Source organism: Xiphophorus hellerii, chromosome 2 (genome assembly GCF_003331165.1).
Source record: "Xiphophorus hellerii strain 12219 chromosome 2, Xiphophorus_hellerii-4.1, whole genome shotgun sequence".
Classification (NCBI taxonomy): domain Eukaryota; kingdom Metazoa; phylum Chordata; class Actinopteri; order Cyprinodontiformes; family Poeciliidae; genus Xiphophorus; species Xiphophorus hellerii.
Window position 1 is genome coordinate 8,260,922 of NC_045673.1, and position 71,806 is coordinate 8,332,727.

Consider the following 71,806-nt stretch of genomic DNA (forward strand, 5'->3'; position numbering starts at 1 on the left):
GTCAACACCAAGAGCAGTCACAGCTGATGGTGTGAAGTAGATACCCGGTCAGCACATGACACATTGATGTCCAATAAGTGAACACCATTTTGACACATCAGCAGCTTTCCTGGGGGTGTAGGAGGCACCTATGTCGACTCAAGTGTCCACATTTTTGCTCAGAGAGCCAGAAACATGCACCCATACACACTCACACATGTCTGATGCCCAGGGTGGAGCACTCCTTCCTGTGAGAAGTGGAAATGAAAGGTCACATAATGGTGCGAGATTAGAACGTGGCTTTGGGTTTTGGCCTTCTCTCTGAAATCGGTCAGACACATTAGAGGGACATGTTTTCCCGTCGCCTCATTTGAGGTGTTCTTGTGATCCTTGTGAAATCCTCTCCCGTCCTTACACTTCCACCGCCTCAGGCATTTAGAGAGAGAGAGGCAATAGTGAGAAGAAAGACTGTGTGTGTGAAAGAGAGGATTTCACAAATGCCTTCATCATTTAAACGGTTGGTGCTGTCGCTGGAGCAGCGGCATGAATAATTCAGCGAGACTGCTCCTTCTTCAAACAGACAAATAGAACAGGATTACGCCCCCGCAAAACAAACGGTAAACACCACAATCAAAACAACAGAATTAATTAGGTAATTAGGGAGACAAAATAAATGTGAAATAATGATAAACTCTTTGGAGACCTGCAGCTGCATCTCCTGTTACAGTATGCAAATATGCAGATTCGAGAGTTCAGAATACATTTACAGACTCAGAGGATTGTTTGGGAGTGAATGGCACCCGCAACCATTTTTATAATGATGAGATTCACTCGCATAATCTGTATCCAAGCACGCTGCAGAGGAGGAATCTCAGAAGTGCATTTGCAAGACTTGCACAAATCTTCGTGAAGCCAGTCAATCATCGGTGATGAATATTCAAAGCGGTTCTCAGGAGATCATCCACAAAGAGTCCGCTGCTTACTCAATGTTTCAGGCTTTTATCTGTCCAGAATTTTATTTGTGTATACACAGCCTCCTCACCAAGGAGGGAAGAAAAAGACACAGATGTGCTGCTTACATAATTGAAGAATGAACAACATAAAGCTCAAGGATTTGTAGTTCATTTGCTGTCAAGAGTTAAGAAGGTTTTTATCTGCTTCTCATTCCAGCTGGAGTATTTTGGTGCTCTATAGCCGATTAAAAGCGTAAGCAAAGAGAATCCTTCTCATCTCTGAGAAATCCTGCTGTAAAAAGAAGCGACAAAAGCGTGCAGAGATGCAAGCCCCCACAGAGGATTTTTGCATGCCTCCTGATCCAGAAAGGTCAGGGCTAAACTTTCTGCCTCAGGCAATTATTGTCATTGACAAAAGCAGAGGAAGTGCAGCTGACAACCTTGGCTTTTGTCAGACTGACAGCATGTCATAGGTGGGTGCACGAGTTTGGGGCAAGGAGGGGAGGGACTTTAGGTAAATACCAGCTATCGGTTCCGAGAGATATTTAAATCACATTTCCAAATTGCAGCTCTTCAGAGACGGTTTAGAGAGGGACTACAAGGTTGAGACGTAATGACAGCTTCTCTGGGGTTTATTGAAAGTGATGAAAGCTCAGAAGAGGGGATTGCTCACTGTGAATTCATGAATTTGAAAGAGATTATTTAAGCACAGATCAATTTGAAAGTCCTAACACTCAACGCTGATGCAAAAGCGTCAAGGGCGGACAAAAATATGAGCACAAATGAAAAAAAAGGACTCCTTTCAACATCCTGAAAAGCCATTTTGCTGCTGGAACAAATTAGTTCTCTAAATCTGATAATCCTGCTGTTCAAATCATTTAGCCGTCCGCAGCCATGGTTGTTATGTATCCATATGTGCTGGTTTATATGACAACTGTATATAGAGTCTTGTGAAAGTATTCTCAGTCCTTGAGCCCTATAGTTAATCTATTTTACTCGGATTTAAGACCAAGAATGTATTGTTTTACTTTTTGCTTTCTTTCTCTTTCAAAATACATTTAGGAATTTTGTAGAACAACCATTTGCTTTATGTTTCTACCAGCTGTGCACAACTTGAGACATTTTTCTCTGTGTTTATCTTTTTTTTTTTTTCAAAATAGCTCAATCTCTGTTAAATTAGATGGAGAAAATATTTGAACAATAATTGTCAGATATTTTCACCAATTTCCTTATCAAATCTGACTCTGGCCTTTGACCTGTGTCAGTCTAGCATCAATGTTCTTTGATCTAACCCCTTAGATTTGTTCTTCTACTAGTAGAGGCCCACCCTAAAATATTCTAGATTTGTCCTGTATTTAGCTCTATGCGTTTCACTATCAACACCTATTTTGCTTCTTTGAACAAATTAGGATTGATCCATTAGCTATACAAAACATGTTTGTTATGTTTTTTGTTAATGTTTAACAAAATCATTCTTAGATCTTTGAAAAGCAGAAGAGCCCCCTGCAAAACCATCAAAAATGCAGCATGTGGTTTCGGGTTGGCAAGTCAACAACAAAGCATTTGTCTCTTCCAGGAGCCATTGTACAGCACACACAGGAAAACCCAGCTAACCAAATGTGCTTTAGTTCTGTTTGGGTTACTAGGTAATGGCACAGTGCTGGTTGAATATGACTTAAAACCAGGAGGTTTTAGAAATGGCTCATTTTCCAACACCACAAAACATTAACTTATAACTACAAAAATGCTGGGTGTTTTTTATGCCCTTGGACTGTTTTTAGAAGCAGTAGAGACCCAAATGGAAGTATAAAAACATGCACAATGTGAATTTAATTACAGGCCCCCACAACATTTTCCCTGACCTCCCTGTTGTTTTATGATGTTGTCTGTTTACTAATGTTTCAACAAGCCTCAGACGCCTTTATAAGTTTCATTAAGCTTAAGCTAGACACTGGTGTACTCTATTTACTGATTGTGTGGCTTCTGAGGGCAACTGGATTTTAGTTATGACTCAGTTATTTAACTCAAAAACCTTTTAGAAACCTTTTGGTTTTGAAAACTAATGTGTTCATTCTTTTTGCAGAACTATAAATTGACCAGCAGCTTGCAAAAATAGATCAGTGAGAGGATGAAAAACGAGCATTGATGTGAACAAGCAGCAGGGGTCAGACAATCAGGGAATGATCATCTGCTGTATGCCTCTTTAAGTGAGTACAGATTTTGTGGTGAAGTGTTTCTAAACGACTGGGACTAACTGCATTAACCGCAGCTGAATACTAACCCCTGAAGACAAGCATTAATGCGTTACAAGACAGACTGAGATTCTGTGGTGCCATCAAAGCGCTGCAGTTCTACAGATCCCCTATGTCAGGGAAAAGAAAAAATATATATCACTAATAAATGAACCCGAGATACGGAGAAAGAGTAAAATCTGGGACAAAAAGAACGTGGCAAACATATTTCGTTATGAGTCAAATAGAATAGGGAATGAGGAGCTGCTGCTGTCCTACAGGGCCAGGGCGGCTGCTTTTCTGCACCGACACATCCTCATATGCGCCAGCACTCATTTACTGATCTCATTAATATCCCCACTCTGAGGAGGAGAGAGACAGCAGCCGTGAAAACAGCCTCCCCCATCTCCTCCTCCTCCCTGCATCCTCTATGAGCCTGTTCCACAGGGCCCTCCCTCCCTCTCCTCTCATCTCCACCTCTCTGTAGTTCAGTAATTGGGCTCAGCTCATTGTTATTCAAAACCCTGTAGAACCAATTAGCTGCAGACCTCCTGACCCTGGCTTGCTATGTAATGGTGCAAGCTAAAGACTCTAAGTGAGGAAGCCAAGAGCAAAGGTTTTAAATTCCTTTAGTTCCTGATTAATAATCCTGTCAGGGCGATCAGAGACATTAAAGAGAAACTCTGGTTCGGCTCCTGCTTTTATGGCGTCTCCCTCATTTCTAGGCTGTCCATTAAAGCTTAATGACTGCCGGGGGTCGCTCTCGCTCTCCCTGTCTTGTCAGATAAATGTACAGTTAACAGGATAATGAGGAATCCTGATCCTACGGCAATCTGGGACAGGGCAGGCCGGGTGACCCTTTGGGGAGAAAGCAGAGCAACAGGGGGAGGATGAAGAGGGAGACGCAAGGATAGTTGAGGCGTGTGGGGCAGCGTGGATGGTGGACGAGAAGTCCGACTGCCCTGTAGGATAGAGATGAAAGCGCCAGGGTAGACAGGACCTGAGGTGAAAGGCAGAGATGAGAGGGATGCAGATAACACCCTCATGAAACATTGATGAGGAGAGTGAAGGTAAGGAAGAGTAGTGGTGAAGACTGCCAAGGCAGCCTGCAGTTCCTAGTGATTTGTTTAGCAGGGTCACAGAGAGCAACCTTTGTGGTTCCATACTGGTCTTAAAATGTGTTGGATTTATTTAAATCAGCATGGCAGGAAAATTATTTAATATGTCAATTTAAAGGAGGGACATTATGTATTTCCCAGGCACATAGTGCACAATCAAGTAACTATTCAGTTGTTTTGAAAATGCTGTAAATAAATAAAAAAAAGTTAAAAGAAAATTGACCTTGTATCAGCTGTATTTGACACCTTGAAGTTGGCCGCTGTCGCTTTAAGAACCTCCTACCCTTTCTGACACTCCCTATTCAATACGTCATCATAACAATAGACTCCATGTCATTTATAAGCAGCAGTAAATGAGAAACCATGGGATTGTCACCATGTGAGCTTGTTAACAAGTAACATTTTTGGTCCTAGTGGCCTTCATATGACAATGAATTGACAGGAAAGTGGTTTATGAGAGACGGGGAAGACATGAGGCAAAGGTCAAAGGGCCGGGACTCAAAACTGTGACGGCATCTGTACACGGGTCTCTCGCTTTACTCCCTCACCACCACCATGCCCTTGAACTATTTACACACATAATATTATAAAACGTTTTTGCAAATAACAATAGTCAAAAGCCTAACAACTAGTGATGTGTTCTTCGAGGTTTCTATGTGTGTGTCATAGGAGGAATGCAGTTTTAAGTAAAACTCCACCGAATTGGACCGACAGACATTCCATCTGTAATCAGAGAGCTGCATAGTCTGGATGAGTGTAGTTAGGAGTTTAATCTTGAGAAGCAGTAGGAGCACATGTCAACGTTTGCAACGGAATGACCACAATTTTGTAGCTCAGTAAGTTGCAACTATCTTACGGGAAGGAGGATGCAATGAAGAAACTGTGTAGCTCTGTTCAGAGTTCTAGTTTTGTCCCAACGAGTGTGAAAGGCTGGAATTAGATAATGGTAGTTTGTGAAATGTATTCTTTGTTTGGGATTTTTGCTTTCAATAAAGTTTGCGTGTGGATATTACTTTACATCTTTTTGGCTGCATTACCTAAATCCAAAAGGTTGCACATTTAAAAACATAAACTAAAGTAGATTTGTACATATAGCAAAATAATAAGCTAAGTTGAATTGCTTTCATTTTGTTTGGACCAGCAATGAATTTCTATGAGACCAAATTAAATATCTGGGTTCAGCTGAATCCATCAAAACCACAGTCTTGATGTTTTCTGTTGCAGAATGTTGCTGCAAACATTATTGACCTGCCCATGTTCCTGCCTGTATTTATGCCCAGAGTAGTGAGGAAGAGACTGTAATGGAGACACTGCAAGCTGGAGTAGAACTGACCAGGAATTAACCAGTTAGATTTGGACTTGTCAGTGGAAAAGCAACTTTTATTGCTTTTCCTTTTGCATACCTCTGATGTTGTTCATGTTCTTCATTTCTGCTGTTCTAAATGTTCAAGTATGTATGTATGTTGTAGTTTTAATTATCTCCCCACTATTGGTTCATTTTATCATCGTAGGACTGCCAGAATAAAGATACAACAGATCAAAACTGCTCAAAGGTTAATAGAAAGTTCACAGTACTTTCCTGTGAAGTTATTGAGGGAACAAAATGCAGCGTTGGAACAGTTTGTTGGGGTGATAACTTCAAAACGTGTTGCCAAAGCACTAACTCCAAAAAAAGCAAAACATGAGAGAAAACTGTACATGGAAAGACAGAATAAATACTATTAAAAACTTGACAGTGCTAAGATTATTGATAACTAGCAATAAAGTAAAAAAATAAAATAAAATAAAAAATATAAACATACTTAAAGACCAGAAAACAAGCCTAGCAAAAAGTAAATTGTAAAAAATTAGCCAAATGCTCTTCAAAAATCCATCACAAAGTTAATTGTTATACTATTCTGTCTTAACAGAAACATGGAGAAAAGTACAACAAATACAGAATTCACAGAGACAAAAGATCAGTCAGTTTTATGAAGACAAATTAATTGTAACTGTTGTCTTAACCTCTCTTTTAAAACATAAATTAGATCCAGATTACCTCTAAATCCCATCAGAGTGTGAATACATTCTGGCAGTCATTCTGTGTTTTATAGAGTGTGTATTTGGACCAGATCCTCATAATCCTAATCATCAGTCCATATAAGGCCTTGACTCAACTTGTTTGTGAGTCGTCTCTGCTAGTCATTATGATTTTTGAACCAAGATTTCCTGGCACCTGTTTTCTGGAACCTGTTTGGAGAGGCTGAGGTATTTGCATTCCTTATTCTGAAGTGCTTATTTGGTTCAGTTCACATGCGATGCTGTAAACACCGGCTGCTTCAGGTCCTGGGACACTGATACATCGCCTCCCAGGCTGCTATAAATCCTTTTACAACAAACTCCATAAAGCACTCTGATGCCTAAATATTTATGGTTGCCTAAGTTTCCCTTGAGGGTTGTTTTCTGTCAAAGTACCAACAACGGTAAGTCATGTGGAGCGACTCCAGAAATCTTATCAGGGAGTTGTGGTCTGGCCATCTCCAGCGGAGGAGGAACACACAGGGAGGAGAGGAAGCCTGTGTGATTCTCCCTCCATTCGCTTCTCCTCCCCAGGCCTCCACTGTTAGTGGACTCAATTGACCCGCCAAACAAACACAACGCCGCATGACCTCTGCAGAGCAGACAGACAAACAAACAAACTTTCCCATGTCAAAAACCACCAGGTCCACCGCCGCGAGGGACCACACAACAGTCAATGCAAGGCAAACAGGCTGGAAATATCAATGGACAGAAGACAACAACCGATATGTCAAAGCGTAAGCCGAGCGCTCTTCAGAGGGATCAGGTGGTGCTTCTGCAGTACGTTCCATCGATGTGTAGGTCGGACACAGCTGAGGTATAAACACAGGTGTGCTGACTAGGAATCTCATAAGGTGAACTGTGTAATCCTGGCATTGCCGGCAGCTTCTGAATGCCGTGGCTCCTTGAAACAAGTGTCTCTAAAAAAGGCATGCCTGATGAGTCCTCAAGCACCCTCCCAATGCTGTGATTACTGACGTTTACCCTCTTTAATATGTGTAATTCCCATTTTCTCTGATTCACGAGTAAGGGCCCTCAGGGGGACCAAGCTAAGTGGCAGTCTGCCAAAGCTCTCTGGCTGAAAAGGCTGTAAGTCATTTTTCCCTCAGCAGTTAGATACAACGTGACAGTTTCAGGTTGTCTCATCTGTCTTTATTGCTGTTATTTGGATCTCCAAGCACTGATGATAGCTTTACTATGCTATGTTTTTTGTTATGTGCTTCCCATGCAGGTGTGAAGCATATTTGGTTTATGACTCAGTACCTATAAAAATGACTGAATAGATAGCAACATGATATTTTACCTCAACAAGCAGCACATTGCAGTCACAAATTACCGGTACTCCTTTTTCAAAATGCTCAGTAGAGCCGTTGTAATGACTGTAGTCCAGTATGGCCAGGAATAACTAATCACATAACTCACTGTAACTTGTATTTTCAAAATGCACTCCCAATAGGAACAACTACAAGACTTGCACAAAGTGACAGTCTAAAGCTGTTGCAAAAACTTTACTGTAAAAGCCACTAAAAAGTGCTACATGCTGCAAATGTAATATCTGATAACATTTGTTGCGAAGAAAATAGAAACCTGTGAATGTGACGTGACTATATAAGTTATAAAACCTCTTCTAAGTATCACACAATAATTTAAGATGTACTTTTTACTGCAAGAAGTTCATGTAAGGATGTAGCATTTGTGTAGCCAATAGTAGTATCAAATTTAATTAAAATCCCATTATACTTAAGAGTTAGAACATCTCAAACTTTTGAACTAAAATAAATCCAACTCAAACTTTCTATTGTTTCTAAAGCAGATAAGAAATTATTTGAACAAGATTTAGGGCTTTGCCTGTTTCAAAATGTACAGTCAGATGCCTCCAACTGCTGTAGATGGGAAGCAGTATTTTAATGGGAATTATGTTGAATAAATGTTTGCTTGTGTATTGAGAAAAATAACAGAAAATAATGTGTTGAACACTTTGACTTTCCCCAACGTTTTAAAAAAAGATGAGCTATACAAAAAAAAAGGTAAAGCATAAAAATAGGTTATTTCTCTCCCACCAAAAACTGTTTAACTAAAACATTTCCCCAGGATTTTGATTCAAATATGTTAGCCAGTCAGAAAAGGGTCAACCCAATACTGATTTAAAAGGAAAAAGCACCGTTTATGCACCAGCTAGCAACCAACAGCTTCAAGATAATTGTCAACCAGACCTTCATGGCAACCATGGATATTGTTTGTAAGCATAAGGTCTTTCAGGTGGTAAAGTGCATAATTTTACCTTTACTTCCTAATTCTGCACATATTGTCTGCTGATCACCTACTCTCCAAATGTTACCCCTACATGTTTACACATTCAGCAATGACTTGCTTTCCTCAGCCAATTAGCACCAAGGTCAATAAATGCCACTCCTTGACTGGCTGCTTTGCAAACACCAACCAATAGCATGTCAATTATTGTATTTGAACTTCCAAAGCAGTATGTCATCTTATTAAAAATAACTGTAGATGGATTATTGGAGTTTGAGTTGTGCAGCAGACAGTGTCTTTGAAAAGCTGTTTGACAATAATGTCAATGCGGTTCAGTTTAAGCGGACAGATTGCCTTTTAGATATCCTGCCTTTCTCTTTTTAGCTTGACAAATTGTCTATAAATCCTTACTGTGTGAACTCACATACATTGTAATTTTATCATACATACAGTATATATATATATATATATATATATATATATATATATATACACACACATGCTATTTCATTACACGACGGAGGTCAGTTAAAAATCACACTTCTTTTTCCTGGAAATATATTTAGGTAAATAGTTTGCTTTCAAGATGTTTTCAGATTCAGTTAAACAATTTACACTGATCAGTCAACACAATTTTGAATTTCTCCTTCCTGCTGGCAGGAGGCACTCCACATTGCCATCAAAAGTGAGAATTTGAGAGGCTGCGGTTCCATTTAATGTCTAGTTAGAGTATTCTTTTCATCTCTTGGTTAGAGAATGTGCTACGGGCCAAACACAGAAGCCTCACTGTTGGAGAACAGCTACATGATGACAGACCCACCAAGAATGTTCGTCCGACCACCATATGTAATATAGCACCAGAGTTTCCTTATTAAGGAGTGAAATAATTTCCACCAAAGTGGTTGGTGGTGCTGACAGCTCAGATTAATGCTCTCTGTAAAACAGCCAGAATAACAACTGCTTCTGCACGCATCGTGAAAAGCAGTAAGTTTGGCTGAGGGAAGCCTGCCAGCTCTACAAATTCATGCATATTTGGGTCTGTGAACATCTGCCAGTGCAAATAATTTATGCTGTTCTCTCTGCTAAGGGGCAATGAATCCCCTCTGAAAAGTTTTCTCCAACTTCTACAGTAAGCCTCCCTCCTCCTCCTCCTCGTCCTCCTACTCTCCCTGGTGTGAAGTGGTGCAGACACACGCTCCAACCACAGACTGGGCTGGAAGAGGAGCGTCCCGAGGCGTGTGGGAAAGTCCCATGCATCACTTCAGTCGAGCGTGAGCCAACTGTTTCCTGTCTCTCTTTGGCCCTCCAGGTCAGAATACGCCGTCAAGGCCGCATCTGCGACATCCTCGGCGCTGAAGTGCGAACGGAGTGTTGCTTTGGGTGCAGGCCTCGCTGCTGGAAGGGCTCCGTAGACCTGTTCCACTGCAACAATAAATATCTCATGATATCATGGAGAAGGTGGTTCAAAACATTTGAGCACACTCGCTCAACGGCGCCTCCAACAGCTTTGTTGTTGTGTTCCGACACAACTGTATCAGGTGATCAAACATCCGATGGGAGTCCTTTTCATATTCGAAATGCCACCGCCACCAACAGATGGCATATTAATCATTAATTGAGTCTCTGCCAGTTGTGTTTGATGTGCAGCACAAAATTCTGGGCTAATTTTTTGCTCAGCCGTGTGCCACTCGATGATGATAGACTATTTATGAGCCGAGAGGAAACCTAACATTTTCCTCTAAAATTATAATCATACAGCGCTGTGTTCCCACAGTCGGCTCAACATGAGGCCAGCTCATGCTGCATTATATCGACTTGCAAATTAGACACCAACTGCTTAAACATTTGTGTCATTCTACCTCCTAACAACTATTTATAAGTTAGGAAAAGTACCTGCAGGCAAAGAGAAAGCTGTAATTTTTTTAATTAACAGTTTGCACTTTGATTTGCACAGTGGAAATGTGTTGAGAGTTTTCCCTCAACTCCTGTATGTGTTCTTGTGTATGTTCAAGCATTCTCTGACACTCCTTGTTACTCGTCTCTACTTCGCCCTCTCCTCCTGGTCTGAGCCTGCCTCTGCCGGGCCTTCAGTGGACTGGCAGGAGGTCAGTATCAGGCCAGTCCCAAGCAGCTCCTAAAGGGAGCAGCTGTCAACAAGCAGCACGGATAGTTGGAGCACCGAGGGCAACGCTGTGGCACGTCGAGGTCAGAAGGAATCCGCCAGCCCGGAACTGACCACCAGCGCAGCTGGAGGAGAATCTGTCAAGTTTTCAGGCCTCCTAATGAGATATCAGCTCCACAGTCCTGCAAATCTGAACTACATATGCCACAGTCTGGCTGTTTTAGGAAAAGCATCATTTATACAAATACAAATTCTTACTTAAATGAAGGCATATATCATCTGTAAAGAAGTTATTTTGCTGTATATTGTGCAGCAATATACAGCATGTTACAAACATTTGAGTATCATGAAAAAGTTAAATATTCATGGTCACTCATTTCAGAAACTGAAGCATTACACATAGTAATATTCCAAGGCCTTATTATGTGTAATTTTGATTAATATGGCTTGCTGTTGATGAAAACACAAAATTGAAATTCAAAAATACTTTATTGATCCCAGAGGGAAATTAAATTAAGAAAATAGTCAGTCTCAGAAATGTGCATATTGTGAAAAAGTTATATAGCCAACTTGTAACTATTGCCTTCACAGTCTAATCATTGAATTAACTCAAAAATGTTGTAAAGATTTTCTAAATGGTGTCTCAGTCTGGGTTAGTAGGCTAACCCAGACTCATGGAGAAGACTGCTGACTTCAAAGATGTCCAGAGGACAATTACTGGAAGCCATAAAAAGGTCACCGTTAAAAGAAGCTAACTCTTTTCATTGCTGTATCCAAACATATTCATAGAAAGTTGAGTGGAAGGAAAAATTGTGGTTGGAAAATTTGCACCAAGATAAGGTATTACCGCAGCCTTGAGAGGATTGTCAAAATTCATTCAGACTGAGACTGGAGTCACCTCATCAAGATTCATTGCGAATTGATGATCCCACATGTTAGCTATAGATGTCGCATTTCTGTGTCAAACCACTCCTGAACCAGAGACGGCAACAGAAGCGTCTTATCTGGACTATTGCTAGGTGGTTCAAATTTCTCTTTTCAGATGGACGTAAAGTGTTGTACTTCATTTGGAAATCAAAGTCCCAGAGTCTGAAGGAAGAGAGAGGGACAGAATCCAAGTTGCTTCAAGTCCAGTGGGATATTTCCACTCAGTGATAATGTGGGGTGGCATGTCTTCTGCTGATGTTGGTCAATTGTGTTTCCTTAAGTCCAAAGTCAACATGGATATATTATTTTTATTAGATTTACCTTTACTTTGCCAGCATATGATTTGTGCTGAAGATGTCAGCACAAATCAGAGGAGACAAAATAGCTAATGATTTTCAAAAATGAGGATAGAAATACCTTCTGTTAATAATTTAGTCAATAAAATAACATTTGCAAAAACTACTTAAATTTAACCTCAAACATGTGGTCTAACAGCAAGCTTGTTTAAGTTTGACAAAATACTGTTAGTAGGTCTCACAGTGTTTTAAGTAGTGAAGTAGATAAGCAAGCTCAAACCATAGCATTTTTATTACTATCTTATCTCCATCTTATCTTTTGACTCTGTTCAGAGACTCCTTTAAACATTTTTTGAGATTTATGGGTAAAACAGAAGAGTTTTCTTAGGTTTCTCAAAAATATATATTGGGTTACTGAATGAGAGGCTTGCCAGGGCAAATGCAAAAGCTATTACTGTGGACAACAACCGCAACACTACGGAATTTATTGCAAGTAAAAAACATAAGACAAAAATATACCCAGTTGCAGGAACATATGGAATTTAACTTAAGCCTTTAGAAATATATGTTTTCCTTCCTTTAATGCCAAGATTTTATTTGAAGGCCTCAGCCAAGCCAGCTATATCTCCTACAACTGTGCTGACGGAGTGAGGGATTTGTCTTGACCTCGGTACTCAAACTGTCCATGTCACTTTGTGTAATGTATGTATTGTATAATATGATTAAGAAGCTAAAACAAGAGTATTCCAGTGCAACCGTTCAGTCAATCCGTCTATATATTTACTAATGAAATGGATAGAAGGGTGGGACAAACCCCCGGCCCATCTTTACTATACTGAATCAGAAACAGCCAATGAGAAGAGTTGCGACTAAAACTCAGAGTGACGTTGTCTAAAAGGGACATTAACAACGGCTGTTTGTGCAAACAACGCATATTTATTTTATGCATAGTTTACATGTTAATTACGTAAGATTTTGACACATATTAGACAGGTAAGCATCACATATTTTACGCAGTGTCTTTGCATTGTACACAGTCATGCGATATATTCACGCATTTTTGGCCTGAGAAGCATTCCATATAAGTGGGCGGGTCTAACATTGATTTAGACAAGACGATTGGTCTGAAATGGACCTGAGGTGAAATTAGTGAATTCTATTTTTTAGTGTAATTGACATTTACATGAATTTTGCCTTTGAAATATTTACCTTTCATATTTTGTTTCAATTTTTATTTTTATTTTCAGTTGAACGAATAATTATGTAATGATTTGTCTATTTATTTGACTGTGGCACTTTTGGCGTTCCCATCCAGTAGATGTACACAAAGGTGTTCACAAAGATGTTCACTTTTAGAAACTGTAAGTGTTCTCTGCTGCCTTCTTTTAATTACTAATTTATCAGCCAATTCTGCCCTCTGCAGGGTAAAGAAATGTTGTGCATCAGTTTCCAGTCAATTACAGAACCCTGATTTATTTGTATAATTAATTTACATTAATTGTTGACTAATAAATAAAAAGAAAAATAGCTATTTGCACAGTTAATGTATAACTAACATCTTCATATACATTGATGTTCCTCTTAAACACTGGTCTGCTGGAGCATATTTATTGAAAACAAATCTTGCTTATGAAAATGTAATATATTTTAACGCCTGGTAAATTCAACAAAGAAAAAGAAAATTAGACTTCTTTTGAGAGCAGACTGAAACAAAGCTTCCAGAGCTCTTTGTAGAGACGTCCTCAAAAGTGTCAAAAATTAATAGATGCGTTCACCCTGCATTTATCGTCCGAGTGGAGGTGTTGAGAAACGAGTTTATGAGAAAATCCAAATTAAAATGGAAACATTTTTATTTTTTTTGTGAAGAGGTCTGATCGTGCTCAGACACTCAGGCGTGGATCAAAGCAGCGGTGAGACTCTGGGGTAGCAGCAGATGAAAGAGGTACACATTAAGCTGTTTACTGTGGTGACATGAAAAGGTGTTTTAGCTCTACATTCTGCCTAATGAGGGACAGAGACGGAGGGTTATTTTTTTAGATATTCAGTTGCAAGTTCACAGCATGTTACATCTCTGCTCAATATCAAAAGTAAGCTCTATTTTCTTCCACCAAGGTGATATGAGAAAAAAGTGAAGTCCCCGTAGATTAAATTAGCATTTAACTGTTTCGCTGGAGGGCTAATTTGCACTTGGACACTAACTAGATGAGGTGAAGCTCAGGACCTTTGCAATTCTGCTGCATTATTTTGGCCAACATAGAGTTGGAACCGAAGATCCTATTAGCTTGCAAAGAAATAGCACGGTTTGACAGAAAGGGTATTTTTGTATGTGTGTCATCTAGAACTTCTAGGAATATGTTTCAGAGAAAGGCTTCTTTTGTTCGCTGTCCATCTTTTTCAGAAGAGGTGAATTTCAATATTTGGTTGGCAGGAAAAAAAAATAAATAACTACACAGTATTTATACCTCATTGTCAATCCAGGATTCGAACCTAAGATCTTGCTGCAAGGCAACAGTGCCAACAACTGTTCCACTGTGCAGCCCATCAAAAAAGTCATGATTTAAAAAAAGTTTGATAAAAAATTCTACTTCTTTTCCATGCAAACTTGATAACTTGTAACTTGTTCATGACTAAAATTTGATAACTTGTTTTTGTTTGTTTGTTTTAATGATTGTGAGGTAATTAGCAAAAGGATTCAGGGCAGAAAAGGTATTTTAAGACCTGGACTGTACATTTCATTGTACTTCTGAAGTATTTTAATAGATATTTACCCCCAAAAACAAACTGTTGTTATATTTACTCTTTCTTCCTTTTAATAGTTTTTGTGCAGACAGGATTTGCACAACAAGCAAGAAAGTTTGTGTTTGGACTAGTTAATTATTTCTATAATATAATGATAATTCTTGCTAATAAATCTTTTACTTTTGGAGAGCCTGTATATTTTCCTTTAAATTGTACCATGTTTGTAAGAAAAATGTATTTGTGTATTAAGAAACAGAGCTGAATGAAGTCTGTATTTTTTGTGTGACATATAAAAAATATATATATTCTAGTAAAAAACTCACTAAAGAACAAACTAACATAAAGCTGCAGTGTTGTAATTCCCCTAGTGGGGTTTCTTTGTAAACACATGGTGACGGAGTGAATATACTACATGCTCTACAGCTGGCTTTATTGTAGAAAAGAAATATTGTCACAACACAGGTGATAAACCCAATGTACAAATTAAATAAATAAGGCCTCAACATGTTCTCAAGTCTCTACAGTTTCTTTCCGCCCAGCCAAGTTGAGATCTTAAGCATAAAACCACTACTACGCCACAGTGAAAACAGATGGATCAAATAGTCCTTGTCCTTTATTTGGACTGCTCACTGTTATTGGAAAGAATCTGAGTAAGAATTACCAATTCTGGCCTCCTTTCAGGAAAACAAACAGGCTCAGATGTGATTTTCCATTTTACAGGCTGTTTATGTCTTGCAAATTCCTTCTACAGAGGAGCGGCATGGCAGCTTTCATGTTTTAAAGGCCCAGGGTGACCGCAGCCCTTTGTGGCCGAGGCACTTTTCCAGTACTAATGACATACAGTCACACAAGACTCTGGCAGCGGCGTACAACCGAGGCTGCCTGCCCGTTGTGTAATTAGTCTACCACTAAGTCCCAGTCTGGGGAAACATTCACAACCACATTAAACACAGACTGAGCTCGGAGCAGATGGATATGCTCTGGAGGAGTCATATGTAACACAAATGGCTTTCATCAGCAAGATAAACTGATAACACTCTATGTCTAATAAGACCAAGCTGTTTGGGGTCTCTGTAAGATTTTCTTTTAAGTTTGCAGCCTGGTTGAGTTAGAAGGCTTTTTTAAAATTATTATTAGCATGACAACCTCCAAACAATATCCTCTTTCTCCAGAGACACTGGATCAGCGAGCTTCTGTTACAGTACAACCGATCAAAAAAAAAAAAAAAAAGCCAGAAAAGAAAGCAACACCAAAATCAAGAACAAATACCAACAACAAATGAGTGCTAGGAGGATGACAATCCTGCCATCTGGTGGTTAAAGGAGAAACTGACACAAACTTTATAGGTGGAAGACTTTTCAAAGCAACAGCAGCTGTGGAACAGAGGATAAGTTGACAACGTGAAAACAAGTGACTGAGGAAATGACTTTGAGTGGCAAATTAAATTACTCCTCACCAGAGTCTGCAGAGAGTAGCACTCACTGTTCCACAGTCCATCCTCACCAGGATGTGCTTCACTCACTTTGATCTCTTTGGGTTATTTCAGTGAATAAGCTGAAAATCTAGTCATCCCAAAAAGTCACGTGTTGACAAAAAGAAATCAGTAAGCATTGGCTGATGAAATAAAGATGTTAGCAGGATTAAATCAGGTGACATGAAGTGCAAACATGGCCTTAGATTGAATTTTATGAAGAAAACTCCAAAATTCTGCATGTATAATTTTAGAAGAACAGAAATTTCTCATGTATTCACTCCAAAATGTGGAAATAAGAAAATAAGCATTGGCTTCAACTCCAAACGGCACTGCAACTCTTTGCTGGTGAACATTTGTCTGATTTTGAGTATTTAAAAATGTGCACATCAGTCATAATGCTAATATTATGTTAAAACTTGCACTGACAGACATCAATACCCTTATCCCATGTGAATTGTTTATATACGCAATATATTTCTTTATTATATACAATATACAGCTACTAGACCATAATTTGCAATATTTTTAAGCTCAGGGCATTTACAGGTATATCTGAAAAATAGAACATTGGGAAAAGTTAAATATTTTTTGTCACTTCTTTAATACACAACCTCATGGTTATTCCACCAAATATTGATTTCTGAACTCTTCCTGAGTTAAAACATTAGTATTATTGTTTATACATTAATATGGACTTGTTATTTTCTTTGCATTATTTGAGATTTGAAAGCAAAGCATATTTTTCATTATTTTGAAAGGTTCTCATTTTCTGCAAATAAATATAAAATTTTTGCTTGAAATTTCAAAGACATGTTGTCAGTAGTTCATAAAATAAAAGAACAATGTTCATTTTACTCAAACATACTACGTATATAGCTCTAAAAAGAAAAATCAGAGAAACTGATCATTTTAAGTGGTCTTTTAACTTTTTCCAGAGCTGCATATTTATGCACACTTATTTATACATCTATTTCAAAGGAATTGTCAGCGCTACTGATAATTGTGGCAAAAGAAATAAGGTGAACAGAGTTTAAAAACATATATTAACAATTTCAGACAGTGCAACAAAAGATGAATTTATCTTCTCACATGCTTAGCAGTTGTGCTCATAAATCTTTTTCTTCTCTTTTGGCTTTTCCCTTCAGGGGTCGCCACATCGAATCATCTGTCTCCATATAGCCATATCCTCTAACCTCACACCAACTAACTTCATGTCCTCTTTCACCACATCCATAAATCTCCTTTTTGGTCTTCCTCTTGGCCTCCTCCCCTGTGGCTCCGACCTCAGCATCTTTCTACCGATATGATCATTGCTTCTCCTCTGAACATGTCCAAACCGTCTCAGTCTGGACTTTATCTCCAAAACATCCAACATGAGCTATTCTGGTGCATTAGGACTAATCTTCAATCTGTTTTAAACAGAAACTACTAGGAGAAAAATAGTTAAAAACCATCCATCACTCTTGAACAAGCCAAAGAAGTGGTGTCTGTTTTGTGCAAACAATGTATTATTTGTCTCTCTGTGAATAATGACACCACTAAATGGCTCTTTTGTCTCTTGGTTTACATGACGGCCCAGAGGGTGGTCGGACCTGTTATGTTTAGGATTAGCTGTGGCAGTAACGCAAGAGGAACAAGGAGCAGGTAAGTGGCTTTTCAGAGGAGGCCCCAGTAAATGTCACTCTTCCTTATGGTGTTTTTATTTTAAGCCGTCAGGGATGCGGTGAAATGAGGACTCTCTACAGTAAAAACACATCTGCTTCTGGTTAGGGCTGGGAAAACTTGGATTAAACAAATTCTTTAAAAAAAAGAAAAAAGAAAAAGTTAGGATTGTTCTTGCCATAATAAATGCAAGTGTCTGACAGATGAAACCACAAATCAGCCTCAAGCTAATATTTGGTTTCTCTCTTTTTCATGGTGTGAAGACACAACAGAGGGGGGAGAAAAACAGCTGGAGGCAGAAAGGAGGAAGAACTTGGCTTCAAAATATATTCTGTTTTTTTTTTTAAACAGCAAATGCAGAAAACAATTTCCACCAGCCTTTATGTTAAATTTTGCAGATCTACACTGTGGTAAAAGCCATCAGAGCAGAATATGACAGACTTGAAAGTTTATGTGTCTCATAGCAGACATTCAACCTATAAAATATGCAACGTAAGCTTGTTTGAAATTCTTCCTGAGTGTTTTAATTATCAATATCTTATTCCATTCATAATTATCCTCAACAGACACCAATTCATTAAAGCACAATTCATTTTAGCTATTCCAGTTTGCTTAAACGTCAGGACTTATAACACAACAAAAATACATCCTAAAGTGAAACATGGTGGTAGGCAATATTATGGCGCATAAATGTTTTATCCTGAGTGGATGATAAGAAATTCGATAAGAGCTCAATAAGAAGCAATCCTGGAAGAAAATCATTCAAAAGGTAGCAAAATTAGAATGACTTTGATAAAAGTATATTCCTGTCAACCTCGTGGCAAAAGTTAAAAATTGTTGTTCACACACTTCCTCTAACCAAACTGACTCAGCTTGAGCTAATTTCCTCAAGACAATGAACAAAATTTCCATCTCTAGACACAGAAAGCTAATAAACTATAGTCAATATTTCATGTTGGTAGACAGGTGCTACTAACAATAACTAGATGTCAGTTTAATTAAATAACAAATAGTCAAGTGACGTCAAACAAACCAAGTGGGACTACAAAAGACAGCATAGCAGGTAACGAATGAAAGACTTTTATTAGAAAATAACTGCTTCCAGGATGTTTGTAACCAGTATCTGTTTCAAGTCAGGAAATAGAAGAAAAAAACGGTCATGTCCAAATTTGTTGATTAGACTCAGACAAAAAAACAAAGTAAACAAAAAAGTGGTAATCAAAAACATAAGAATACGGGGGGGGGGAAATGTTCTCAGCAGCGTTCCTCTTGGAAAAACAAACAAAAAAAACCCAACTTTATTCACACGTGATTCTTCTGAGAGCAAAAATAATGTTACAAAATCTGTGCTTCAAATAAGGTTTTTTTTTCCAGCTGAAAGAGTTTTCTGATCTTTAACACACAAAGGTTTCAGATCTAACTAAAAAATAAAATAAAATTTAGACCGCCTTTCGATGATACTCTGGAGGAGCAACTTCATAGTCGCTTACATTGAAGAGTGACGCAGAGTTCTTAACGAGATACCTGAAAAAGAAACAAACACTCGTTGATGCTACAGATTCTTCAATTGAAGGCTTGTTGAATTAGTTACCAGTACTTACTTGAGAAAGTCTTGTAGATAACTGAGAAGCAGCGCAAGACTCTTCTCATCCAGGGGAGTGTATGCCAGCATAGCCCCAATTCTCACTGTCAAAACAACAATTCAGAACCTTTGAATTGATTTTTGAATAAAGGAGGTACAAAAGTGCCTAAACTAAATTATTACAATTTGAGTCAAATGGAATATATTTTATAAACATTGAAAAAAAAATGCTGCATTTATTTACTATATATTTTATTAATGGTATTACCTAAAATATGCATTACATTCACAAAACAAGCTTGTTTAAACGTAATTGTTAATGTAAATTTCATGGTCTTATGCTGCAACACATTGTGAATTTATCTGATATCACCATCCACCAATCAGTGGGGATGGTTGCTATGGAGGACAACCAATCACGTTTGGATCTACCTGATGAGTAACATTAACACTTTAAATTATTACAAATTGCACTGCTGCAAATAACTATAACAAAACTCAAAAACAGATTAAATGATCATATACTGCTTCTAACATAATTTCTAATTGCATTTAATTTTTGATTAGATATCAAAATATACCATCACTAAAACAATTACAAATACATTTATTAACTTATTATGACATACAAAAATAATAATTAAATTATTTATGGCCTAAATTCTGTCCCGTCTGACATTTGATCACCATTTTTCATTCATTTTGATTTCCTATAAATACTCATAGAAAACAATATAATACTGATGATAAATATCACATTTCAGTAATAAGTTTTCAGTATTTCAGTAATAAGTTAAGATATCGGCAATGAGGCAAAAGGCATGTAAATAGTCAACTGATGGAAGACTGAAATATTATTTCTGCTAGATAAAAAAAAACTAATCTCTCCAAATCTTTCTCTCTATTATTTAAACTAACATAATACATTGTCAATTTAATTCTTCTCAAAATCTCTCAACCCAAATGTAGGAGATGAAACTGAGCCTAACAGCATTTGAGCTGCAGTTGAAGCGTCTGAATTATTTACTTTTGTCGACTGCTGCTATTCACAACCATTCTGTATAAAGACTCTTCTTTTGTTTTGAGTGTTTACCAAAAAGTCTGAGTAGGTGAGGCGCGCCGTAGATCTGAGATATGGCTGTGTCGGGGTGGTTAGCCAGGATGTCTGCGTACTGAGGCCGCTCAAATTTGTAGAGAAGTTGCGTCCCCAGCATGACGTTGAAATATTCACGGATACCGGCGACCACCTCATTCACAGCAAACTCCCTGAGTGTTGAAGGAAAACAAGTTGCACCGGTAAAGACATAGGTTTCGCATGGCATTTCTGGAGCTGGCTATAAAACAAATCCTGGAAATAAAATAAGATGAAGGCGAGTCTTTACTTGCTGTCAGAGTTTCCTCTTGATTTTTTGTAGTTTCCATAGTCTTCGAGGACAGCGTCAACGTTTTTTTTGGCTGGAAGGTGAAAAAGCTGAAGACAAACAAATTCAAACACGATTGTTAGAAGCTTCTCTCTGTGGCTTACTTAGTGGAACTCCTAAAAGCCTTTAAAAATGCTCTTTTATTGCTGCAGCATAATCTCACTCTGGTTTTATCTATTTTTATTTATTATTTATCCATCTGGGGGATAAACAGCCACCTACCTAAATCTGTCCATATCTAAAGACAGACAAAAAAATTAATTTAAATAGCTGAAAATATGATTCTGAGAAATATTCTCTCTTCCATAACCTCTGTGATTAAATGATTAAAGAAACTGGAATCACAAACTTTTAAAAGGGTCTTCTTTACTAGACTCTTTACCAAATGCACCACAAGTGTGGTGAGAACTCTATATGGAAATATGACAAAATGTTGATTATTTACCTGTTTTTGACGTGTGATCAGATCCCAGTCATCCACAAGCCACGGTTTAAGCTCCTCTGGGATTTTTACTTTAACTTCAACTCTGTTTATAAAGGTTTCCTCCTAAGCAAAAGGAAAGAAACAAAACAAAACATTGTTTCATCTGTGCACCTTACATGAATGATGTCCTTTAAGGATCAAAAATATGTTGGTTTTAGGTTCTGAACGTAGTTATTACATGAAATTCTGGACCTACGCTCTCAACAGTTGGGTCAACTCGTGCTCTCTTCTTCCTGGGAGGATGAGTTGGATCTCCTCCTGAACTTGTTCCCTCTCCTGCTCCAGGAGCTGCAAACACACATTTATTTAACTAACATGTCTAATGCAGGCGAAAATCTACTTTTTGAATTTAAATACTTTTTAATATTTAAGAGTAAAGCAACATATATACTCACTCTTCTGTTTGTTCTTTTTGGTTTTCCTGGGAAAAAAAATACAACTCAGGTTTCTGTTATAAAGTTTGATAAAAAGAAAAAAAAAGATGAGATGAAAAAAAAAACACAACAACAACAACATAATGGCACAATCACTCACACATCATTTTTCTGCGATGCAGCAGGGATTTTCTTATTCGGTGCAGCTCCCCTCATTCTCCCTTCTACATAATGGTCTCTAAATTGAGAAAACAAAAGTTTTGTTAATCAAGAACCTGTGGTTCTGATGAAATGAGAATTTTACAGACGATTAAGGAGAGAAAACAAAACGGATTAAATCAAACGGAAAAGATTGAACGCATGACATCATAGTGGACTTACTGATTGGCCCTCTGAAGCTCTTTCTGTTTCTGAAGATTGCTGTCCACATACTTCAGTACTCTGCTTTCAGGAACCCATTCGTCCCAGCTGAAAGAGAAAATATGATTTGAGTACTTAAGCCACTGTTAGAAATATGCAAGTTTAGGCATTTATTATCTGAGATGAACACTTACTTCTTATTCCAACCACTGTAATGAATGAAGTATTTGATCTGTTTGTCCTTGATACTAATCTTAACACACTGCAAAGAGAATTACCAATTACTGTCAACATTGAAAAAGAACCACAAAAAACAAAAAAAAAACCATCAAGATGGTGTTTAGAAGAATAGTTTAATTAAGGTGGCCTACCTTAGCTTCGTAGAGCAATGGCCCATGAAAACACAGCACTCTTTCACCTGCATTGGAGACAAAACAATTAAGTTCCACTGAAGAAGCTTCACACACACAAATATTGGAAAACAATAACAGGGAAAGGACATGTTTTAGCGCCTGACAAACATTTTTATTTTCTTATGGCCCTACAAATTATGTTTCTAAGATTTCTTTTTCATTTACATTACATTTTTTTAGTTCCTAAAAAAAAACATGCAGCAACAAAAAAAGAAAAGTTGACTTAAAATATTTTTATCTAATTTCTGACTCAAGCAAAGGAAACTCAACTGAGTCCAGATCATTGTGTCATTTATTTGTGATCTTATGGAGGTTCTGGAGCAATTTGCCAAGCTGTGTCCCCATTTAATAGCAACATGTTGTTATTTTGTCTCTGCCCATCTACATTATGTATAAAAAGTGTCTTACCCACTGTGTCAAGTATTGCTATGGATTATGCAGACAAGCAAAAGTACTCTTGGTTAAACTAAAGATAGATATTTAATGATTACTTTAGTTAATTGATTGTCATTGTGGTAATAAATATATCCACGCAGACATTAATTGATTAATTTAAGCATTAAAACAAAAAACACAACAAAATAACGAAATGGTCAGCGCTCAGAAGGGCCGAGAGACATTTTACTTATTGGGCCAGACGGAAGTTACAAAAATTCAGAAAATTGTGTACAAAAGAAAACTTTTCACTTGCTCTTTAGACCTGAGTAAGTTATTTTTTAAAGTATTGACCGAAACCAGTCAAAAGAAAAAACAATTGACAAAGATTGCAATGCATAATGTTTTGGTTGCTTGTTTGGTCCGGCTTTTAGTTTGGAAGAAATATACCGGAAGTTAAAAAAAAAAAAAGTCTCAGGTTGTAGTTTTTTTTAAATCTTGCAAATAACTAATATGGTCATTCTGGGCTTCCGTACACTGTACTTCATCAGAAAAAAATGCATTTATCTTGATTTTAGCTTTAACTTTCAAAACAGTTACTCGTCATAGATGTATATTCTTCCAAGCTGTTATGATGAAAATTATGGCAAGCCATCAAACAAAACAATTCGGTTCTTGGCGGGTACTTCTGCACTGAAGTACGGATTTTCAGCTGCAAGTAAGCGTGGCATTCCTAGCTTAGTTCGCTTTTCCATAAAAAAAAAAAAACCCTCAAAAAACTGTGATACAATCTGTATGTACATATATTCAAAATAGCAACAATAGACAATGGTTAGAAAGACTAAAGTTAGCAAAATCTGAGCTAACGGTTAGCTTGGTAAAATACTGTCAGAGGTGGGCGGTGAAGTCTCTCAGTAGCTAACGCTATCTGAATGAAGTTCAAACTAACTCTAAAATTAACACAATGCACTCTATATTAGAAGCCGTATTGAAGTCATGGGCACACGGCTAAAACTACCAAATCTAATTAATAACAACCCGTTCTGTCTTTATTGTAACAACAATGACGGCTAACCGCTCCACCTCCAACAACTGCAATATTTAGGCGCTTTAAAGCGAACAGAAACTCACACGAAATAATACGACAAAACAAACAACTGCATACCTTCTTGAAATTTAGGTTTCGGGTCCTGTTTCGGCGCCATTCATGGATTAAGCTATCAAAATTTGGGAAAAATCTTCAGGTCCCATTCCAGTCCACCTCGGCGCCGCTATCCAATGACGTCATTCTTCTTCTTCTTCTTCTGTGGATGTTTTTTGATGGTTGGCAACCAGCATAAGGTACGTAACCGCCACCTATTGGGATGAAAGTGCAAAATGTTAAACGAAATGGATGGAATGATGAGGACTTCACAAGTAAACTGCTTAAACTAAAGTCAAATTTTTCTTTCTTAATCCTGGCTTTCTAATCTTATATCTTTAACCCACCAATGCAACATCTTAGTTTGATGTTTGCCTATTTTATAAACTATCAATCAAACCTGTGTGTCGTACTATAAAGTCAAGCAAATACCATCTCTTTACTATTTTTTGAAACCCATTCATCTCCTACAGATAAACACAGTTTTAAACACAAATATCCAGATGTCATTCTTTAACAAAATCTGTGAAGTTAGATGGAGAAAGCACCCTACCTCTTACAATCACAAACTCAAGAGAATGTGAAAATAAGAAAGTTCCTCTATTAATTGAGAAGACTAAGTGCTTCCCTAATATACTGTTGCAATAAAACATAAATTTATCTTAGGTCTAAACATTTTGACCAGAGGTGTCAATGAAGGTCTGTCACATTATAAAAGCACAAAGTGGTGGACATTAAAGTTCACTTAAAAATGACTTCAGGTTTTAATATTCTTTACCCCTATCCAAAGTTAGAAACTTTTTTATCCAGCAGCTACAGCCAAACTAGTGATTATAATTAAAATGTTAGACAACCAATTGCTTTACTTGTGTTTCACATAATTTAAAAATTATGTGAAATGTTCTTTAATACCTCATGTAACTGAGGAATCTTTAGAGAACTACTAAGCCTGCAAAGACCTTTTGTTTGTTTTCTACAGGCTTAAATCCTTACCAATATCAATCAGCACAGTAGATCTCATCTCTTTTCAAAATGATCAAAGCGTCTATTGAGTTATTGACATCATCTTATAGCAAAACAGACATAAACTAAAAATGTTACAATGCATGTCAAGCAACAGTGATATTTTTAAATAGCAATAATTATATAATTACAAAAGAAATATCACATATAATGACAGCAATGCATATTCACGAATCAAACCAATGCAGAAAGTATATATGATAATAAATAAACCTAGTCATAAAGACAAGTCAAGGAGAAAAGCAACAAAAAGGGAGGCATTCATAATGACTTTAAAGTTGTTTTACCTCTGGGCCAAAATGTATGTTGTGATTCACTCAAAGCCTAAACTATCACAGTAATCTTGAAGGCTGTTGCAAATACATTAAACACCAAAAAAAACAAAACAAAACAAAAAAAACTATGTATCCTGTGGCCTCACTACAGAATCGCATAGCACTCAAGTAGGTGAGCTTGCAGGTAACCAGCAGACAGAGAAAGCTGAATTCGACTAACTGGGAAATGTAATGCTTAACTGCTCCACACAGATTCGATGCACGAACACAAAAGGAAACAAGTGCTATAATAAAACATCAACATAATGAAATGTAATTAACTTAAACTAAAAAAAAAATAAAAATAAACAGCTATAGCCTTTCAAATTGACCAGAAACTAGCCATGTCTTGTATGTGGAGCAGAAATTTGTCAACTGATCACTTCTGTCTAGTTTGTATTAAGTTTTGAGTAACACAAAATAAACTGTTATACATTAAAGAAAATGCTAACTTTTGCAAGTTTGTGTGTGTGTGTACTTATATCTACCATATATAAAGGTCCAATAGTGAGTGCTAGCTGAACCAGTGCCCTTCATTCACACACTGAAACAGTCTGATCAACCTGACTTTCTCCCAATTAAGGTGTAGATTACAGAGTTTGAGCAATAAAACATGATTCACTGTTCTTTGATTCGATTAAGATGAGCAAGAAGAGAAAAAGCGCAGTAATGAAACACGAGGATCGTGCACTCTCTCCTGCATTTCTAGTGGCAACAGTTCCAAGAGGCATAGGAATGCTTCTTTCAAAAATAGCACACACCTAATATAACTTACATCATAAATAATTATTTAAAAATAACAACCACAGCATGAATGTGTTAAGAGAAAATAAATGTACAATGATGGCAAAAATAAAACAAATGGCCAATCTTTCTGCTGTCAAAACATTATGACAAAGATGACACCATTTAGAACATAAAGTGCTACACATTCTCCCGTGTTGCTGAGGCTCACCTTTCATCAACAACAAGCCTGTTTTCTTTATATTCTAAATATGTCCCGTTTGGTGTTGACTGCCTGGGGACTGTGCATGTATGCTGAAATAATGCCGTTGACATAAAATATCGAAACAAACTGTAAAAACCAGGTACAAAAGCTACAATATAATCAAAGACCACATGAAGAGGTGTGGAAAAAGTCTTCAGTATTCACACAAAAATATCAACGGAAGTAACGCACTGGACAAGAAGCGTCCCAAGTTTATATACATATGATAAGTAAAATTGAAAATAGATTTTTCCTCTCTGTACATAGCACTGTATTCTTTCATCTTCCACTTTCAATATTTACAAAGAACTCCTGTTCAAGGTCTCTCGAATTTTTGATGATTCAGTTCGACGTGGATCTAGTCAAGAGAGATAACGTCAGATAAGGAGCCGTAAATGGCCGCTGCCGCCGCTGCCTCCATAGAGGACCGTGACAATCCAGAAAGGCCGTGGCTGTCTCTTTCTTTTTCGCGTTCCCGTAGACTGCTGGAAGACACCAAACTGCTGGTGCTGCCACTGTTGCTGCCTCCATTGGCGGTTGCAAGGGTGCTGCCCCCGGGGGTGGCCGACTGCTCCCGTAGCATCTGGGAGGAGCTGTAGGGCAGGAAGCGGTTGAGGAGCAGGTCGTGGTCCTCTGGCGCAGAAGCTGATGCGGCCGCTGCAGCAGCCATCACCATGTTGTAATGCTTCCAGGACACAGAGGAGGCATTGTTAGCCACCATCAGTAGAGCGACGCACAGTGCAAGCCATACGACATGAAGTAAAGTTTAACTCAATGTTTTAGTGGGGTTGGCTCAATTTGCTGCTTTGCCAAATCACATAGCCATTTCAGTTTTTGCGTCTATTTCATGCCTACAAACTGTTTCATACTCATGTACTTGTAGTGCTGTGAAAATATTTTGAAATATCTTTCACTTCTTTATTAAAGAGAGATATTTCAAGTCAAACAGGTTCTAATATAAAACAAAGTGATACTATCACTTTCACTTATTATGAGGAAAAAAAGGTTTTCCAAACCAACCTGGACCTGTATGAAAAAATAAAAACACACCCCTGGATTTGAATCTGATTTAGATGTAAATATTGTAGCATGACTTCAAACTTCCTCTGAAAACCTCCAATGTAGCTAAATTGCAAAAATTCTGCAAACTAACATAACTCTGAGTCAAAATCTCGCCACAATGATGTAAGAAGGCTAATTTTCCAGCTGATGACAGCTGTCACCACCATGTGAGGCTCAACCACTTATTATATTTATGAGGCAATTACTTTTTCAGAGTGCTATTAAATGTCAGTTAATTTTTCCCATTATTACATATTTGAATGAACTGACCCAGAGTAGTCTATGAAAAGATACTTTTTTTTTTTATTTATCTATATCACAAGTGGCTCTTAAAAGTCCCTCTGATGGGTACGAAACAACAAAACCTATAAAAGTTGCCAACACTATGAAATGACAAAAATTACATTTTTACTTCGCAAAATGATTTTTACTGAAACATGTATAATGTATGAGGTATCATTATGGAATCATTTAAATAATATATTAAACAGAATAAAACAAATTTCTTTGCTTTCACCTGTCAACATCATTCAATCCAGTGATGTAAGAGGAAAATTTATAAATAACGTACCTGATTGTCACTTTGGAGGAAGGAGAAAAAATTCAGATCTGTAAAAAGAATAAAACATAAAACTTTATTCACCTTTTTAATAATACTCTGACTCAAGAAGCGGTAAAACTACTTGAAAATGAATTTTTAGTTGATTTGATTAAGTGAAATTAAGGGAAAGCACCAGGTTTACCAGGCAGATCGCTTGTGTGATAATAGTGGCGGTAATCCTGAATAAGAGGAGGCGGAGGAGGAATGTAGCTGCTCTCCACAGGGGGCATGCTGGGAGTTCTGGCCACGGGTGAAGCTTGGCTGTGCAGGTTCAACACTCTGATCACAGACAATGCAGCACAAAATCAGAGATATTTTATGTGCATTTCACTAAATTAAAAGAATCATAAAGTATTTCAATTCAGTATTTTCAATGCTAAAAGGGAAACTCACTAGCTGTGTATTAATCCATAAACTGTAAGCCATAATCCTCAACATTAACCAAAATGTCTACTTGAAATATATCACTATATTTGCCAGTAAATAAGTTTCACTCCTTGCATTAACTTACTAAAATAAATAAATTTTTTGATTATCTTCTAACTTTCGAGATGTTTCTAAACGAAAACTAACAAAGTGATTTTGAAGCTTACCCTTTGTTTGGAGGCGGGGAGACCGGAGAGAGCGAAGGACAGACCCGTTTCGGAGGCGGCTCGTCATCCTGCTCGTCTTCTGAGGAGGTATCCAGTGTCAAATCAATCACATCCACTTTCTTGTTGTTGTCGTTAGACGACCCTCGTTTATGCTCATGCGAGTCTGTTCTAGACAAATCTACCCACAGAAAAGCAAAAAGAAAGAAACCTCACTCTGTGTTCGTGGATCGATATTGGATTGTGAGGCTGCGGAAAGCATGAGCTACACACCGCTGTCCACGCCGTTGTAGGAAGCCGACACCTCCTGAACTTCTTTCTTTGACTTCATGGGGGCCCAGCTTCCGTCTTCCTTGAACTGGATTTCGTCACAGTCAGAGCAGCTGTTCAGGATTTCCATGAACAACCTGTGAAAACAAGCAACCTGTAAACACTTTTGACACAAAGTTCACCCAAAATGTTAACTTTCATCACAATTTCGATCAACTTCCATCAAGACACAATATATATTTCTTAGTAGCACTGAACAATATTTTGAAATGTAATATCCGGTGCAATATCCCTATATACAACAGTTCTGTTGCAATATTGAAGAGGTTGTTATAACTGGAGCCCAATACATTAATGGTCTATGAGGTAAATAATTTATTTGGCTGATTTGATGGATTGTATCTTCATGACCACTATGGCCGCAATTTAGTGAGGGAAAAGAAAGAGCGAAGTTGGGATTATTTGGATTAATCTCAGCTGAAATAATCCCTGGAATATTCAACAATAATATTGCAATAAACATGTTTTTCGAAAATGATACAACAGGTTACATGTTACACAAACTTTAAATGATGGAAAAGTGCTTCTTACATTCTGAAGATAATGAAAATATTCCGCAGTTAGCAGCACAATTATCCTTTTCAGAAATAATCTAATAGGATGTAGAGTTAAAAAAAATATTTTAAGTTTTAAGAACAAAATTGAGGGGATAGGGTGTTCAGATATTTTAAACCAAATTTTAGAAGAGTTGACATGAATTACGATGACACTCACCCATCTATAATAAGATGCTCATATGGTGCCTTTTTGTCACAAACCGGACACACCCATGTCGGCTTCTTCTCGTTCATTTGGATATAAAGTGTAGCATCAAAGCACTGTAGGTGTGAGCATGTCATTGATCGGCAAGGGATGGTCAGCCTCATCTTTCCTAGCTGTACAAAGAGAGACACAAGAAAGCAGCAGTTAATAAAGTATGACCGACTCCTAATAATAAACCCCAAAAAGCAAGGTTTGGTTCTTTAATACCCCCTCTCCTTCTTTTTTTTATACTATGTTACACAGCAAAATAATTTCCTTTTTAAATTAAAACCCTATTGTGATCACAAAGACTTAAAATGAGCAGGATAGTACTGAAGAGTATTTACAGGACAAAGGAGAGAAACTCGTAGACTGGTGGTCGCTATCTCACTCTCTGGATCCGCTGTCAGTTTCTCCTTGACTGTCAGATAGAAAGAGAGAAACAAAAAGGTTAAACATGTACTTAGCCATCTATATTTACCACAAGCAAATTTTTGTAACCTTCAGTGAACAATTAAGTTAGATTAACATTTAGATGGATTAAAGCAACAAAAATGAGCACTAAACAACTGAAATCATATAGTCGTATAGATACAGTAAACATATGTTGTATATACCACTTTAAAGGAACTCTAGATCTTCAAAGCCACTGTGAAGAAAGGTTCAGAGACGGAGGATGGTTCATTTTAACATTTACAAACAGACCTATCTTATGTAAACAATGTAAAATATGGCTTAAATTCATTCCTCTTTAATGTGTTCTTAAAATTCAAGCGGTTTTGATGTGTTTTTCTTTGAAGGTTTACAGCGGGGGTCTTTAAATCCAGGCCTCATCCTGCCAAATTTAGACATGTCTCTGGTCCAACACAGGACAAGTCAAGCAGCTGAGTTACCTCTTCAGTCTGCAGTAAACTTCTCCAGTCCTGCTACTGACCTCATTATTTGACTCAGGTGTGTTGAAGCAGAGAAAGAACAATGGCTACATTCATGCAGCAGGCAAATGCGACCCAAATCTGATATTTTTCACCACATCCGACCTATATCAGACTTTTTCATGGAAGTCTGAGCAGCCCAATTCTAATCTTTTCGCACACAAAAAAACTATTTGTACCGCTTCCATATGTGGTACTAAATCAGACATGTATTCAATTGTTGTCAAAATGTCTACAGCCTGAACGGTCGTGTCACATTTTATCCAAATTTTACGTCAATTACTTAAGACATAGTTAAGACATAGTTTTATGACTATGTCTTAATTATGTCATAGTTTTATGACCAGTTTTATGTTTCGTCTGGTCATAAAACTGCACCAGACGAAACAAGACACAGTAAAACTGGACGTAAACAATGACTGAAAATTATAATTATGAATTTATGGAATAAGTCTTTGTCAGTGGAGCACATCACAATCAGACCACTAATACAGCACAGCCACTTTTAATTAAAACTGAAAAAGGTCTTCTTAAACCTTTTGTGCTGTCATTAAGAAAAAATGCCATCTCTTCTATAGAATCCATTATGACACCGTCACATCTAATCTACTTGGCTGAAATTTCACACAAGTGTGCATGATAGAACATTAAAATCACATTCTTTTCAAAGGATAAACAAGGTTTGACATCAATTTGTGATATTTTCTCAATGCAAAACTGAATACCTAATATGGTTTTGTAAAGACTTAAAAGCTTGTGATGAGCCTCAGAGTGCTCTTGTACGCTGCACCAGCAACATTCATAATCCACAATAAGCCTTTCTTGGCTTTCAAAACAAGACCAGAATTTGAAACAAAAGAAAAACTCAAAATTTGATACTTTGATAAATTTGCTGCTCATATATGGCTTTAAAGTAAGTTGTTTCTATTACCCAACATTTTTTTTTTACTATTAAGCAAAGTCTGTACTTACTCAAGGCTCTTGAGTGGTCAGGATTCCTAATCCCTTTGGCCCGTAGTCTTTGTAACAACACTGCAGATGACTGCTGTCTTACCAAATACACCGCCATAGAAAAACACTGACCACAAAAAAAAAAAAAAAAACACAAATGTCATGCAGACGGCTCACATATTGTTCCATTATTATTATTTCTCAACATTCTGACACAGTAATCTCACCCTTCCAATTTCTGATGTCCAAGACACCACAATAGTGTTGGGGACAGTGGTAGATAGCCGGACCAGAGACGTTATGTTTATAGGACGGCTGGGCCTTTTTGGTTCCACCCCATTTTTTGTGGGAGGGAGATATCCCTGCAAACAGAAAAAAAAAACAAATAAACACACAAAACGTTTATTTCACAGTAGCAAATTAAAAAGAAAACACACAAAACACTAAACCATAGCAAAATAAGGCTTAGACTTACTGGGAGATTACATGGTTTGCCATTAACTTTCACACACAAATTGGGGGGGAAATGGTCCTCTTGCGGACAGCTCGTCTCTGATAAGCAAAATCTGAAAATGATTAAAATCATTGATTAAGGTTTAAACAAATGTCTTAAGCAAGTGGATTCTAATAGGCTAACATTTCCACTGTAAACAAGGTTTACTTCAATAATATAGGATTTCTTTTGTGACATAGGTAGAGCACTTCCTGAAAATGTATTTTATTGCTGTTTATAGTGAGATGAGAGTATTTTTTACCAAAAAGAAATGTGTCACTTAGTGAGAGACTAATGTAAAATGGGATACTTTTTAAACCATAAGTTTTCAGACTGTCAGGCACAAAAAGGCTAAGGGACTTCTCAAAAACCTTTTCCTCAGTGTTTTTCTTCGTTCCTCTCTTCCATATAATGATCAGATTTATGGAGTGGATGTCTCCATCAACAGATTTTCTCCTCAAGAGTTACTGTGCTGTCTGTTGTTCTGATTGACGCTCTCCTGGCTCAATGGTTAAGTGGACAGCCATTTTTTAGTAGGTTTGAAGTCATCGCATGCTTCATTTTCAGGCAGAGTACTAAACATTCCTCCGTCTTCAACACTTGTGATATTGTTTTACAACTCAACTCCGCTTTAAACTCCTCTGCAACTATTTCCTGACCCGTCTGGTACGCTCCTTAGTCTTCAGGATGGTGTTTATTTACTAAACTAATGGATTCTGATTTTTTTGGTTTATAAAATGGCAAAATGTTGAAAAGTGCCAGATGTATGAACAGTTTTAAATGGCACTTGAAATGACAAGCAGGATTTCAGTGATGCTGTTATTGTTTTTGTATGTTTAAGAGCCAGAGCTTAAAGCAGAAATATATCAAACACTAGACTGATACTCAAAGTGTGTGTTGGAAATACCTTAGTTGAACTTGAACAGCAAAGTCACATTTGGTCCCAGATATGTCCCTGAAAATTTAGAATCAACAGTTTATTACACAAAAACAAAAACAAATTCAAAGTTAGGAATTTACATGTTGAAATAGCAGCGGCACTATTCACTGGTTGTGCCTTTCGGCTATTTTTTTCCTGCAGGCAATTTTCTCACTTACATTGAGCTGCTAATTTGTTGAACTTGCTGTGGTGTTAATGCAAAGGCATAACATGCTTCCTGGAAGCGCTGACTGTTGTCTGAAACTTTGAGAAAGAAGCCAGAAACACAAAGTCAGACAAGAAGCTACAAAGAGTTTTTTACGCACGTTTCTCACGACTCATTGTTTAGCTGTACCTGTGATCTCAAAGCTTCACTGGTATGCTCAAGCAGGAGGAATGTTATAACTATAAACACAGCTGAGCAGCTGCTTGTGGACTCACCCAGGCTTGTTGGCTTAATGAGCTCATCTAGAACATCGTAGAATGGCAATCTCTGGAGCTTGACGTCAGGGTGTACAGGGTGCAGGGCGGAGGAGAGGTGAGGCAGACTCAGCTCATGCTTAGGTCCGAGAAGAGAAACAGGCAGCAGTGGTGAAGGAGAGCTGTGGCCGTCGAATCCTAGCTGAGCGAGGCCAGTGGGCAAGCTGCTCGCAGAATGAACAACAGGAAGAGCTAGGTCCACTGGCGAAACCATTTTGGTTGGGAACCGCCGTCTGTAGAGTTCTTTGATCTTCATCTGCACAGCAGGACTGCAGCCAGCCTTGAGTAGGTGGAGAGCTTTGGTCAAAAGTTCATGTTTGCGCCCATGCTTATTCCGTCCTGCATAGCCCAACAACACTTGGAGCTCAGAAACTCGAAGGCTCATTACCATTTGCTGGTGGAAAAATGAAGAGTGGGGAAAAGGATCTATAAAAACTGGGAAAACGCAGTTTTCTACTCCACGATGAAACTACTACCTCTATCAAATATCCTGTAGCACTTTTTTTTTCTTTAATATGAAACATTTATAAAACAGAGATGTTTCCATCAGCCTTCTCCTGCCCAATTTAATATAGAGGTAGTAGTTTGAAAGAAATGATCAGATTATCCATACTTTAGCTTCAAAGCATATGCATCTAAGCTTTAACTAATTTTTATTTAACTCCTTCAAAAGATCATTATAGTACATGTTATTGGTTAATGCACTGAGATCAAAGGTGGAGTGAGTTAATAGTTTTGTTGCATGTAATGAATAAGGTTAAAAAAAACATAGCCTTTTAAATATTTTTCCTGCCAATGACCAGTCGCAGACAATCAAGGTCAATTTAGCATATTCTAATCTCTGGATATGTCATCTTATTGATATGTGAATTTAGACAATTCTGAAGTTACTATAAACCTGGATTACTATATCTGTTTCATCAGGAAACGAGTCTAGATGTAAACACTCTGATAACACCTTAGACCCAGCCTGAAAGAATGTTTTGTATGTTATACAAAGAATAGCAGCTGTCTTATTATCAATGCATAAGCTTCCTTTTTCTTCTCCAAAAATAAATGTCGCTTAACAGCTACAATTATGTCACAGTAAATGTCTATTATAAAGCAGGAGCAGCATTTCTGCACATATAAGTCTGGTTCCATTAAATTAAAGAAAGCACTTATAATACCGAGGGTACAATAACAATGTACAAAAAAAGGATGGAGAGGAAGATAACAGATTTAGTTAGCATACTCTAGCTCCCACTGGCTATGCGATGCTGTCATTTGCCCAAAAAGAAACCAAATTCTTCATGTTTTACCTTCGCGATGTATTTTTAAATAGATATACTTCCCAAGCACTATAATATAGCAAGATTTGCTATCAAAGACTACCATTCCTACAAAAAAGGAAGCAATATTTCAAGTTAACGTGCGCTTCTCTTCCAGGGAATAGACATGGCCCATTTTTCAACAGATAACCGTTCGAACAGTAGTGTAAAAATAATAAAAGGTAGCCGAAACTGCTGCTTTGTTAAATTTAAAACACTGACAATCGTTACGGTTCAATCCTTAATGAAAGCGATATATTAGATTTTGATCAGGAGAACCGCAGGGGAAATCTAACGGGAACGTCGGCAACAATAACAAAGCTAATGCTAACGAGCTTAGCCGCAAGCTAACGGTATTCTGGTTCCTTCTGCTCAGCTGTTTATTCATCATATACTTTCATAACAACCCAACTCAGCTCTTTGCTGTCGAACACCAAGAGTGATGTGGCGTTAAAATTCAAGTTTCAGTGACTGAAACATCTACTCGGCAAGCTAATAGACAGAGCAGGTTTACCTTCAGTTCCGCACTCTCCGCCATCTCGTTACATTAGGTGCGCATGCGCAACACAATCTCCCTCAAGGGACTGAATGTTGTTCTGCGAATCCCAGAAGGGGGCGCTGTTGCAACGCTAGTAAACACTCGCATGTTTTTAAAACTATGAACGAAAGTACAATCGAATAAAACGGACACACCAAGGGAAGTGTTAGTGGTTAAATAGTTTTAAACTAAAATTGATTATTATTTGTTTGAATCATCATACATTGATAATGAATAACTGATTGTTTTTGATAAACTGAACAATAGACATCTCATTAGTTATGAGAAGTGATAATCCTAGGTGAAAATATTACGATTTTTAGGATACCAACAGACGAAAACGTAGAACGCTGGGTGACTCTTTCAGTTTAAAAAATCAATATATTGGCTCATTTTATGTTACTTTACGGTGCCACAATATAGCTACAAGTGAAAACTTACTTCGACCAATCAGCAACATATTGATTATTTTGAGTCTAATAAAGCAGCACTTGCGCAGGATATTATTATTGGGTTTATTTTAGAAATTAAAATACAAAGAACTGCAAGTAATTACCACACCGACGCCAAAATGTGCCACATTTCTTCAATAAAATGATTTATTCTTCAACAATGAAAACAAATGTTACAGGGACAAATAATCTACTCTTATTATAATATATGGACGCAGATGCACAGATTTCCTCCTCTAAATTATGTGTTTTTCCATTCGTTAAAAACAAATACAACTACCAAACAGTGGATTTTGCTGTAATTTCCCGTGACTCATTTAAAGTGCATTAAATCCAATGTGAGTGACTGACCTAAAAAAAAAGTAAAAGACAAAAAGTAATAACCGACTTATTTATAATAGAGGAAAACAGAGGAAAAATGTTTCTGAACAAAAATAAAACATAGATAATTAATTTCAAGATAGGACATTCACTGTCATTGCACTTTGCCACAAAAATGAAATGAGTTGATGGCATAATTTTAATAAAACAAATTACAACGTATGAAGGAAGGTTTCATAAATACTGAGGGTGGTAATACACTTTTTTTTATCCAATCTTACAAATAATTACAAGTTGGTCTGTTTTCAGTTCAGTTCCTCCAACTTTCCGCTGATGTTTATATTCCACTTAATTTTATTTTCCCAAACTCTGGTGTTTAACACAAGCGATGGATCCTTTTCACCCATCATCTGCCTTACAAATAAATATGTCCAGTACTCAAGGCGGCAGCAGAGGAGATTTGAATGTGCAGGATCCCGTGCAGTGGCGAGGAGTTAACATCTTACAGGAAAAATGGTGTAAAGCGTCGTGAGCTTCTAGAAGGAGAAAAACAATCAATAGTGCACAAGCAAACGGCTCCTGAAAATCATAGATACGCAATGTCTGTTATTCACAATAAAAGGTGGTTGAGTGACATTTTAAAAGACCATATGATGAAGCAATTCACGTTTTTTGTTGGCGGACTGATCATTGCTTTGAGGGTAATATATCTCAGGTATGCCATGAGACAGGACGCAATAGATCTTATTTGTAAATTAAATTTTTGTAAAAGTGTACAAGATCTTGAAAACGAACAGAATGGGGGCAAATTGAGCTGAAGTGTAAATTACGCACATATCTTTGAACACTTCTGCTGTGAGTTTTTGTTTTTCTCATTTGCTTTATTTTTCTCACCTCTAACGATGTGAAGCTGCTGCACCATCTCCTCCCTGTAGGAAAGCTCCCTTTTCATTTGATCTTGAAAATTATCTATGAAGTAAAAGTCAACATTAAATTTGGTGTTCCGCTCGTACGCAAGAAAGAAAGAAGGGAAGAAAGAAGAAAAAAAGAGCTAAAGAAGCAAAACATAACTTCAGTCAATCAAAATAAATCACAATTAAAAAACACTAATAAGCATATAGTTACGTTTGTTTCACACTTTATTAACGTATTTGTTATCATTTTAGGTTTTAAAAAACAAGAAGCTTGGGTAAACCGGATTGCAACTATGCATTGTCAGACAGTTAATCAGCAGATAGAGGGCGCTGTTCCCAAGCAAGAGCTACAAAAAGTCTTTTGAACTGTGACCAACTTCAAATTCGCGTTAAAACAATTTGTTTTGTTAATGAACACTGGTCAGAAATGTCACATGTCTATATTTAATTATAGATTTATATTATAAAATGGTAGACGAATGTATTATTAGGAATTATTTAGAAAGAAGATCATGTTTACAACGAATTCGAAGAAAGTTGGAGAAAAAAAAAATCACATTTGGTGTAATGTTGCGATTTTGATAATCTTGTAGTGTTTTTGTGGTCGTTTGCATAAAATATATCCTTTAGTCAGAGTGATTGAATAACTCTAACTTTAGAGTTTGAAACAATGCATAATATCACATATGAGGAAAAGCAATATTTACATGTTATTAAAGCAGAGTTCAACAAAATAAAATAAGGACAAAAAAAAATAACCGCTCAAGTCAGATCAGATTTTAAGAGCAGTTTAAGAATTTACCAAAGCGATTTAATGGTGCTAAAAGATTTGCACATTACTAAAACAATTTTAAAGATCAGAATTACCCTCTTTAATCGATGTGTTTCGCAGAGGCTGAATACGTTCATGTTATTTTTACTGGAAAAGTAATAGAAGTTCAACAGTTTCTGTTTCTTCTCCAAGAATATAGCACAAAGCCACTTTTAAATGGTATTTGGTTTGGTAATTTTTTCACAGAAAAAATAGAACATTGCAGAATTTGCAAATATTTTAGAGGACGATACAGTGCTATTATTTTTGTCATTAAAATCTTCTCTTTTTTTTTTTATTAATTTCACCCAGAATTTCTTATGTGTGGATAGATTTGTAATAGTTTGAGAACCAGCCAGTATGGGAATATATACATTTTTCTGATGTACGTAATTCCAATAACACATTTTAACAGTTTTAAAACCCAATTCATGTCAGTGACAAAAAAAAAAGAAAGAAAAAACGTATTAGTTTTATTATAAATCCTAAAATAAATCTTTTGCACTAGTTGGAAGACAGAAATCCAAATCATCGCTGCGTTAAAGTGTCTTCTTACCTTTCAAGTTCTGAAATTCGCGTTCTAGCTTTTTCCTCAGCTCGACTTGTTCCAACAGCTGCTTCTGCAGATCCTCTAAAAAAGCAGGCAAAAGAGGAAGCGTTAGTGGAGGAGCAGAGAAACAGGCGCTGGGAGCCTTTTGCATTACATCTAGGACAGCTTTCTATTTTTAATCACAACGACGAGGAGAATATCATCATCATCATCTTCATCACTATCACTTAGGATGAAAATTCAGAGCAGAGCTTCCCGAGTCTGTTAGTCTAAAAATAAAGGCACAAAAATAAAGCACATCCCTCCTATGTTGAGGGCATCTGAGGATATCAGAAACTGATGAAGCTGAACCTGAAGGATCGTTCGAGATACCCGTTTTTGTTTTTATTTATTTATTTATTTATTTATTTTTACTATGATTTGGTTTCAGATTGATTCAATTTATCTGTATCATGACAAAATATTGAAAATTTAATTGTTATTACTCAAAGTACACTGCTGCTACTACGACTACTATTAAGAATAATAATTATTTAAAAAAAAACCAGTCATCTTACCCTTTGCTAAATTTTGGAGCTCTCTGCGTAATGGCGCAACTCTGGCTGCCGCGTCCTCGCCTAAATTCACACAAATTAAGTTTCAACATTTTGATTATTCTGAAAACAAAGCGTGCATACATGCACTCAAACAGAGCTTCTAGCACAGAGAAAAACTTTTTTTCTCACGAGCTCACCCTCATCCGGCTCTCGCTGGCTCTCCTCGCTGCTTTGTCCATTAAAAGATTTTGTTTCAATCTCCTCCACTGTGGAAGACGGCTCTTCCTTACTTGCGCTCTCGTCTTGAAAATAAATAAATAAATAATAAAATTGAATGAATATAAGTAAAAAATAATCTATTTGCCGTTTTGCAGCATTTTTTAAAGTCAAAATTGAAAAAAAAAAATCTACCGTTTGTAGTCAGTACTGCCGTCAGGTAATTGGTGGGTCTGAATTGATACGGGCTGGTCCTTTGTTGCAGCTCAGCTCTGTCCGGTGTGTAAACCTGAAGCAAAGGCAATCAAGCTCAGGACAATATTCGAAATTCAGTAAAATGAAATATAAAAATAATATGTGATTGAACTGCACTCAGATAAACTTTTTTTTAGATTGATTTCAAAATAATTGGGATTATTTGTGATTGTTTTTTTCTTTTTTCTTTTTTTTTTTTGAATTATCAAATTTCCTCCACATGGGAAAAAAAAGTAATTTTTTACTTCTTTCCCCAGACAAATAATTACAGACTACAATATAAACTACAGACAAATAATTATTTAAAAATCAGCAAAAAAAATTAAAATCTAATGTAGTAGTAGTATTTTATTTTAAAACGGCTCACTTCTGTGAAAGGTGCTGCTATGTGGTGCTCTGGTAGCTGTTTGCTCTGCAGCTCTCTGTCAGAGGACTGGGCCACCTGCAGGCTCATTTTCTGCGCCTCATTCTCGCTTCCCTCTGCGCCCTTTGAGGACTCTGAGTCTTTCGGTGAAGCGCTGTGCGCCAAACCAAGAGGAGTCCGAGGCCCGGGATCCTCCTGCTCCTCTGGCGATCTGTTCGTCTCCACGTCTACGTCCGGCTCACCCTCGCTGTCCACGCACGGGGACACAGACCGGTAGCTGGAGCTCTCGCTTAAAAAATCAGGTGATAAGTAGCCGGTGCGGCAGCCGTTGTACGCGCCCCTGCTGCCGTACAGCTTGGCGATGCAGTCGGCGTCTTTAATGACAGGCCTGAATGCGGACACGTAGTTGAGTTTCCGCGCCGGGAGGCTCATTCCTTCCGTGGGCCTCCCCTCGTCCCCGGATTTGTCGTCTTCGTTACGTATGGACTGGGTGCTGGAGCAGCGGTCGGTGTCCACCACACTGTCTTTGGACGTGTTGGTGCTGCGGTCGCTGCTTTCGGAAATGTCCACCTCTGTCTGCCTAGGGCACAGCAGCTCAGGAGGGGGCTTGTGTGGAGTCTGTGCGTATGGGGGCATGGGCAGCGGGCCCGCAGCGGGCCAGAACATGGGGAAGGAGGGGTAGGCGCTGTCCTTGGTGCCAGGCCACAGGACGCCAGGCAGCCCCGCTTTGCTCTGCTCGCCCATTATCCCGTCATCCTTCTTCTGGCACAGACCGAAAGCAGGGAAGCCATAGGGATGAGGGAAGAGCGGCGGAGGGATTTTCTGTAGCATCCCGAAGCCTTTACTGGGCACCGGAATGACCGGGTAGCTGCGGGCGCTGGTCATAGCACCCCGAGTGTCTTCGCAGCTGAGGATTTTTGCGGGGATCTCCGGCGAGTCTCGGGATCGATTTGGCCCATGCAGTTTTAGAGGAGAGTTGGACCCAGATCCACTCCCCGGTAGCGTCCTCTTGCGACTTCCCCCGTTGAACATGGCCTTCACGTCTTCCCACGCGTGCATGATCTCCAAGGGACTGCTCTTGTCTGTCAGCTTGAGGTGTCGCCTCCAGGAGTTGAAATTAGCGGCATCCGGTTGCGTGTACTTTGACTCCGGCGTGCGATGGGAGTGAAATATAAATTTATTCGGGGAGAAATACATGTTGCAGTAGGAGCACTTGATGCACTTGGCTCTGGAACTGTTGTATCTGGCCGGGATGAAGTTTCCTCGGCTTCCCCAGGCGCACTCGTGAGACACGTCGAAGGCGAAATTTTCGGGAAGTTTTGGAGGCGAGTGCGCTCCCAGAAACGACTTACAGAGTCTCTCAGCCTCGCGTTTGGTGATCATCCCGCAGCGCCTGGAGGAGATTGGCATCGCCCCGGCTCTCCGCAGGATCTCCAGCTGCACCGGGGTGCACTGGACGCAGGTGATGCCCAGGGCCACGCGTCGGTTATGGATCTCGTTGTAGCTGTAATTCTTCAACAACGTGTTTGATATCTGCGCAAGGCAAAGTCTCTCCTGGCCATCTATCACCAAAGACACGATGGGTATTCCGTACAGAATCGTCTCGCCGACCTGGTTGGGTTTCAAGTTGGTACTGGGGTAGGAAAGTTCTTGTTTGGAGTTTGGCGAAGAGCTAGTGGTGTCTCGTCCCGTAGGTATGGAGTCCATCCTTGGAGACCTGGAGGCTGCAAAGATGACATTTAATTTGGACACGAGTTTCTACACGTCTTTACAAGAGTTTTAATTAAGACTTTTTGCTTTTAAAAACCTTGTGATTTTTTTACGCGGCAAGTCTTTCTACAACGCAGTTTTTTCTTTTTACCATGACTTTTTAATTCTTACAATCATGATTGAACATTTCAATCCTGCAAACTACAAAGATGACAAGACATGCGTGCAGCTTCCAAAGTAGCCTCCATCTGACACCCAGACCGCATCTGTGCTCAAGAAATCTGTCTCCTAAACTCACCTTTGACGGTCCTGTTCAGATCACCTCCGAAATCGAGTGATTGTGATCGAATAAATGCCGGATAAATATTAAGAAGTCTGTGCTGGAGGTTACAAATATGTTTGCTTTAGGAGCGGGACGCCTCCCTCCTGCTCTGTGTCCTCCCGTCTCTCTGCTGCGCGGTCTGTGTGCGCGGACGGTTTGTGTTGCGCCACCAGGAGCAGCGGTGTCCACAAGGCACGCAGACTGTAGTACAGACCGCCCTCCCCCCACCCCCTCCTCGCCTAACAGTCGCTTTACCCCCACCGACAACGACAGCAATCAAGTGACTGCAAAACTTAAGGCAAGACACTCCCACTTCCACGAGCAGCCCGCATTAAATATGGATTCATGACCAATGAGGATGATTTGGTGTGAGCCTGAAGGTCTGTGCTGAAGTCTAAGAGGAGCTAAGTAAACAAAGTAAGCACTTTATTCGAAGCGATATAAGTTAAACGGTCTTTGCAAACGAATATTGGGTGTATTTGTTTATAGAATAAACGGGAGTCTGCATGTGGGATTCACGAAAACAGCAGACCCCCCTCTGACACATTGTCACGCGCGTGGTGGATGAATGCTTGGCGCAGGCCTCCGTCACGTGCTGGGTTCCCACGTATTCACAGTTTACAAACTACTCGTGCCCGGAGAATAATATTAAGCAGCTGCTCTGAGGTTCCCTCTGTGTGAGCTGCTTTATGGTGTTTTTGCCCCCTCGGCTCAGAGAAAAGAATCAGACACAATGCGTCATCAGCGACCGACATTTAAACTTCCTGAAAGTCAATAAAAGGTTTTGGGTTAATCATTTTCATGTGGCCCCCGCGCTGCGACAGGCGCTGATATAATATTGATGAAGGTAACGGGACACGTTCTGCTTGGCCTCAGTGACACCAGCGGGACAGAGCTGGACACAGCAATGACAGTTTGTGCGTAATTATTTACTCAGTGGGGGAAGACGCAATGCTGGAGCAGTAATTGAAATAAAATTATTATTATTATTATTATTATTATTATTATTATTATAGTCACCCTATCATATTTTTCAAGTGATATTCAAACATGAATAGTAATATGAGATATTTGTTAAAGAATAAGTTAAAACATCTTGCCGCAGTAGTCAGTACAAATTTAGATGAAAACACTGCTGGTGATAAGATCAGCGGATTGTGAATTTATGAGAAACTCCAAAAATTAAAAATCCATACATATTTCTGTGTGCCTTTTCTTATAGCATTTGTAAATGTAATGTTTTTATGTATTCTATACAGCACTGTGGTCTTAAAAGTAAAACTGGATTGGAATAATATTTTTAAAAAACACTTTCGTGGGAATTTGGGAAGAATAATTAATTATGGCTCATACGTTTGAATTTGCAGGTCTCGACTATAGTACATAAATAAATAATAAAACCTTGCTTCCAACATATTGAATTTAACTCAGAAGTTATTAGCGTAATATTCAAATGTGATTAATGTAAACCGCACCAGGTTTGTTGTTGTTTTGTTTTTAAAATAATTTCCACATATGTCAATCTACAAATCTCATTCGCTTTTGGGAAAGAAGCAGAATATTTTAAATTGATTTATGAAAAAAAAGAAAACAATCCGTGTAAGAAAAGAAACAATTTGAAACTGGCGGATGAAAATGTGAACAAATTTAATGGGAGTACTGCTTTGCCCTTCACCTGAACGTCACTGAACATCAGTGAGGGGCATCAGCGCAATGGATCGTAAAAACGGAGGGTTTCATTGTCAGTGACGTGAATCAATCCAAATGAAGGTCAAGGATACTAAACACTCGTTCAAGTGCGCAAAACAATCTAAATAAACCTTTTTACAATTCTTAACGTCATCCACTTCAGGAATACATTTCCAATTTTGGCCTACATTTTAAAAGACGATAAATCCGATATTATTTTTCCTAAGCAAATGATGTGCACTTAAGAAGAATAAAAACCTACAAACCCAAAAAAATCAAAACATAAGAAAAAGAAAACAACTTAGTGAGGTTAGTGTCAGGTTCGAGCTGATTCCATCTCTCTGTGAAGCAGAACAGCTCATTTAAAAGTGTCTCTGTATTAATCACAGCGCTGCATCAAAGTATGATAATCACCTGAACACTCTATTAAAATAAAAGTGGCAGCCCAGGGGAAATCTTACCTTGCTCTTTAATTGTTTTGAGTCTTTGATAGGCTTTTTAATCTAAGATTAATTTATGCATTCTTAAATAACCCTACATATGATTAATAAGCTTGAAAATTAAAAGGAGACTGAAGCAATTATAACAAGTGGTTGGTCATCACCTCATTAGATGGTGTTAGAATGATGCAGTTGTGAGTGTGAATGTTTTCCTGATTGGGTGTGACAATAATCAGGAGGCTTTTTTTTAAGGAAAATGTGCTGCAGGCTAATTATTCTGGATCTTTCCTGTTTGCTTTCATGTCGTAATGAGTCAGGATGCAGGATTTGTCACTTATGGCTGATCAGAGGCAAGAATGGACGGCACAGGTGACTCTAAGATGTCGAAGCACAACTGGAAGAGGAAGATCAGCTGTTTGAGAGGCCACAGGAGAGGTGTTGAGAAAACAGTAAGACTTGCTAAATGGTTGCTAATGCGTAAACAAGACATCACCCCTCTCCTGCTTGGATGTTTATTTGTCTCCTAAAAGCCCACCCCTGGGTCTTGACCCCCACATCGTGCACCGCTAAACGGAACATTTCATCTTCCAAGGAGGTGGAGTGTAGCGGGTTAGTGTGTGTGCATGTATGTGTGTGAGAGAAAGAGAGAAAAGCGAAAAGGAGTGAAAGTGAGAGAGAGAGCGAGAGAGAGGGGTGGGGTGGGGTACATCACTGCATCAAATGAGACTGAGCACAGGGACCCTTTTGTCACAGAGCGGGACTCATCTGCCAATGGTGAGCTGTGAGGTCCTGGGGGAAGGCCGGAACAAAGGTGCTAAAAGGATGCGTGACAATGAGGGTGCTCCGAGGAGAGCCTTCAAGAGTGGGACAGAGGCTGCACGGGACAAGCTGTGCCAATCACTCTGCAATTATTACTATTTGTAAGTGTATGTGTGAGTCTCTGTGTGTGCTATCCAGGGGCCTTGTGTGGGCATTCATGGAGAGGAGCAAGGACACATGCTGTCGTGTTTCTCTGAGCTTTCCTTGTAATGCAGAGCTGAACTGAAGCTCTTCAAGGCAGTAATCTGGAGGTAATCAACCGTCTTTTTGGTTCGACAAAGATAACCTCCCTTGCTTCATCTCATCCACTGCTAAAAAAAAATTACTTTGAAACACTTGGAAAGTTTATTAGCCAGTAGGTTTATCTGTAAAGCAATATCTGCTGGTATGTTAGAAAGGGTCTCGCTGACAACGAGCCTCCATAAGTCAAGAGAATGAAGTGTACAACTGTAGTGGTTTGGAGGGAAGATTATTTATTTTCCTTTATTAAACAAAGAAATCAACACAGCACCTTGCAAATGCGTCAATACATGTTGAACTGAAACTGAGTCTTTTAGAATGCTTTTCTACCAGCTGTGCACATGTACACACTGAAGGTTTTTCTCAGTTCTCATTGGATTTAGCTCTGAACTTTGACTATGCCATTCAAGCAAATACATATGTTTTGTCCTAAGCCATTCCCTTGTAGCACTGGGTTTAATGTTTAGGTTTTTTAATCAAAGCCCCCATAACAGGCTTTATTGCAATATTTCTCTGCAATTAGCTATATTTGTCTTCCCATCAGCTATGTGACGAACATCACTATCCCTTCTGAAGAAAAGAATCCCGACAGCATGACGCTGCCAACAATGTTGGCAATTCTTGTTTTGCAGTTGCAAAATACTCAGTCATTTTTTACTGATGAATTTAACATGGCTGTACAAGACACCTAGAGCTTCTTTTTTGTTTGTTTTCTAACCTGACCTTCACTCTAAATCCTCAGGTCTTCCAGTGTGCTCTTCCGTCTCCCTGATGCTGTTTGCTCAACCAACAAACCTCTGAGGCCCTCACAACAGCTGCATTTATAATGAGATTAAACTATGCACAGATGGACTCCATTTATTATGCAACTGTTAAAGGCTATAGGTTTTTATTTAGAGATGTCAGAGTAAAAGGGGTGATTTGAAACATGGACCACACTGTTCAGAATTTTCTGTGTAAAAAAAGTGTGAAAGTGTCATTCTTCTTCCCCTTTACTACAATGTTGGTATTCCATAAATAAGCTACAAAATCCGCTAAAGTTTGTGCATGTAACGTGAACAAATGTGAGAATTTGTATTAACTATTTTTAAGTAATTCTTGATTGCTAAAAGCATCTCTTAAACTTATTTTTGTCATTCTTGCTGCTTTTATATGGTGGGGATGTAAATTTTGCGTGTGCGACAGTGCAATAAAAGGAAGCTGTAGAAATTTGTCTACATCCCAACCCCAAGCAGTTTTCAAAAGTGTAATGAGGAGTCAAGTGAGAATGGGAATTATCGTAATGATAACAAAGGTCTATGCACCATAGCTGGGGGCTATATTGTAGGGCATTACCATAAAGATGTGATGTGCTTGTATTGGAGGTTTTTTTTTCCTTTTTTTCTTTTTTTTTTTTAAGAGAGAGCAGGCCAAAGCGATAATAACTATTAGTAGATGACAGTGCTTTGCTGGATTCCAGCTGTGGAGCCCAAATTTCCATACAGATAGAATGGCTCTGGGTGGATGATATGCGAGTGAGGGGGAAGGAGTCGGGCGACTCCATAGACTCGTTGGGGCGCACAAGTGCATCGCGCACGCTCATGGCCGTGATGAGGAAGTAGTAAATCTCAGTTCTGGACTCCGTCTTGGTGTTCCCCAGTGATTTTCTAAGGGAGGGGGCAGCGGGAGGGTCCTGAACACCCAGTCAGTCTCTGCAAAGGAACTGTCTAGGGTGCTGAAACATAACACTGTTTTCCTCTGCAGACAGCTTTCAAAATCTGGAAGTGTAAAGAGCTTATATGTGTGTGAACAGCAAACCAGAGATTTCCATCAAGACCCAGCAAGTGAGGAAGTGTGCGACATACTTGTCATCACAGTGTCTAACAAATGAAGTGTTTTCGCATGGCAAACTTTAGAAATCACAAGTCCTAGAAATATAAGATGTAGTAAATGTAGATGGGAATGTGCTGTTTAAAATGTGCTGCAGAAAAACACCCACACACACACACACCCCCCCCCACACACACACACATTATCCCAAAGATGTCTAACATTTATTCATCTATCTCAGATTATAAGAGTAGTCAACAGAACTTTAACATCTTCTGGAGTTGACCATTCATTCAGCCATGTTGGATTGAAACTGTAGAAATAATTGGTCATGTGACGTTTTAAGCTGAACTATGATTTTTGTCAGTACTTTCCTCCAGTGCCCGGTATTTAATAAATTTTTGATGGCAGCGGGTAAGAATGTTGCTACCAGGCAATGGCTAAAAAATGAACCAGAATGGTTCAGAAAATACTGGTAGAAATTGTAAAACTATATTTAACATAACCACATATGACAGTTGATACTGGATACTTGTCATTAATATGGAATGATGTATTTAAAAAATTAGGAAATAGTTGAGAATAGAGTAGCTGTTACCCCCTTCAAGTGTCATTGACAAAATGGCTTTTTAAAGAAAATGAAACTAAATCAACAAACAGCAACTCCTCATGCAACTTCAGAAAAAGTGGAAAAACAAACCAAAAAGAAAAACTGGAACTGATGACCTGGGACCAAATCTATACCTCTTTGCTTTTGCAAAAAGACGAAACTTTTACTGATCTGTTTAGATGCCCTGAGCCTAATTTGCTCAATCTTTCTGTGATGTCTGTGCCATACCATACTCACATATTATTATTATTATTATTATTTTATTATTATTATTTTTGGTTGTATCTAAATATATTACTGACATTGTGTGAATGTATTTTTATCTGCATGTATAATTTGGACCTTGTATGGATTAGAGAAAATCCCCTAAAGGTGAAAATGTCTTAATTCTTGTTTTTAAAAAGTATTAAAGTTAAGCATAAAGAAGGAACAACTTGAATGTATGTAAACTTCTGACCAACACTGTGCCGTGCTGCCATTTCTTTCTCACTGTCAGTAGGGAGCTGCCGCTTTTGTATGAATGCAATTCCAAAAACTGTCAAGCTGCTTCATTAAGGGTCAAAATAGTAATTAGTTGCACAAAGTAATTAATTCAACCTGAGCGACAGCTTACGTCCCAGAAAGGACATGTAGACGTGAGGAATCAGGGTGGAGTGAGATCCATATGTGTGAAATTGTGATGAACAGTGTGTGTGAGTAGGTTAGGTTAATGACAGGAGGGGATGAGTTGCTGGAGAATGCAAGGCTGCGGTCTCTTGTGTTCATCTCAATGAGCTGGTGTAAATAAGTACACAAGCATCTGTAAACAATAGCTGCACAGGTTTTCTATCAAACAAACACAGATGTTTAAAAGTGGGCCCCAGAGATGCTCCTGAATCCTAGCTTCACTTCTTTTTTTAATTTATTTATTTTTGTTAGTTGACACATGCTGTGTGCGTTTATGTAAGGGCAAAGCTCGCAGGAAGGAGACAAAAAGAGAGAGCAGAGAGCGTGAGGACACCAATCACCCTGTAATTATCCCCCTGGTGTGTAAACTGCCCAACTCTCTGTCCTTGATAGATTCACCTGACCCAATAACACAACACACAGCCACAACGGACTGCAGGCAGAATACAGACAACATCATAGATCAGCCGGGGATCAGCAAGTGAGACAAAGACCTAACATCTGGGAGCTGGGGTAAAATTAAAGGACCAGAAAACAAACCAATCCTGCCGCAGCTTTATGCTAATAGACTGGAAGCTGCCTTTGGAAAAACTGAAGTAACACAGGACTCAATATGATTTGATATTAAAGAAACACCCGTCGGCATTGCAATCCTTCTTACTTGTTTGGGGTTCCTCTGCTGCTCACATCAGTCTGTTACCTTAGAGTGATGCATTAAGCCATTTAAATTAACAATGGAACAGCTTATTCTAATACTCTCGTCCCAAGGAGGGCCTTGGATGTTTGCTGGAGTGGGACATCAACCCCTACCTCTATCCTCAGGCGGGGTAGTGATGCATATCGCTTCTTCTAAATAGCCAAAACAATCTGGCCAGCCCTTTATCCAAAAGGCAAACATTCGCATTATGGTGCAGAGATGCTGAATAACACCACTGAGCCTGTCATTACTGGACACAAAGACATCATCTTCCCCGACATGAGTAAATACGCGTCGTATCCAGGGTGGAAGGACAGAGGCAAAGAAGCAGTAAATACACCAAAGTACTGTGAAGAAAATGACTTCTTTCTCCTATTTGAGGCAGCCAACCGTCCACTTTAGTTTTTTTTTTTTTTTTATGAACTTCAGGAGCGGCGAACATGACTACATTTGACATATAGATGTCTAAATCATTCATAGTGAGGCCATGGTCAGCTGAATACAAATGAGGATACAGTGGGTGCTCCGTCTGTCCCTGAGGGGCTGCGCAAGAATAGATCTGAGAAAAGCACAGTTTGATTGATGCTGCCACACTCTGAATAATCATCGTATCAGAGGTCAAACCACTTCAGTGCCATGCATTATATCATTAATTACAGACATTAAAAGAAAACAATAGGACCATGTCCATATGTTTCAAGTGTGCTTATTCCTCTTCTCTTCCACCCACTGAGTCGTTTTACAATTACTGCAGCTCATCAACCTTAGCAATGCAGGAAAAAGAGGCACCCATAAGATCCTGAATGCATTCTCAGAACGTCGCACTAGGAATATGTGGTAGTAATTACACGTGATGAGAGAAGCACATTTGGTTCTCACAGTTACATATGCAATTAAAATATTATTCATTACCTCTTAAATAAAAGCCCGATCCTGAAATCCCATTAAATTTGGGATAATTGTGTGTGCTTAATTATAAGCTGTGGTGCAGTGAAAGAAAGGAAGGAGGGAAGTTTCGGAGAAAGTAACAGAATGCGCTGTGACCCAGATAGCAAGGGAGACATTTTGTTTTAAAAGTGACCTTGCTGTGAAACGTCAGCTCAGAATAGCTCAGAGTGCAACAGCCTCACCGCTTCTTCTGCTCTGGTTAAACCGAGTTGCACAGGGTTTGCAAATCCATTTATGACTACTGAAGAACCTTTCACTATCATGCTGCACTTCTTTAGTAGTGGTATATCTTTGACAGTTTGAAGAGCTTTGAGCAGTCAGATGCTGGCCTCGTTAAGTGGCAGCATCATCATTGAGGGTACAGAGGAAGCCATCAGATGTCGGATGTAAAGCAGGAGTAACAGCGCATTACCACAAATGACCTCTGCCATTTAAAAAAATGATATTCTCACATGATATAAATTGATAACTCTTGGCTTTGTATTTTTGCTTGGCTGCTTTGTTCCACATCGTCAATGTCTTAAAAGAAATGTTGGAAATCAAAGCTTAAGCCCAAATGTCACTTTAAAAGGGACCGTCATGATGTTGGCTGACCCATATTTGATGAGGAAACGTTGTTTTTAAAGTTTGATGTTTTCATTCTTTAAGTTTATTTATGTAGTACAAAATTAGAACAAAAGGTCATATCGAGACACTTTGTCAGACAAACAAGTTTAATTGAGGTCCATTTATATAGTGCTGCAACATGTCTTCGTCTCATAAATTTCTTTAGATTTTGTCACCATCAAATATCTCAGCTCATTAAATACATATTATATCAAAGAAAGTAAGTACAAAAAGCAGCTGTTAAATGACAATTTCATATATCAAGGGAAAAAGGCTTTTCAAACCAAACTTGACATATGTGAAAATATCATTTGTGTGTTTTTTTTTTTCAGTTTACTACCTGACCTGCTAAATCAAGAAATCATTTGAACAGGAACCTGTCTGACAACAAGAAGCAAGCTTAGACAATTTATAAGAGCGAAACATAATATCCACAGCTTAAAAACTTCAAGAACAGAAGAAAAATAAGTCATTGACATCTATTTGACATTTCTAAGGCATTTTGACTCCAGTGAACCACAGATGGAGGAATTATTCACAAATGACACCAGGAGCAAATCAGCGACCAATCCAGACACAGAAGAACCCAGAACATCATTGTTTATGCTTTACCAACTGGAAAGGAACAACATTGAGAAAAGTCTCTGCTAATCAAAAAACACAAAAAAAATTCTGATGAACTACTATCTGGACTTAAGAGAAAAAAATGGAATCATAACAGCTCATTTAAAACTAGCACAGCTATGGGCGTGCCGTGGTGGCGTAGGGGTTAGCGTGACCCGTATTTGGAGGCCTTGAGTCCTCGTCGCGGGTTCGACTCTCGGACCCGACGACATTTGCCGCATGTCTTTCCCCGTTTCCTGTCAGCCCACTATCATATAAGGGACACTAGAGCCCACAAAAAGACCCCCTGGAGAGGTAAAAAAAAAAAACTAGCACAGCTATGCTAGTTTTTGTAAATCAAGTCAAGCAGACTGTTGCTGCATTTCTATTAGACAGGCAACCTGTCATTAAGTGTTTATCGTTACTTTTGTGTGTCGTCATGTTTCCTATTATAATTATTTACTATCTGATGATGCCTGTGTTATTGTTTTGCCAGCTGGTGTTTTGTCATTTTCTCCACTTACCTTCTTCAGGTGCCCTTCAGATCATCTCTTCCTTCACAGCTGTGGCCTGTTTGTTATCACTCAGCAGTTATGCTCCAGGTTTCTATTCACTCTGTTGACCTGTTACTAGCTGTCAAGCTAGTATGTCTCCAGATGCTCTTCTTTTGTGGTGCTTCCAGCTCATTTGCTATGAGTTCTTTGAATTTTCAGTAAAAGCTCTGGTTTACAACGATCCTGTCTGCATCATGCCTGCATTTGGGTCAACCTGGTAACTTCAGTCTGATAATTTCCTAGTCTTTATGGGTTCTCTAGTGAGACAGTATCCATACAAACATAGCAGCTCTCTAGAGATTACATTTTGTTTGACTTTTTTAGTTATGCCTGTTGGTTTGCTATTTTGTCATGGATATACATTTTGTTTAACATTCAACATTGCAACATAGGATTAAAAATAAAAGAAAAAATGTTAAGAGAGTAAATGACAAACTGAAACTTGAGAGCAATGCTGGCAACAACCAACCTAAAAGGTAAGAAGTATTTTAATGTTTGTTGTCTGCTTGTCTTGTCACAGTTGAGCTAATTTACTATCATTTCATTCCTCGTTTTTAAACATTATTTCTGCTCACTTCTGTTGTTGGTTTCCAATGAGCTTTAGGTATTAACTACAAAAATCTTTATCATTCATTAGACAAATATTAATATCTTCATCTACTAGACATGGTTTTGTTATTGGTATCATGGTTATACCAACGTTTTATCGGTTTGCTTCAAAATCACTAAAATTTCTTTTCATACTCTTGCTACAGATCATAGCCCTTTTAACGAAAAGCCGAATAAAGTGACAAGAATTTTCTCAAGTTGTATGGAGAATAGAGAAGTGGTCCCCTTCTTCCACTTATTGTTGCACACTGCCCGTCAGCAGGCTTTCCATCTCTTATCAAAAAACAAATTGGCTCATTCTTTCAGTGAAAACATACCAATCACTAAAGAAGCACCACTTATCACTACTGTTAGGGTAAAATTATTTAAAGCTACAGTTTGTCTGCTAAGCAGGTAAACACTAGACTTTCTACTGGAGCAACAAAAGTCCCTCTGCTAAAAACGAGTAAATTTCAATGTTTATTTGACCGTTAATTAGTTTGGAAATTGAAGATGCAATTTTTACCAATGATCAGATAGAGGTTACAAATATTTTACACGATATCATCTGCTCTGCTCAGCTGAATGGCCTCAAGATTATTTGGGATGAGACCAAAGGGCTACTGTTTTTCCTGATGGCTTTAAGATTTTAAAGAATTACCGATTTTAAAAATCTCGGCTCACTAGTGTTGGAAAAGAAGACGGGTTCAATAGAGGGGCTTTGGTAATCTTTTGATGGTGCACCTGGCAGAAAGCCAGGATATCTGATGTTCTTTGACATCAGCTTTCCTTTCTCTAAATATGAAACCTGGACCATTCTGAGAAAGATTTGAACAAAGTTAAGGTTTGTCAAATGTGGCATCTCTATGCATGACCAAGTTACCAACAACGCGATCCAAGAAAGATGCCAGCAGCAACCAGCTGTTGATGCACAAAATGTAGTGGCAGCAGCTACCTGCACACTGAGGGGTCCAACAAACCAGAAAAGACAAAGAAGGATAACTTGAAGTGAAGAAACACTGTTGGCAGTGGGACCCACAGCGAAATACTAGCTGGCACAGAAAACCTCCCAATCCAGTCACCAGTTAGGGACCACAGCAAGAAGATTATCCAGGTAATATTTGCTTGCTATCTTCCTTTTACCACTCTACAAAGAACCCAATACATAAAGATTAACTTATGGCTAACATTATACTAACTCTTATAATAAGTCAGTACAAGTTGCATCACCAAAGGAGTCAGTTGTTGCCTTAGTGTTTTAAATTAAAGCTATTAGATAATGTCTTTTTTTTCCCCCCCCCCCATTTTAATTTCTTTTGTTTTTTCAGAAATGCCTTTAAACTACCGTGTTTTACTCAAGGCTGTCACATCATGAGACTCAGCCCAGTCCTAATAAGCACATGGCTTTCTGTAATCAAGCTATTTGTAACACTTGCACATAAGTAAAAATTTCAGTGCAGAATTTCACTTGCAGTTGAGGAAACTCTAGAGATCTAAATCCATCTCCCACTCAGAAAGTTATTTATTCCTCGTAGATTTTTCTCCACACTCTTTTTGCTGCCTGTATATGTGTAAGCTGATGCACAGGGTGTGTGTTGGCCCGGCCTGGCGTCTCCTGCTGGCTCCCTCGGAGCTGCTTGGCTCGGCCCGGTGGCTTCAACCTGCAGGCAGCCATAGGACAGCCCAAGCGGAGCTGTCTGCCACTCCTGTGCTTCATTAGGAAACAAAATATAAGGTTTCCACTCCATTAGGAATGACTTTAGGAGTGAAAGCACATAAGACGCCGACTCACCTCATCAACAATGCATTGCAATAACGGCTGAGGATGAATGAGAGCGAGCAGAGAGGGGAAAGGGAGAGAGAGGAAGGAGAAAAAAAAACAGCATTAGCTTGTATGCGATGTCTTTACAGCAGAGTGGAAGGGAGAGAAAAAAAATCATTAATGCAATAAAATGTGGTCAGATTAATCAAATGCCTCAAACTCTTATGAAAATATTACAGGGGGAGAATTTTCTATTACATCTAATGGTATCTAATTTAATACTGGCAGTTAAAGGCTTGGGCATCTATTTATTGTGAAACACAATTTAGGAAGTTTAAAGGGAAGCAGTGAAGCATGTGTGCAGCATAGCCGTCAGGGCCATAGGTAGAGATTTTTTCTCCTATTTTCTCTCGACCAACTCATAAAAGCTTATCATTAAAGACTGTAGGTTGCTTTGACTTCCCTTTTATTTTTTGTGGTGGGGGCAATATGTAATTAGTGTGTCATAATCAAAATGACCCACTCGGCCACTTTATGTTCGGCAAGACAGAATGACTGCACCAGCGGTGGCAATCTGTGGGCATGTGCTAACAACATTAGCATAATGAAAATATACAAATGCTAATAGCCAGTCCTCTTCACACGGACAAGGAGCTAGAGAATGTGGGCAAACATTGAGAAACATACGACGGTTCTGTAAATGACTTGAAAGAAGAGAGAGAGAGAGAGAGAGAGAGAGATGAAAAAAAGAGTGTTTTTTGTGTCTTAAAAACAATCTGGGAAAGTGTCATTCCCCCTCGTCGCACGTCTTCTGTGAGGGACTCTGCAGAAGATCTTATTTTCAATTAAAACCTCATTTTCTTGTAAGTTCAGATGAAATCATGTTGTGAATTAGCACATGAATTTACATACTGGGATGCCTGCCAGTGTGCAAGGGGAGGCTAATTTACCTTTAAGATTGATTTTTTTCTTCTTCTTCTTCTTCTTCTTTCTAGAAAGGATTTCAGTGATGGCGTGGGAGCAATGATGCATACGTGAGATCTGAGAAAACATTTACCAAAAAATCCAGTGGCAACAAAGGGAGCCGAACTGGGGAGATGTCTGAGAGCTTTTCTTACTGATGGAAAGAGTTTCTGTAAAGTTAGAACAAGAAAAAGAAAAAACACGTTTAAAACCCTCACAAGGACACAAGTGTTGAAGCCATTAACAGCAAGTGATTTTTTTGGTAATGGCTTTAACAAAATGGATCACTTCAAATTAGGAAGGACATGTTGAAACTATTCATTCTTGATTCAAAAATATTCACGCATTTCAAAAAGGCGACAAGCAACAAAGAAGCCGCAAGCGAGCTTGTCATCATAGAGAGACTAATTGTTCCCGGTACTCTTCAACCATAATTAAAACACATCAATAGAAAGTGCTGGTCTTTATGGGTTTTTAAAAAGTTTTTGAGGCTCTCCACCTGCATTAAGCCACTCGTGATGTTCGAGAACGAAAACATTTTCAATCAGCTGTCCATCTGGCTGCAGATTGTCCACATTAAATCACTTGCTCATTTCACGAGGCCTTGTCCGACAAAAGCGCCGCAGCTGTTATTGATTCATCCTCTCAATTAAATAAAGCTTTGCTCCCTCCACACCTTGTAAATACCCAGAGACCCCCCATCCTGCACAATATCCATTCTCCTTACGCCGCTCGTGTTATCAGTCTGCACGGAAAATTAATTCCCCCCACTGCCGCCGAAATAACTATAATTGCAAACTACACAGAGAGAGAAATTGGAAAGTGAGGTTTTAATATACATTTCCAGGTGTATTCTCCATTTGTTCAAGTCAATAACATTTTTTCATTAACATCTGTAATAATGAAAAAAAAGAGAAGTTCTGTCCCCTGTTCATTTTCTTTTTAATTCAGACACGAATTCACTCATTGCTAACTGTTATGAGCTGCACTTTCTCATCCAATTTGTGTTAAGTCCTCCAAATGAGATTATTGCTGGCTATCAACTATAAAACATTTTCAATTTACATATTTATCAGATGAATGAGTCACATCTCACAATAAGTGATTGAGTGCTGATGCCGCACTTTAATATAATAGAAATTCAATTGGATGAATAAATAGGTAACTGTGTGAGCGCAGGTTGTTTTAGATACTGGAGTTTTGTGGATTTCTTGTATATTTTTATGGAAAAGATATTTATTTTTCTGTATAAATAGAGCAGACCGGGAGTAAATGTAGAGATGAAATGCCCACACTTCTCATCTTTTGCCCTTATTGATGCCCAGCTGACTTTAAAACAAGTTTGAAGCAATCTGTAGGAATCCACCCTGCTTCTCTGTGGTGGAGTCACGACAGTTTTTTTTTTACTCCAGTCACACAGATTTAACTCCGACCCAGAGCATGACATGCCAAACAGTGATATATATTTATTTCCAATATTTTTCCATCTTTGCTCAAAAATAAACATCCTTAAATTAAAAAAATCAAGCCAATCCAACGGTGTCTTTCCTAACTTCAAACCCATTCCAGACAGAATAAGATGAGATTCCTATTAGATAACTCCAACTAGAAATTCTATCTGTGTTTCTTTATTTCAGGATACACAATACATATACAAGCTGGGCTGAACTTTTGTGTCTCAGTTTGTTATTTTTGCTGTAGTGACGTATGAGTTAACTGTTGACATAATCATAAAAATGCTTAAAATCTAATGGGTAATTTAATTCAGTTGCATTTCATTATCTGAAAATTTAGTGAAACACTCCTTCTTATTTTCTTCGATTGTTATTCTTGTTTGGGCTGGTTGACCCTTCACCTCCACATGGTGCATCTTATTGAAATCATATAATGTCAGTTCCTTACAGCAAGCTATGAGGAGGCACATAAGAAGCGTCTTTACCAGCAGGTATAATTTAGAACAGGGTCAGTACGAAATGTACAACAATAAATGGCACCTTTCACTACACAAAGTCATTCTGCCCTGGGCACAGAGCCATATCACTGATTTCAAAAACTGACACTGGCTGCTTTAAAGCTACGGTTGGCTTTAGCTACAAGGGCTTGGCTATTAAGCAGCATATGTATCAAAATCAAAATACAAATGAACAGCACTAGCAATTTTATTTTTTACAAATTTGTCTAATAATCATCTTGACATGTATTTTTAAGTCTTATCTCTATTTTCACACAAGTATTTGAGAAGCATATAGTCCAATCAAAGACGAGAAAGAAAGGAGGGGAAAAAAATGAGCCAACGCAACAGACTTAATCAATCAGAAAGCTCTTTGCTAGCGGCTGCATACACATTAGGCCACATCTTCAAGATTTTTCAGAGTAGACCATGGAGCAAAACTCCATTACCTCCTGACACAAAATGCAAATGAATCACAACATGGGGTGGGAAGGAATTAAAGACCCTTCTCTAATCAATGACAAACCAGGATGAAACCCTCTCTTCTGTGGATCTGCCATAGGCGAACTCCAAGGCCCCTGAAAACACACACACTCACACATGCCTGCAGACAGACTGACAGACGCGATGCACATTTCGGCATAGGCATCGGCTGGTGGGAGATTCTTATGGTACTTATAAATATAAAATAACACTGTGGTTTAATAATTATAAGTTTAATACCAAATTTATTGGGGGGTTTTTCTTATGAAACAAAGACAAAAAAAATATTCCATAAATTTACTTGCTAAATTTAGTATTTTGCTGTTTATAAAGTAAGAATGAGAATACAACAAGTTGATATTAACTAATCAATCAGGCTATCTGTTCAGCTACAGTAAAACAGTGATTTAAATTCTGAGCCACAAATGCTTTTCCTGACCTTGAAAACAAGTTTCATTTCCAAAAAAACTTACAAATTTCTTTTTGTTGTGAGTGAGATAAAAGTGTATAGTGGCCATTGTTAAGCCAGCTGACAAACAGTTTGCAGCAAAAGATCAGGGAAGAGGCATTTGGATCTACTTGGGGAAAACTCTGACACTTTATCTTGTGTTTTACAAAAAGGACTTTAGTAACTTTAGAACCTCAGTATTCCTTGATACCAGTACACTTGATCGACAGACATTTCTAATAGCTTTTTATGAAAAAAGCTTGCTGTATTAACTTAGAAAATGCATGGAAAAATGGGGCCAATGTTTGTTTTTAGAGTGCATAAAGACATCTTTGCAGATAGATAGTTACATGACTGCAAAAGCCTAATGTAGCAATTATGATACAAGAACATTTAGAAAATAAAGCAGTGCTTTTTTTGTTTTCTTAAAAGCATCAAATAGACAGAATTCTAAAAATCAGATAATTGTGTCTATTTTATACTGTGTCAGGCTGTAAAAGGATATTTAGGAATCTGATTAAATCGGGCGAGGAGCGTCGGATCCAGGCTGCGAGGCGAAGGTAAGAACTCTTTCTGTTCTGCTGTGCTCTCTTCTGCTCAGACAGATGCACGGGCCTGCGTAAATGACAGCCTGAGCCCGAGGACGTCTTCTGGCTGCCACGCGGCCTGCTACAGCCCGCTACAGCCTGCTACAGCCTGCCACAGCCTGCTACAGCCTGCAGGTGAAGTGTCTGCGGCGCCATATGGAGCGGGGAAAATTAACAACGAGAGGAAATTCTCCACAACAGCGGGAGGTCTCGCTAGTCTCTCCTCCAAACAAAATTTAGAGACGTAGAGAAACAAGAGAGGGGGAGTGATAAAATTAATGGGGTTCGACGTTCTAACACAACACCGACGGCAATGTTTGCACAGAAAAACAAGAATTCCCTTTACAGTTTAGTCACATTGCATTCCTGCATTATAAATCAGCGACTGGCTGAAGCAGTTTGACCCATTCTATAAATGTATATTAACCCTGCTGGCGCTCCTTCCTCTGGTTCTTGTTTGCTTCTGTTAGGGCAGGTGAGTCGCCTCCATCCCCGGTGGCTTCTTATGCTCTCTGCCATCATAGCAGAGGTGCCCCCCCATGGAGCCTCACTTGGTTTGGGTCATTGATTACAAAGAGCCTCCTGGTTTTGTCTGACAGATGTGAATCCATGCTATTTAATTTGGAGAGTTACCCTCAAAGGGACCACCATTAGCCATCCAATCTGACCACAAATAGCGTTCCATTAAGCAGAGAGTTTGAGAAGCTCTGGTGGTGCATCTCCTGACAGCGTGGAGGGAGCCTCGGCGTATAACGCAGAATGTTAAGTGCTCGGTTGTTTAAACAAAAGGGAGATTTTACTTTAAGGAACGTCTTTTGTTTTAGAGTTGCATAAAGAGTCGCCTCAGCGGGATTCTTCAGGCATATTAGAGCTGAAACTGTCCTTGTTTAGTGTCTAAAGAGGGTGGGGTTGGTAGTTAAAATGTTAATAAGTGCAATTCAGTTTTAATTTAACAGCCTTCTGCATTCCTAATTAGTCCACTAGCTGTGAATAAATGAGGAAGAGAGCTCATCTCTTGCCCTCCACTTTCAGCACAAAACACATTTTTGCCACTTCCGATATGGAGCTAAAGAGAACTGCCGGGAAAGTCCTCTCCTCATGAACAAAGCAGCATGGCTCAGTGTGCGATTTGAGCTATTATTTTCTCACCAGGTGGAGACACTGAAACCTTTTGATGGGACAATTTACAAGCAAAGTCATAAAAAAGCACAAGTTAAACAGTACAGAAAAATTGTCAAAAATTGTGCAATGTTTTTTTTTTCTAAAACATTCAACTATGGCCTCTCTGTAGAAGTGTGCATAAATTACTTTATGTAATCATACAATGTAGATTAGCATGATAATGGTGGATGTTAATAGATGCCAGGAAGCAAGGAGTGACAGCACTTTGAAATGAGACATGCTTGGGGCAGTGGACTCTCTCTCTCACTCACACACACACACACCCACTTGTGCAAACACACCACGTTTGGGAATAGCCAGCGAGGTCCTCGTGCCATTACGGCAAATGTGAGTGACGGGGAAGAAAGCCACGTCTAGCTGGCTGCCTGAAGGGCTGCTTCAGTATTTTCCATGAGTCTATAGGCTCTTGGTCTCGTGGGGGGCTCTATTAATTGTGAGCAAAATGGTCCACCATTAGATCTAAAGGTTTTAGAGACCAGAGGACATCTTACCTTGGCCACCAGGGCCAGATTCAAAAAAGATTTTGAAAATAATCAGACAAAATTCCTCTGATATCTTAAAATATTTGTCAGAGATCGTATTAAATCTATACCAAAATAATAATCAGGGATAGAATTATTTGAGACTGATTTCGTTTAGAGGCATAAATGTTACATAAAAGTAAAGAAAATGTGACCAGAAGACATCTTAATATGGCCAACGGAGAGATAAAAGTAGATCATTGGGTCAAAAGTTTAATCTAACCATGGAAAGGTGAAAGAAGGAGCATTTCACACGATGACATGGCTTTGAAGAGAGATCTCCTGCCACCACCTGACCTTCTTTTCTAACATTTGCTAATCAGACCAAATACGGTTCCCTACTGATACAAAAGAGGGTTAACACAGAGATAAACCAAAGAATAAACCAGAGGCACTTATTTAAAAAGCTCCCCAGGCCACAGTTGGAACGTTCAACAAATATCACAAATCCTGCTTCCTTTTATCCACCAAAGCCTGTGCAGATCAGAAAGCTCTACAGGGGGTACAAGGTGGACACATACAGGCCCATACACTTACAAAGTATTTGTGACCACTGCTGTGTAGTAATCCAAATAAGAACAGCTTTAAGACAACAGCACATTGATGACCTTCTATCCTGCTTATCCTCTGGCTGACCCGATTTAGACTCTCGCATTTAGAGTGCTAGAATGGCACTTAAGGGAATAGGTGGATTTTTTTTTTTTTTTTTTCCAATGGAGTTTTGTTAAGACGGTATGATAACTAAATATCTCACTTGTAGAGAAGAGTTTTAATGTTAACAGTAAGTCAACGAACTTCTGAAATGTTAAAGTAACTCTAATCTCAACAATGTCATCTTTAAACCAAGGTCACATTTGCAGATGGCCAGATGTGTTCGCTGAAGACAGTGAAGGGATAGGAAGTGGTCTGTAACTTCCTGGTCTGTTGGGTACTGTGAAAATCAAAATATTATTCACCTGGACTGTAATAATAGACAGTTGACTGGATTTACGCAAAATGTTCCGCTTTTCAGTTTGTTTTCCAAATGGGAACATTTTTGTTACAGACTATAGTCTACTGCTGCCTTAATATGGACACCAAAATATTTATATTGTATGATATACCATCTAATGCACATATGACAACAGGTTGTATGTTTATAAACATCTCTGACAGTTTGAGAATGGAGTTGTCTTAACTCAGTGGCGTTCAGTTCCAGTCTTCTACTGTCTTCAATAATTTAATGCTATAAAAAGTATTTACCCCTTCTCTACTTTTTTCTCACACTTAAATGTTTCAAAAGACCAAACAAAATTTAATTTCAAGTAAAAATAACCTTTTATGAATACAAAAGAAAGTTTTCGATTAAGGATTTTCTTTACTAAGGGACAAATGTTTTCATTTTGATTTGCTGCATGTTTGTTGGGTCTCATATTTTAGATGGGTGAATGTAAAATGTGGCCCTCCAAAAGTTTGCACCAAACTTCAAATTTGATCTGTTGAGCCAAACAGAAACATGAGTTTACTTACAAATCATAAAGTGGAATATTATTATAGCATAATCCACATGCACAGGTTTCACTATTCACATTTGCACAACTGAATGGTTTATCATTGAGAAATATCAAAGGAATGTCACTAGTCATGTTACTCCTTGTAGTCTAAAGTGGCTGCATGGTTTTAAAAAAATTGTTTTTTTCCCATAGATCTTACCTACAGCTCCTCCTGTTCAACCTTTTTACATCAAATAAATAAAAGCAGCACATGCTGTTGAATCTTTTCAAGGCATACCAGTGGATAGCTTCTCCAGATAACCTTGATATGAAGTAGTTAGCTGGTGCAGTTTACCATGTAAGGCATGCGCTTATGAAACAGCGTTGCCATTTTCTTCGCTGACCTTCTTGTCAGGACAATGATCACGGCCTCCTGAGTCCACAGCTATAGAAAACAGGGCTCCAGCTCAGGGAGTCCATACGGCTGACCTTCTGACAGCCGAAGCTGAGGATCTACATTCAGATCTCGGGGTCAACATCCCCACATAAGCACTTTGAGGAGAGCCGAGTGAAAATTAATTAAAAATGTCTGTGTGCGGTGAATGACGGGCAGCTTTTGTTGGTCCCCTGCATTGACGGAGGAGGTAGGACAGTCCTGTGTCCCTGGTGTTGGCGAGCCCCTTGTGGCCCCAGCCATTGTCTCTCTGCCAGGCTCTTGTCTTATCAGCAGCAGCATATCAATGAAGCCAGTGTCTCATTTGTGCAAATGGTAATTACAACATCCATATTTCTGTGCATTAAACTAATCACATTTCAGTGAAGATTCTGAGGAAAACAGCAGACATTCAGGGAGGCATTTGGGAGATGTTTCAGAATAAACAAAGAGAACTCATCTTTGTTCATGCAGTTCAAACACATATACTGCTCAGATGACAATCCGGCAGTCCCTTTGATAAATCTTCCACAGTGTGTGCTCTTCCCATCGTGCTGCAAAAGAAAAGATTTAAAGTGCAAAAGCATTTAAGCAGAATGAAGCTCAGAGTTTAATGTGGTCCATCAATTCCATTCGCACAGGGTGGCTGCCTCCATATCTGTCCTGGGAGACCATCAGAGTAGTTTAGTGGCATGTTGTAGTTTAAAGGTGCAACAGAAGAGTCAGGTAACAAGGGACAAAATAGTCTCGCCAACTCTCAGTTTTAACTACCCGGGTTCCCTTTGGCCCACACTCATTAAACGCAGAATGCATTTGTCCTTGTAGCTTTTCACACGCAAACCACACACAGGCTCACAAAAATGGACTCTTGTTGTTCACAACTCAACACATCAAAAAGCCAATGGCCATTAGGTGTAAATGGATGGTGTTCTGCACACATCTCAGCTGAGCCCATGTTTCAGGAGCGAAGGAAATGCAAAGGCCAACAGATCCATTAAACTCTGTCCAAAACCACAGGAACTATCTCTGTCACAAAAGGCTGATGGAGAAAAAGCTCAGTTAGGAGTCTCAGCCAAAATATCTCCACAGAAAAATCCTAAAAATGTTTGGCAAGAACTACATTTCAAAACCCAACACAGGAGCAAATGCAGGGAGGAGTGAGCAGGTGAACATATGATTTAGAAGCAAAAGAAAAAAAATCAGTGTGGTGACAAAATTATTAATATTTTGTTATTCAAAGAACTGGTTACATATGTCCAAAACATATACCAATACAAATCTAGAGACAGTTATATGTTTCACTAAAGACTCTGTAAATATCAGAGCTTTTCATTTTTAGATTTATGTTTTTTAATGTTTTAAGCATTACTTTTATATGCTTTTACAACACATTGAACAGCATAGAAAAACAGCTCCTCATTCACTGTACAGCTCGTTTTATACATAAATAAAGGAGTCACAGAAAGATTTCCCAAGTTTTATTTATTTCTATTGGCCATAAAGTAACACTCTCCACTGCTCTACTTATTGCTATGCGAGTGTGCAATAAGCTATGCACATATGTTCAAAAGAAAGAAATTAGCCTTTATCTTTTCCTTCGTTAAAATGGATCAATTCTGCATTTTTTCAGGTGTTTTTTTAAAATATTGTTTACAAGTGAAACACAACTTACACTTTAGATTAAATCTTCTTTGAAGCTCACATTACCAGAGAAGCTAATGTTGCTAATAACTGTATGGCGTCTCCGCGTTGTGGCCTGTCCAAAAATCTATTGAAATTAAATTTCAAGGCATCAAATAGCATATGCTGCAATATCAGATCTGTAAATGGTGCTGGGGAAAAAGCAAAAGACAATAGTCATTTTTGCTTAAAGATAATCACAAATTTTTTATCTTAAGCTCAATACTTTGACAATACTTATTTAGTGTTTATTGTACATTTTTGCTCATGTATTGTGTAGATCTGTAAAAAAAATTTCTTCTGGTGCTCAGATAACACCAGATGCTATTCCTCTGTTGCTCGCATATTGTAATTTTCTTCAACTTGATACTAAATTGCTGCATTAGCTTTTCAGCCTTGATTTTCACAATATCTAATACTGACATTAAAATCGCTATGAAAACATGAGGCACTGTTGATATCAGATGTGCCTAACTCTTCAGCTCTAATTAGGAATAATGGAAAATGAATCCAAAAATGTAAAAGTGATATTAATTTTTTGATTAGTAGAGCTGGTAGTTGTGTTTCAGTATTTCAATTTTGTAAGCAGGTGTTTTTGCTCAAGGTTATCATCCCATTACTCTGATATTGGCTCATGCCTGTTAAAGACTCTAAATGGGGCTCCCGATCCTGCATCCTTGACAAAAACCATAGTTATTGATGTTTAGGTATAGGAGAAAATTGGTTGGTAAGAAAAGTGTTTGCACTTTCTTAGAACAACACTTATGGAATGGAGTGTCATTTAAATGGAAAAACATTTTTAATCAAAGATCCTAACTGTGAAGTTTTTTTTGAAGATAAGCAACTACGTGATTGCCCAAAGGTACATAAAAGTCAAATAGAAAAAGAACTGCCATTGTTGTGCGAGTCGGTATAAAATCCCTTCTTAACATAATCACATTACTTTTAAAGAGTTACACTAATGAAAACTGGAGGGCATTTAAAGTCCAGTAAACAACTAAAGATACAGTAAAAAGAACAATTAAACTGGATAATAATGTTTGGAAGGCACAATAAAAACTAAGATAAGAAAGTACTTTTATATTAGACTCTGGGGGCAGACACAGGGTCAGAGAAGAAGTGGTAATCTCCACAGCCACAGTCAAGTGACTCAATTACCACATTTGCTCTTTGTGTTGACCCCTCAATTAGTGTGGAACTGTAACAATCTGCCCACCAAATACAGCCATTCATCACCAACTGCCCAAACCACCAGCCTGCTTCTCTGAGGTACCTTGCCGCAAAACAGGGCAGCTGGAGGTCAAATTAAAGTCTGGCCTTTGTAGCTGCCCTCTTTAATATCCTCTGCTGAAGAGGATGAACTCTGATAGGTACAGAGTCATTACAGATGCAGTACAACATGCTGGCGTGGATTAGGCTCATAGGAGAGACGCCTGCATGACGCTAGTCGGAGCATTTATGGTGAAAAACTAAAGATTTTAGATATCTTAAGAAACAGAACAGAACTATGGTTCTGACTTCAGGAAAAAATCTATCATATTTTCTTTAAACACTTTTTTGCACTGACAACTTGAAATGGGTGTATAGGATATACCCATTAATCCTTGGTGGTTGACAAGGGGCTGGTGTCTGTCTCTTGCAGTCATTGGGTTAGAAGCAGTACACCTGCGGGCAGGTCACCAGCCAATCACAGAGGCAAACAACAACATAGATACACTCACATCTACAGGCAATTTAGATACCAGATGGCGCACTGAAGGGAGATGAGAATCAAGCGGATTTGTGTAGCACTAGCAAGGCAATGACCAAGATATTTATAATCAGTGCAAGTTTATCATATTTTCTATAATGATAACATTCCATTTCCATTTAAGTAATGGTACTATTCAATTTGATGTTCTTCTAAATCTACTTGTATGTTTTGATGTAAAGCTTAAAGTACTATGAAAATATTAGTTTTAGGGTATGCACTGCTCAACAGCGTTATTGGTGAGTTTTCTCCCTTCATTAAATTTGTTTAGTATTCCATTGAATGGTAAGTTATATATTATTATATATGTTTATTCAAGGTAGTTTTCAAATGATTTATTATGGTCTCAACTTTTACACTCAATCAATCACAAAGAAACAGCAATAAGAACCACGGAGGGGAGTTTGGCTCTTTTGCTAGAATTGAAAGTTATGCAGGTCATCTGCAGATTAATAACTACATCATTTCTCCTACTCTCAAAGGTAATGAATGATGTTTTTAAAAGGAGTGCAGTAAGTAAGGACAATGTAGGAGTAACTAAGAGAATGATAGTGCAGATAAGGTCTAAGTGGGTGTTAGGTGGGTGGTTGGCTCCCCACCGACTCCTGTCCTGCCAGACCATTCAGTGAAACGCCGAGCTCTTGGTCATGCTGTCATCACAGACTGCCAGTGCCATGTTCCCCTTCTCACTCTCCTGCTGCGGTTAGGGTTGCAGGCACAGTAAAAAGCGAAGCAGTGATGATTTAATTATGACACAGGTTCATTCAGTCACGGCGATTAGGTTTCCAGTCAAGGGTGAACCGATGTGAGGTAAGTTAGGTTTATGTTTACAGGGACACATGTTGGATTCCAGACAAAGAACATTTAATCTCCCAGGACACAGGGTCTCCTGAGGGAAAAGGTCCCATCCTGCAGTCCTACTGAGCTCTGAGGAGAGCAGGGCCCGTCGCTCTGCTCTCAGAGGCCTAGTTTATTCATGATAGATAACTTTCCACTGTCCTGCTGCCCAAGCCGACTCATCTCCTGCTTGGCAAAGTGAGTGACGCACCTTACCTTGGGGGATTCAGTTACCCTGAATGCGACTTCACAGTTCCCTGACTGACTGCTTTGATTAATGGCTGAAGGCTGCTGGTGGGCAGTTGTGATCATAACTGACATTAATCTCAACCTGCTGATTAATCAATCTTGTGCAATTTACAGAAACAGACCTATCTAGAGAATAGCGGCTTGCTCATTGTCTCACAAAACGAAACGCACCACTTTAGTCCGTCATGACTCCAGGATCGTCTCTTCACTTTTCACTTTAATAGCTCCCTCTTCCTTTAAACTTCGATCAATACCTTTTAAGCAGAATTTGCATTTCATAATTAAAGCAAGTGAGAGTTATCAATTTGGAGCTATTATGCACCATGCCTTATGGTGTCTGACATTTAGTTGTGATTACACCAGTGTCTGTATACTGTCGTGGAAGTCATTAGACTGCTGTCATCACAACATGTTTTCCTGGCCTCATTAACACTGCTTCCTTTGTTGTGCTGCGACTGCAATATACAGCATAGAGATAGCTGAGAATATAAGAAAAAAAAACAAAAAGTATTTATTAAGAGGAGTTTCTCTTAAATAAACATATAGGTTTAAAAGATGCAACAACTCCCCTTGAACCTTTTCACATTTTGTCTTATTACAACTTCTAGCTTAAAAGTATTTTGGACAGTTTTATGTATCAGACCAACACGTAGTACAGCAAAATTGACAAGTGAAAGGATTTTTGTTTTTTGTTATATAGAAATGAAATTGTTTTTATAGAAATTAAAATCTATAAAATTCAGGTTTTTTATGTATCAAGTTGGGAATATTGGTGATTGGGAAAATTACATGCTGCAAAACATTTTGCAAAGAATCTCAAAAAAGGATGCAATATTTTGTTGTTAATTGTCAACACCGCGATGACAAAAACAAAGGCCCAAGGGTATTTTGGTTAAAACCCAGCAACCCCCACCCACTCTCTGACAGACCATCAGTAGAGCAGGTGTGTAAATGAACTAATCAGACACCGCTGAAAACCTAATACGGTAACGGACTGAATGTTCAGGGTGTGTTATATATTCAGTTCTTTGTGGCTGAAATCTTTGCAAATACTTTGGTGATGATCTTTATACACTTAAATGCAATCTCTGCTTCGTTGGCTAGACCAGCTGTCTGTTAGTCGGTTGTCATGACAACGTGTATGTGTGTGAGCTGACAGAGAGTAACAAAAAAAATATGAGTGGTTTTGTGTTATTATTCACCCGTTGTTTTCTCTTTGCTGTGGCACATTGCAGCTGCGCTAATTTCTGAAGGTTTAATAAATATCAAAAGCGAATCTAATTGCCTAGTTCATTTCATAGAATCATAGCAGTCCTCAAATTGGAGTATTTTATAAAGTATTTAGCAAACTATGACTCCTACTTCTGCAATTACGTAAAATCAAATAAACTGTCCAAAACAAGACAGACAGAAATTCACTTAGTAATCTCACATCTTGACAGAGATATATTGCTTATAGGTTTACATCAAGATAGAATACACATTTGTACGTATAAGATCTGCATTTTTCTCAGCTTTAAATCAAGCCATATTTTATAGAAATCTGATGAGAAATGAGGACACATCAGAATCTCCATCTCACATCCGAACAGCATGGTTTTGTTGCCATTACTCGATGCATAGTAATGGTGTCTGCAAGCGGGTGTCACTAGCTATAGCAGCTAATAGATGCCGTCCAATCCACTAATATATATCGATGGACCTAACCAATCCCAACCTCTGACAGATGTCATGACAAATAGATAAGTTGTTTTCACTTCACCCATCAGTGGTCATGTTTTTTTTCTGACTGACATTCATTTATGAATTCAAGATCTAGAATGATTGAATACTTAACACAAATGTGTAGTTGCATTTAGCTCACAAAGTAACAAATTAAATTAAAGCGTAAAACATTTCATATTCTTTTAGAAGTACCTGTAATCCCTCAGGCTTGTTTTATTGCTGCTTTAATTTAAAAAAGGTGTATTTATTTGTGTTCAAAGAATTATTTTTCCTCACAACAGCCTGACTCTGCCTGACAGCTACATGGAAAATACCCAATGGAACACCTACAAAAGCAATCTAATATAGTATTCTCCATGACCTGCTCCACAAAAATAACCCAAGTGTAGCGGTCAGCCTGGTTTGCTCTTACAAAAGACACTGCATGTACATGAGCTAAAGCACAAAACAAATTATAAAGCAGCTGAACGGCCTTCAGGCTCAGAGCGTTTTACAGCGGCTGCAAATAGAGGAAACATCAGCAACATCTATTTGTGTCGCGAGCTGCTTGAAGCTAAATGACACTGTTAGTGTTCATAATCAATTCTGTGGGATTAGTTAAAAGAGGAGGACAAAACACAAACAAATCAGGGGGCTTCTTCTAAAACAGCACCATAAAGATGTAGAAGCATATGGATTTTCTGGAGTGCTCACTTGTGTGAAGAGTTGTTGGGCTTGCAGTATTGACTTTCTCAAAACGGTGGAACCGTGATATAGTTAGAGCGCCTTTCCTCAACTCTAATTATGGTGTCATAAACGGGAGAGACCATTAATGAAAACCACTCATGGCTTTAAAACAGCAGATAGGATTTGGAGGGCTGGCAGAGGCGTTGGGGCAGCCGCTGGTATCAATCAAAGCCAAGTACTCCTGTGTGTCGTAACAAGAACAAGAGGTGGTCAATAAGTCAGCCGGAGAGTCAACAGACTGTAATAGAGACATAGCGGAGGATGGGGAAACAGAGATGTTTGACCCGAGACTGCCTGTCATTTTCACGAAGCGGTGATTGTGCATCATCTGGGAGAAAAGGGCACTCTGCCATGTGTTTGTCTGCACAAATCAATATCAAAGAAAATCACATTATGTCATCAGTGTCCAACAATATCATGATTCAATAAGATATAAAACTTCAGAGGGCTCTGCTTTTGATCTCCTTGTGCCACAGAGTGCTAACATTGATCTTTTAGCTATGCAAAACAGCACTTGGTTAAGAAAATGTGTGCAGAAATTATGAATTATTATGGCACAGTGGACGTCTGACAAACATTTGTTAAAACAAGAAGGATTGTTGGTTTGTCTAGGTCAGATTTCTGTAAAACTGCAACCTCTGTTCTCTGGTACTACAGCATTTTCGTCTCTGTGCGCTTTATTGGTAACTCAAAATTGGACACCAAGACTAATTGCTTTGCATGAATCTGATTTCTATATTATAAATAGACTATTTAAACTTGAAGCAGAGGTACATACAAATGAAGGGTAGTGCAATACTAAGAGGCTAAGTTAGTAATACTATGTGTATTACTGCAGCAAAATAACAAATCAATATATTATATAAAGTGGTACAGTGGAGATACTCTTCAAAGACAAGTGTTAGAAGCATAATTATTTACTGTTCATTACATCAGATTGGGAGAAGAAATTGTGTAGCTCCAGTAATTAGCTCTCCTACTTTACTGCTCTGTAAAAGTAGTTTTACTCTTATAGGCCTATTGCATTTAGAAGTGAATTGCTTTAATTGTAAAATAAAATAAAAATATGGATTTTAAGCATTTTCAAGAATACATATAAATATGTTTTCTATAAAAATAAATACAATTTTAAAACACACATTGAGTATTTAATGTGGTGTCCTGCTTTTTGAAGTTTTGTACAGAAGCTGGTGTACACTATAAAACATTTATGAGGTGTTCTACAGATAACAAAAGGCATTTCTTGTTATCCTGAGAAGAAATGAAAGTTAGGTGTTAATTAAATAATCATTTCCTCACTAGAAGAAAAGTTGATTTCACTTGATAAAATATTGTCCTGAGGAAAAATGTTTTGCTGAAAAATGCTCAAGAGCTGCTGAATAATACTGTAAGTACAGTTTTTTATAATAATCTTATTATTCATTATTTTTGAAACAACACCACCACAACAGAAAAGTCTCTTTATTTGCTTCAATTACTTCTAATAAAACTATTGTGATGCAACAGAAGTTGGAAATTCAAAAAAGTCGTATTTCAGATACTTTGAGCAAGCAAGCCCCTGGTTGTACCCTAATATCATATACCAAGAAGTTCCCAAATAAGAAAAAACTTTACCACAGTAGTATCCCATTAGAGTCTTCCTTGTTTTTCTTCGTGTTTGTGCCGCTCTTCCAGTGATGGTGTGGCACGTTGCACGTCAACATGCATTTACAATATGATACCCACAGTAAAGCCAATTTGATTTTCCACAGTGAGAGGCAATAAAATGTAATTACAACATGTTTTACCATTAACTTCAAGACGGAGTCACAATATAGCCAAAGCAATTTCATGCTGCCTGTAAAAAACAGGATCCAACAGGAAGGAGAGGCAGAGTCATGGTTGAATGGCGGGGTGTGCGTGCAAGGCACTGATGGCCCTCAGTGGACTAAAGCACAGAGCAAACCACACACACATATACCCACTGTGGACCTAAACCATACAAATCCATCTCATACACGATAGATAAATATTCATATGCAATAAACTGTATCAATAAATCCTCGGAGGAGTGGAAGCTATTCCACAGCAGGTCAATAACTGATTCCACCAGCAGATAATCATTTTTCTCTCAATGGTGAAGCTTGATATGATGTCGATACGTGCTGTCAGAGTTCATTCTGGCTGTAGCGGTTAGAAAGAGCATCACTGAAAGGATATGGCACCTTCCTATTCAGCTCCATTGATCGAGAGGTTGTGTGTTAGTGGTGACAGAGGAGCGGGTCGGCACATCTTGTGTTTTATGCTGCGTTTGTATTAATCTGAGGCTACGGGGCACATGGAAGGTCTGTGGCTCAGTTTGACCGCAGCCTTACAGCTGCAGGGGAGTCAGGCCTTTTAATTGTCTCATTGAGACACAAGTAGCTGTGATTTGCAAGAGTGGTAGTGGTTGGGTGAGGGAGGTGGGGGTGGTAGGGAGGGGTCTGGAATGGCAACAGTACTCTGATACGATGAACATATACAATCAGTCAGGATAAAGATCTCACCCTTGGCGGCGTGAAAGGGGGAAGTGAGCAGTGCTCGGGAAAAATCAATACGGAACCGCTCATTTTGGAGGGACATGTGTGTCACAGTCAATAGGAGTTAATAGGCTGGGTTGTTCAGCGAAGACAGGCGGCTTGGGAGAGCAGCCGCGCTCTGACAGCTTAATACATACTGAATGGAAAGCGGGCTGCATGTAACAGTCACTGTGGACATGTGGAGTGTGGAATAGAACCTGATGGGCGCAGGCAAAAGTTAATTATAGAACAGAGCTGAAGGTCTTAGACACAGAACTGCAGAATTACCCGTCCAGTAATCAGAACAGACGGAGGCTGCTGACCCTCAGTATACAGACTGCCAGCGCTCACCAGTTAGCACCAGAAAACAATGTAATGTTTACACTGTGGGAAGGTTTGTAGGAAGCTCCTCATCTGACATATAGGCTTCTGTTTTTCGTTTAATTTTTTTGAGTTATATAACTCCATAGGTGTCAACAAAGAATAGACTGGCAACACCTTTATGATGGATTAATAAATGGTTAATGATTCTGTGATTAAGTCATGTAA

General features: G+C 38.5%; 3 protein-coding genes and 1 long non-coding RNA gene across 6 annotated transcripts; 1 reads left to right on the forward strand and 3 right to left on the reverse strand.

The window, feature by feature from the left end:
- Positions 1–18,873: 18,873 nt before the first annotated feature.
- Positions 18,874–24,134, reverse strand: morf4l1 (mortality factor 4 like 1). Of its 2 annotated transcripts, none has more exons than XM_032584168.1 (12): positions 23,984–24,134; positions 22,402–22,448; positions 22,225–22,292; positions 22,052–22,138; positions 21,831–21,908; positions 21,692–21,717; positions 21,493–21,584; positions 21,258–21,359; positions 20,774–20,862; positions 20,485–20,657; positions 19,411–19,495; positions 18,874–19,333 (listed from the first exon to the last, which is right to left on the reverse strand). In XM_032584168.1, exons 1-12 carry the CDS (start codon positions 24,021–24,023, stop codon positions 19,249–19,251), a joined length of 972 nt encoding a protein of 323 aa, XP_032440059.1. In that variant the 5' UTR covers positions 24,024–24,134; the 3' UTR covers positions 18,874–19,248. The 2 variants fall into 2 exon arrangements, with proteins under 2 accessions (XP_032440059.1, XP_032440051.1); XM_032584160.1 differs by having other exon boundaries at positions 21,692–21,744.
- Positions 24,135–24,699: 565 nt separating this feature from the next.
- Positions 24,700–35,269, reverse strand: pias1b (protein inhibitor of activated STAT, 1b). Its single transcript, XM_032584148.1, has 14 exons — positions 35,208–35,269; positions 33,345–33,777; positions 33,083–33,167; positions 32,892–32,939; positions 31,967–32,057; positions 31,719–31,853; positions 31,513–31,618; positions 29,956–30,029; positions 29,582–29,742; positions 28,811–28,944; positions 28,541–28,718; positions 28,090–28,226; positions 27,918–27,955; positions 24,700–26,969 (listed from the first exon to the last, which is right to left on the reverse strand). The coding sequence occupies exons 1-14, from the start codon at positions 35,229–35,231 to the stop codon at positions 26,643–26,645; spliced, it is 1,971 nt and encodes a 656-aa protein (XP_032440039.1). The 5' UTR covers positions 35,232–35,269; the 3' UTR covers positions 24,700–26,642.
- Positions 35,270–35,803: 534 nt separating this feature from the next.
- On the reverse strand, positions 35,804–42,938 carry skor1b (SKI family transcriptional corepressor 1b). 2 transcript variants are annotated; one of them, XM_032584130.1, is made up of 8 exons: positions 41,659–42,938; positions 39,654–41,374; positions 39,227–39,320; positions 39,013–39,117; positions 38,837–38,896; positions 38,286–38,360; positions 36,899–36,973; positions 35,804–36,540 (listed from the first exon to the last, which is right to left on the reverse strand). In XM_032584130.1, the coding sequence occupies exons 2-8, from the start codon at positions 41,355–41,357 to the stop codon at positions 36,443–36,445; spliced, it is 2,211 nt and encodes a 736-aa protein (XP_032440021.1). In that variant the 5' UTR covers positions 41,358–41,374; positions 41,659–42,938; the 3' UTR covers positions 35,804–36,442. The 2 variants fall into 2 exon arrangements, with proteins under 2 accessions (XP_032440021.1, XP_032440027.1); XM_032584136.1 differs by having other exon boundaries at positions 35,804–36,537; positions 41,659–42,937.
- A 365-nt stretch (positions 42,939–43,303) lies between these two features.
- LOC116733357 (uncharacterized) lies at positions 43,304–46,079 on the forward strand. Its single transcript, XR_004342006.1, has 2 exons — positions 43,304–44,881; positions 45,613–46,079. It is a non-coding gene; the product is annotated as an uncharacterized LOC116733357 (long non-coding RNA).
- Positions 46,080–71,806: the final 25,727 nt, after the last annotated feature.

What these genes read in the sequence shown, in the direction of transcription:
- morf4l1 (XM_032584160.1), bottom strand. Translation starts at nt 24,023, where the DNA reads ATGGCGCCGAAACAGGACCCGAAACCTAAATTTCAAGAAG. An exon ending in TGATCACACGTCAAAAACAG is followed by an intron (nt 20,863 to 21,257) that starts GTAAATAATCAA and finishes GTTTGTCTTCAG; the next exon opens with CTTTTTCACCTTCCAGCCAA. An exon ending in TATCTACAAGACTTTCTCAA is followed by an intron (nt 19,334 to 19,410) that starts GTAAGTACTGGT and finishes TTTCTTTTTCAG; the next exon opens with GTATCTCGTTAAGAACTCTG.
- pias1b (XM_032584148.1), bottom strand. Translation starts at nt 35,231, where the DNA reads ATGGCGGAGAGTGCGGAACTGAAG. An exon ending in GAGCATCTTATTATAGATGG is followed by an intron (nt 28,945 to 29,581) that starts GTGAGTGTCATC and finishes TTGTTTTCACAG; the next exon opens with GTTGTTCATGGAAATCCTGA. An exon ending in TCACACAAGCGATCTGCCTG is followed by an intron (nt 27,956 to 28,089) that starts GTAAACCTGGTG and finishes TTCTTTTTACAG; the next exon opens with ATCTGAATTTTTTCTCCTTC.
- skor1b (XM_032584130.1), bottom strand. Translation starts at nt 41,357, where the DNA reads ATGGACTCCATACCTACGGGACGAGACACCACTAGCTCTTCGCCAAAC. An exon ending in CCAGCGAGAGCCGGATGAGG is followed by an intron (nt 38,897 to 39,012) that starts GTGAGCTCGTGA and finishes GTGTGAATTTAG; the next exon opens with GCGAGGACGCGGCAGCCAGA. An exon ending in CGAATTTCAGAACTTGAAAG is followed by an intron (nt 36,974 to 38,285) that starts GTAAGAAGACAC and finishes TTTACTTCATAG; the next exon opens with ATAATTTTCAAGATCAAATG.